The sequence below is a fragment of the Fundulus heteroclitus genome, chromosome 2, assembly GCF_011125445.2.
Source record: "Fundulus heteroclitus isolate FHET01 chromosome 2, MU-UCD_Fhet_4.1, whole genome shotgun sequence".
NCBI classification, from domain to species: Eukaryota; Metazoa; Chordata; class Actinopteri; order Cyprinodontiformes; family Fundulidae; genus Fundulus; species Fundulus heteroclitus.
Genome location: NC_046362.1, coordinates 15,636,549 through 15,708,112, shown reverse-complemented (window position 1 = coordinate 15,708,112; position 71,564 = coordinate 15,636,549). Strand labels below are relative to the sequence as shown.

The window sequence follows — 71,564 nt, the reverse complement described above, 5'->3', positions numbered from 1 at the left end:
TGAATTAAACTGAATTGAGTGAAGGAAAAAATGTAATTGATCCATTTCAATGAGTGGCGTAGTTTAGACAAATGTCCTCTTTTTGAACATACATACACAGCTTCCTGAATCTAGCAACAAATTGATTTCAACCACAATTAGACTTGATGCAAAACTTTAAAGCCGTGGCACAGCTTGAAACTGGCCTTTTCTTTCATAAGAATTCATGAATCCTTCCTTTTTTTGGTTTTATCATAGTAGGAAACAACCTGTATGATGACTTGAGGAGTGTTTATCAATTCTGATAAATTTTATGTCTACGCATGTAGAAAACTTAAAAAGAAATCTACCCAAAAGTCATAAATCTGAAAATTGAAAGCTCTGATATTTACAGAATTTGAGGTTAAACGTAATACAATATTTAACTGGCTCTAGACTGTATATGTGCTTGAAATCAAAATATTTGTAACTTTTTTTTTACCACAATGAAACCAGATTTTTTGCTTTATTGTATCATTTGTTCCCCTATGCACTCTCCCTTGTTCTGCTCCTGCCATGGGTTTGAAACTGTGTCCGTGCCAAACATTTCCAGCATCTTCCCATGGACTTATTTTTGCTGCGCCTCCTGACTGAGCTATTTCCCATCACCCTTTTGTGACAGAGATAGTTCCTGTGGTTTTGGACAGAGTTTAATGGATCTGTTGGCCTTTGCATTTGCTTCGCTCGCGAAACATGTGCTCAGCTGAGACTGGTGCAGAACACTGTCCATTTACACCTAATGGCTGTTGCCTTTTTGATGTGTTGAGTTGTGAACAACAAGAGTGCATTTTTTTGTGAGCACGCGTGTATGTGTGCTTTGTGTGTGAAAAGCTACAAGGACAAATGCATTCGGCGTTTAATGAGTGTGGGCCAAAAGGGAACCCGGGTAGTTAAAGCTGAGAGTTGGCGAGACTATTTTGTCCCTTGTTACCTGGCTCTCCTGTTACACCTTTAAACTACAACATGCCACTAAACTACTCTGATGGTCTCACAGGACAGATGTGGAAGCAGCCACCCTGTGCGAATGGGACTGATGGACCACATTAAACCCCGAGCTTCATCCTGCTTAAATGCTTTTGCACTCGACATCTTTTCTTCCGTAGCGCTGTGGAAGATTTACTAAAGGGCCCGCTGGATTGTCACCCAAACAGTATACGTTTGAACTGCAAGAACAAAGATGACTTTTCTTTTTGTACTCTGGCACATCTCCCACATGCCCGCCTGAATGTCGGCTGTTTTCCTCAGAAATCTCTTTTACTCGTCACTGAGAGGTGATTAGTTTAATGCACAGAAATACGGATGTTGTAATTACCATTTGCACAAACAAGACACCAGCTTCATTGATATGCTGCGGCTGATAAGACAAGAGCCTGGCAGCGAGACAATGGCCGGGGCCACGAGAGGCCCCGCCAGCACCAGGGACACGGGACTGTCCTGCCTCCTGCGTCAATGCAGAGGACCAACAAAAGCTGCCCGTCATTCACAGCACACAAGCGTTTTTAATTAAATTTCACTCGGCTCTCCTCGAAGTGCGTATGTGGGGATGTTGACCCTGATATCTGAATGTAGATCCTCGGCTCCGGCTGTCAGAAGGTCAGCGGTATGGGCTCCCTGAGCAGGAGCCCTGTTTTCTATAGTCCTGGACTCAGGAGGCTGTGATCATTGTTCTGACAAGAAGGTCAGCGAAGAAAATGGCAACGCTGTTTTACAAGGTCATACACAGTAAACAGCACCAGCTAACTACTTCATATCAAGGTTTTCAACGTATTCTTCGACACATTAAAAAGGCCGAAAAGGAGGAAGAGTCGCTAACATCTCTGGACAGAGATATATTTCAAAACAATGCTGCCACTTCGGATAACAAGGTGTTATATATCTTATGACATCACATTTGGATTTAGAAATGATAAACCATTCAGAAGATCTGACTACTGAAAGCTGTGTATGTAACTACCCCATGACTGTATTCCACTGATATGATTTGTAAGTAAACTGGTGTTTCTGGCTTGCTTGACAGATTCAGATGTTACGTTTACCCACCTATGTGTAGCCTAAGCGGCTGAACTGAAAAACACGACCCAGCAAACTTGGAGCAAATCAAAATGAAAACAAAGTCAACCTTAACAGTTGAGTGCAGCATCCCAAAGAGCATAAAAACATAAAAACAAATGTCAGAGGTGAAAAAAGTGGACGATGCTAAATGATATCAAATCAATTACTTAAACCAGACACACTAATTGTCGTTTTTAATTCAGAGAACTACCAGCTTAAGGTCATACCACAGCATCTCAGTCAGATGTGATCCAGACGTTGAATAGGCCAAAACAACAGAGGTGCACTTGCAGGTGTGCTTTGGATCATTGTTCTGCTGCAAAACCCAAGCAAGTTTGCGTTTGACATTATAGTTCACGATTTAGTGGTAGAGAGCATTAAGCTATTATGTATCATTTATAACATCTATAGTTCACTGGAGTTTTATAGGTTTACAAATGGCTTTGTGACCCTTTCAAGGTAGATAGCAGTCAGTGACTTTGCTTTTTATCTGTTCTTTTTTTGTTTTTGTTTTTAATCAGGACATGATGTGTTGCTTTGAGCTTTAAGCCTGTCTCATGTTGTCAGAGAGCTTCTGTGTGATTTCTTGATTTCACAGGTCCAGAAGAAGCAGACCTGGGTGTGGCTGCTGAGACTGAACTCAACTTTCCAAAGAGTGGGATAAATTTCATTTCAGTTCAGTTTCTTTCACCAAGGGTCGGGATAGTTTTGGACAGTCTTTTTTGTCTTAATAAAGGAAATAATAGCTTTAAAATGTAATATTGTATTAACTCAGGTTATCTTTGATTTAAATCACATTTTTTCCTGATTTGAAACATTTAAACGTGACAACAAAATAACAAAGTTGAAGGGAAGGAAAAAAAACGTTTTCATTGCAGCTGAATCCTTGTAGGACACCAGCCAAGGAATTGAACGGGAAGCCACTGCGCTGCCACTAATCATTATAGAACATCTGCTTAAACATATTAAGTAATAATATATATATATATATATATATAACTGCCTCTAGATTGTTATCTGGTCTTGAAATTTATTGCCCAGTTTTTTGTATATCAAAATATTATTATTTTATTTTTTTTAACACAATGGAAACAATTATTTGCTTTTAAATTATCATCTGTTCCTGCCATAATTTTGTCAGTGCCAAATATTCCAAAGCGCTACAGAAGAAATGTTCGTGCAAACACTATTTTATAAACTGTTTTATAAGCTGTTTTCATATTTGCATTAGATTGTATCGTAGAGCAAGACGACGATCTTTCCATTTGAAACACAAACTTCAAAACAGAACATGTTAGGCAAATTCGGTCAGAGTAACTGGTAAAAAAATAAATAAAAACAATGCAGCATTAAAAAATATTTACTACTGCAGTTGAGGTGAGTCTTATTTTATTTATTTTTACACTGCTTAACTTTGCTGTTGTGTTATTAAGGACCACAACCATTCCCTTCGCAGTCGTCACAGATACAAATGTGACCCTGGTCTAAGGAGGAAATGGTTAAGACTGGAGTCGCTTTAACTTTTCAGAAATGCGCTGACTAGCTGTTCACTCTAAAACTCATCTATGTATACTACAAGTGAGACATTTACTGCTCATAATCTCTTGACAAAAACCCATTCCAAAGAAATCCACCTATCCCGTTAAGTGCTATTCCAACTTGTAATGCAAGAGTCTAAATTGGGCCAGTCAGAGGATAAGCAGGATCGGAGGTCATCAATGTGCTGTTGCCTTAAAGCTCTTCTTATTTGGATTGGTACGCAGCAGTGGTCACAAATACCTTGTAAGTGTATGGGCCTCTCTCCACCTTGCACCTCCTGTTGAGCTTTCTGATCTGCTGAGACTTTGGTGGATAAAAGGAAGTGGGATTTGTGATATTTGTTCAATGTTCCAACTGTGTCCAAGGGCGCTTTTTAAATAAGTGCCCCCCTGGCTTATTCTTGGGTTTATCTCTGAGTTAACCCTCTTTTGTCTCCGCAGGGGACCATATTTGGTCTGATTAACAAATGTTAGAGAAGAAGGTCTAGCGGTGGCTAGAGATCTCTCTTTAAAGCATTGTCGTCATGTAAAATGCTCCTCTTTTTCATCCTTTCCATGACTGGATCAAACCTTTGACTGCCTGATCTACTTTTATCTCTGTTCGCCATGTTAAAAATGTGTACTGGTCACATGCTCTTTACTTTTATTTTAAACAAACCTATACATTAATTAATAATCAGTTCCTGAAAAACACTTTTCATATAATTAATCCTATCCCTGAAAAAAAATATTTAAAAACAGCAGAGGAATTTTGTGTGATTATTTCCACAAGCTTCTTGAATCTGGCCCCGGTGGCCAGGGTAAGACGTCCTCTGGTCTCTAAAACCTTTAGATCTAATAGTGGACCATTTTGCTCACAATTAATAGAGCCCCCCACGAGACCAAGAGCCTATAGACTCGCAGAAAACTGAAGCACCCCTTCGGGCGGCCAGCGAGACGTGGCTTTCTTCCCCGTCACTCACATTTGCCGTAATGGCACGAGAGCCTCGCCGGCTATTCCCCAATGTGGTGTGTATGCATGAGTGTGTGTGTGTGTGTGTGTGTGTGTGTGTGTGTGTGTGTGTGTGTGTGTGTGTGTGTGTGTGTGTGTGAGAGAGAGCCCACTGCCCCAAGCATGTCTCATTTCAAAGTGCTGTCACTCCTTGCTTCCTGGCATCTATTAACATCCACCATTATCATGCTAATCTACATTGTATGATTACATAAAGTAATTTATGCACACTTCTACGCACGGAGAGGCTATTGTTGAATGTTTGAGAAAACGATTTTTTCAAAAAAGAAAAATTCGGTTCTGTTTTACTTGTGCTTTTTTTTTTTTTTGACTTTCCCTGTTACTTCGCTTGCAAATCCCCCCCCCATCAAAGGTTTCAATACTTCTACCTGGTGAGAAAATAATAGCTAAAATCGCACGTTGAGCCATGCTGCTTTGTTCATGAGGAGAGGACTTTCCCGGCAGTTCTCTTTAGCTCCATATCGGAGGTGGCAAAAATGGGTTTTATGCTGAAAACCGAGGGCAAGAGATGAGCTCTCTTCCTCATTTATTCACAGCTAGTGGACTAATTAGGAATGCAGAAGGCTGTTAAATTAAAACTGAATTGCACTTATTAACATTTTAACTACCAACCCCACCCTCTTTAGACACTAAACAAGGACAGTTTCAGCTCTAATATGCCTGAAGAATCCCGCTGAGGCGACTCTTTGTGCAACTCTAAAACAAAAGACGTTCCTTAAAGTAAAATCTCCCTTTTGTTTAAACAACCGCGCATTTAACATTCGCGTTATACGCAGAGGCTCCCTCCATGCTGTCAGGAGACGCACCACCAGAGCTTCTCAAACTCTCTGCTTAATGGAACGCTATTTGTGGTCAGATTGGATGGCTAATGGTGGTCCCATTGAGGGTAACTCTCCAAATTAAATAGCATGGATTCACATCTGTCAGACAAAACCAGGAGGCTCTTTGTAATCAATGACCCAAACCAAGTGAGGCTCCATGGGGGGCACCTCTGCTATGATGGCAGCCAGCATAAGAAGCCACCAGGGATGGAGGCGACTCACTTGCACCAACAGAAGCAAACAAGAACCAGAGGAAGGAGCGCCAGCAGGGTTAATGTACATTTATAGAACGGGTCAAACTACTTCAGCCAGCCGCTGATTTATAATGCAGGAGTGCAATGTGACTAAACTGTAAAGGGAATTCTTGTTTTTCTGTGCAAACATTGCCGTCGGTGTTGTGTTAGAACGTCGAACCCCATTAATTTTATCACTCCCCCTCTCTTGTTTCTCTACGTCTCTAAATTTTGTTTGGAGGAGAGACTAGCGAGACCTCCCGCTGTTGTGGAGAATTTCCTCTCGTTGTTAATTTTCCCCGCTCCATATGGCGCCGCAGACACTTCACCTGCAGGCTGTAGCAGGCTGTAGCAGGCCACGTGGCAGCCAGAAGACGTCCTCGGGCTCAGGCTGTCATTTACGCGGGCCCGTGCATCTGTCTGAGCAGAAGAGAGCTCAGCAGAACAGAGAGAGAGCCTACCTTCACCTCGCAGCCTGGATCCGACGCTCCTCACCCGATTTAATCGGATTCCTAAATATCCATTTCCAGCCTGACACTAGATGAAATCAACAGAAAGTTGTGATTTTTAAATATCTATTTATCAGATGGTTTCAAGAAAACAACAATTGCACTGCCTGTTTTTTTTTTTTTTTTTTTTTTTTTTTTTTTTTATCTTTTTGTATCATAATTGGTCCATACACATTTGCGGTCATGCAACTCAATGCATTCTAGAGATAAAACATTGATGCTATTCCTCCATGCATTTCTTTACTTGATACAACAAGTTGTTGAGTAAAAGACACTTTGTGAATGTGTTGGATCTTTGACGTGTTCATGGAATGAAGTTTTTTTCATGAGGCACAGGATAAAGTGTCTGAGTTTTTTGCAATTGAAAGGAGCACAAAGTAGCTCCACATTTCACTTTGATTTACTGTGCACTGCTTGTAAGCTGGTTTAACAATGGCCCGCATACTGTTACCTCACTTACAAAAACTAATTTGAAGTGTTTTCACAGTCATAGAAAGTATGGAATGTTACGGGTGAGATCTTAAAGGACCTCCACCCGTCATTGTTTGAAAACTACAGATGACAAGATTAATTAACCAGCTAATACAAACTTGCTACTCTCCCAATGTCACTGAAAATAAAGCGGAAGGACGAAACGCTAGTATACCCAGTGCAAAAAGAACTTAGTACTAATTTTAGCAAGTGGTTATGGAATGATTTATCTTAAGTCTCTGTATCAAAAGAGAAATAAGAATAAAAAAGATAATATCAAAATTATTAGACCTATTAAATCACTTTGTTAGATTTTTTTTAGCTGAGTTAAAACAGTTGTTGATGTTCTGTTTTTAATAAGTCAAAGTAAATAATTAATAAGTTTTAATGTTAATAACTCAAACCCATTTCACTCATAGGCTATCATAGCACAAAGTGCGTGTCTGTCTGTGAGCCTGTGTGCGTTGTTTGTGGGGAGCGGGAGTTCGCCTATGGCAGATCCACGGAAGAGAGGGTTTCATCCTGGTTTGTCATTGATTAGAGAAGGGTCTTTAATTCCTTCCCACCCCATGTTGTGATTCATTTGCATTTTGTGTCAGGAGGTAATGGAGTTTTGCTCCACGGTTTGCTCTGAAAAATCTTGAAGATGTGGCCTAATGTGTATGCAGCCGCTAGCAAAGAGCTTTCTGATTGATTAGGTCTGTTGTGTTGGCTCATTTTTCTCCCCTCCTTTCTTTCCAATTTTTGATTGGCCTACATGCTTCTCAAATACTAGAATAAGATTTAAGAGTACATGTCAGGATGATTGTTAGAAAAAAAATTGTGAAAAATAAAAATGGCATCGTTGTTTACTGTCATTTTGATTTTAATACATACTGGTAGCCTTCACAACAGTCGAGCAGCTTGTAGTTTGCCAACAGTAGTTTCAGACAACCAGTGGCTGTTTTTGATATGGGTGAGACGGCTCTATGCCCAGGGCAGCAGGGACTAGGGAGGGTACCAATGGCGTTAATTTTTATTTTATTTTTTTATCAGTTACCCAACAAATGTCTTTTTCTTTTGCTTAATTTCTTGTCCAGTGAATGGTAAAACACCACCCGGTCATTTTGCACAATGGACAGCATGTACACAGGTGGAGTGATTACAAGTAACAGTTCGAATTTTTGATTATCTGCACAAAACTTTCCTCTTTCGCAGTTTTCGTCATTCATACCACACCTTTTCATGTAGTTAAAGCTGAGAAAACAGTGGACTAACAATATGAACAAGCACACCTCACAGGTCCCGCCCCCTTGCGCTCTGCAGCGCTACAGCCCTCCCTCCACAGCTCCCTCCTCACAGCGGTGCTCCGATGTTTTCCCTGACATTCCCTAATGTCATTTCGGGCTCGGTGTAATTCTTTCTTTTTAGCTTGCTTTTGTCATCCTTTATCTTCGGAGCAAGGGCCATTTCAAAAATTGGCAGTTTTCCTGTAAAGTTAGGTTGTTTTGGTACGCGCTGTGTGGAGGAGGGGTGTGAGCAGCATGTACAAAAACATGATTGACACTTCTGCTGGCTCTGATTGGTTGTTTCTGGTTGTTTCTGTAAGCTGGGTATTTCTGCATTGGGAGGAGCCAGATGAGCTTAATTTTTTCACAGATCATCTGTCTCATATTTTATTGTCAGGTAATTGTGATAGTTTTAGCAATTATTATTAGAATTTTTTTTTTTATAAAAGGTTCCTACTGCCCCTTTAAGGGTGCCATTTATTGAGCGACATTTGGTATCAACCCTGCATAAACTTGTTCCTACCAGTAAAGATGTTTCTTACCTGCTTCCTCATAGCTCACCTTAAGGAATAGAGGTGCTTCAATTAATAAATATTACCAGCTGGAAGTGAAGAATCAAGCGATCCAGACAGGAATAACAATCAAATGAGTTGGGATTGAGTATATTACTCAGTTTTCAGATAATAACATACACCTGGATTAAATTGTACATTAGATTTGGGCATTTTTATGACTATTAATGTCAATGATTAATCTCAATTCTTTACTGCTGAAAATAATAAACGGAGACGCCATGGTTTAAGCATACAAGTACACAAAAGATTGTTTACAGACAAGCAATGGAAGGTGAGAGGCACAGAATCCCAATGTGTAGGTACAAAATGAAATGACAGAATGAACAGGAATGTACCCAGAGCTAACACCTCATCCGATATGGACTTCAGAATTTTATTGGAAACTTAAATTGAATGCAGTGTTTGAAAAACATTGCTCAACTTCTACATATATCAGTGCTTGAGGTGGTCAGCATGACTGGAAAAGCGCTATATAAGTTCAGTCCATTTGCTATGTGTCTATAGGTTTAAGCGTACTCTTGATACAGTTAGCTAGATTTGTTTTGCAGTGGTCAAAACATTCATTCGTTCATGCAAACATCTTAACACAACCAGATTGGAAGTCACCTTCCTAATCAATGATTTGTCTTTATTTTCTATTACTACCTCTGGGAACTCCTTCAGGACCGTTGGAAAACCATTTCAGGTGATTGACCACATGAAGCTCATTGAAAGAAGGCCAAACGTGACCAACGCAGTAATGAAAACACAGGGGTGCTATTTAGAAAAAAGCTAAAATATACATGATTTGAATTATTTCACAATTTTGTGTTTAATACATAACTCTATATACTTTTCAGTCATAGTTGTTATGGCTTCACTTTGTATCAACAATGTTGAAAGTCATAAAAATAAGGAAAAGCTGTTAAATGACAAAGGTGAGTCCAAACTTTTGACTGGTAATGTAATGTAATGTAAATCAAAGCAGGACATGCAACAAGAGAGCAAGGTTTAAAAATAGGATAAATATGGGAGGAATGAAATCTTTATAAAAACCAATGGGCAAAAAAAAAAAGTAATACCCGAAAAAGTTTAGATCTGGTATAATCTGTTAAAAGTATAAAAGTCAAATGAGCATGGCAGGATCATTTCAGCTTGTATATGCCACAGGGTGCAAATATTGCAATCCAGTGACATATACTGTACAATAGCCTACCTGGGTACGTCCCAGGTAAGCAATCGCTAAAGATCGTAAAGCTTAGCTTATATGTATTAAATGTATGCTTACCTCGAAATAAATAAATTAATAAAAAATTCCTTGCAGGAATTATATCCTAGAAATATCATCCTCTCCTGGCTGGGTTTTAAAAACTAGGGATGTTTATGTCTTAGCAAAGCTGGAAATTTTTTGGAGATAAAGATTTGTCATCATTTGGGATAGTTTGTGCTTAGGGGCACGGTTGAATCTGTGACCCACGGGTAAAAAGACAAGCTCATAACTCCATCAACGATGGAGGTTGCTTCACACCTCCTAGATAATCCTCTGGGCAAAGAAGAGACAAGTGTGGGCCCTTTGGTCTGTACATTTCCTCGTGACATGCTCTCTTCATAAAGAAAAACAGGTATCTTTCCATTATAGGAATGATGCTTTTCAGCAACAATATTTAAGGAATCCACAAAGAAATGAATCCAACACCTGAAACAACCTGCGCTCACATAGTTACCTACTTATTCATCATATTGATTTTGTATTATATTAAAGTGCGGCATCAGCACTCAATCACTTATTGTGAGATGTGGATCATTCAGCTGATAAATATGTAAATTGAAAATGTGCTACGGTTGATAGCCAGCAATAATCTCATTTAGAGGACTTAAAGCAAATTGGATGAGAAAGTGCAGCTCATAACAGTTAGGAATGAGTGAATTCATGTCTGATTTAAAACGAAAATGAACAGGGGACAAAACTCCTCTTTTTTTCATTATTACAAATGTTAATGAAAAAATGTTATTGACTTGAACAAATGGAGAATACACCTGGAAATGTATATTAAAACCTCTCTTTCCAATTTCTCTCTTTGTGTAGTTTGCAATTATAGTTATTTCGGCAGCAGTGGGGGGAATTAATTTTCCGTGCAGACTGATAACGCGAGCGGTGTAAGGAGAATGGATATTGTGCAGGATGGGGGGTCTCTGGGTATTTACAAGGTGTGGAGGGAGCAAAGCTTTATTTAATTGAGAGGATGAATCAATAACAGCTGTGCTGCTTTTGTCGGACAAGGCCTCGCGAAATGAGCAAGTGATTTAATGTGGACAATCTGCAGCCAGATGGACGGTTGATTGAATGCGTTTGTGTTCTCGAGCATCATGAGTGGCTTCATGCAGGTGGAGAGTCTTTAAAACTTTTTTAAAAAACCCATAAAGACCAGCACTTTATATTGATGTTTTTCAATCATGGCTGAAGAGCAGTAGGAATAATTTGTGTCTCAATGAAGACCGGATCGCTTGCGACGTCTTTGTTGCCTGTCGCCTTTTTGAAATGTGTGAATATTTTTAAATCAATAATCAAGAATGAATAGTTTCAACGTGGCCTTCCTTATTTAAAGTGATCCATTTTGTTGAAGCCATTACCAAAAACACTTACTGTTAATGGCTTCAACACTTGTGTCCTTGTGAGGGTTTTAAAAGTTTTTTTTATTTATTATTTTCCCTTGATCTAACTTTGCAGAAACTCTTTCTCCTCACTAAGAAAAGCTCTCAGACATCTCGCATTTCGGTTCCTTTTGTTGCCGCTGGATTTTTGGTAAATGTTTTCTCAGATCTCACATATGCATCATTGCTCCCACGCCGTCACTGAAATCTTCTCTAGAAAGAAAAAGAGAGAGAGAGAGAGAAAAAAAATCAATCTTTAAGGTAAATTAGCCTCCCATTGCATACTGGCAGACATCCCAGTATGTAAATTCATGTGCTAATTCATAAAATGATTTCATTTGAACTTACAAGCAAATGAGGTTTTAATTGAAAACGAGATCTTCCGAAGGGGCCCTCGCAGAAGATGTGCGACGAGGGGAAGGAATGACAGTTTTCGCAGATTGCTTTTAAGGCACAAATAACATGTTTTGCTCTCTCCTCCTTTGAGCCATTTGCCGAAACCGCTGTATGTATCTTGATGCTTGCCCACATTCTCCAGATCCTTGTCCGTGCGGAGAGGGCTAGCTATTAACAATTGTATACTTTCATTATGCTAATGGTGTTAGCACATGCCCACAGATTGCCAGCGTGGTGCAGTCATTCTGTCTTGCTGAACATAAAGTGGCCGAGTGGGTCATTTTGATTATGACACACTAATTACATATTGAACCCCTCCCAAAACAGAAAAAAAATAATACAAAAAAATACAAAAAGGAACTCAGAGCAACCTACAGGCTGTAATGATAAGCTTTTATGAGTTGGTGGAGAGAAAATAGCAGGAAAAAATCTCTACCTACGGTCCTGACGGCTTTGCTGCAGGCATGCTTCGCTGCTTCCCTTTAAACTTCCTAAATTGTGTTTCACAATAAATAGATGCCCAAGCCTTTAACTGCCAGTGTTAAATTAGATACCATTAGATGTAATAGAAAATTCTCCCCCTGTAATATTTTCATAAGAGTTTGAGGCATTTGATTAATCTGACCACATTTTATTGCATTAATGATTTTTTTTTTTCATCCTTCCACTCTGCTGTAAAGACATCGCATACAGGCTAATGCTGTTTTTTCCCTTCCTCTCTCTCTCCCTTTCCCCTCTCTACCCGCTCTCATTCATCCTCAGCCGTTATTGCAATGCATTGTTGATGAGGTGAGTCGGCGTCTTATGTGCTTTCACTCCTAAAGTCATTCCTAATGGAGTGGAAACCTTATATTTTGTTTCCTAATGAAGCACAGGAGTGGCAGACAGCTCCGCTTGGGCTGTCCTATGGCTGCCTGCAGGTTGAAGCCACCGGGCCGAGCCAAGCAGCTCTGAGGGAGCCAGCAGGAGACGCCGGGCCAGGCCAACACACATCCTGTGCATCAGCTTACACTTATACAGGCAGCAAAAAGAGTGTGGAGAAAAATCTGGGAGAAATAAATAACTTTCTGAGTGGGACGTGGATTTATTTCTCTCGAGTTTTCTCAACTGCAAGTAAAATTCTGCCCCGAAATTTTTACTTATGTGCAAATGTTACAGGTGGCCTAATTACAGAAAGCGGTGTGCTTATTAGGACGTGACTGGTGTGGGATTATCATGATGTAACGGCCTTGAGTAAAATACGCCAATGTTTCCGTGGAAAAAAAAACCAGAATGAAACATCATTAAATTGCTTTTATTTTAAACACAAAGACAACGAATGCTTCTTTGGGTGATGCAACTTAGTTAACTATTATAAGAGATTTACTTATGTGCCCAAATTTTACCTTCAACCATTAGGCTCTTTATAGCGTAATAATGGGAATATAACAAGCAGATATTAGCCTGCTAATTCTTCTTTCTATGGTCTCTGACTGGATTAGGAGGTTGCTCTTTGTACAGTACTCTTCTGTGGGTCCTGCTGTCAGCAGTGTGCAGGTCAATGTTGTCACTACAGCTTGTATATGATAGCTGGTTGCTGCTGACATAGCTCTTGGATAGTTAGTAATTGGGAATTTCATAAAGACTCCAAGGAACGGATGAAGACACTACATTTAGAAAACTTTAAGTCTCTTCAAATGTCTTTTAGAATGGTCTAGGTCTCAGATCCGCAGAGAAGAATATCTGTTATCAAAGTGCAGAAAAGATAGACCTTCATGCTTCAGTAGATTCTGGCTTTCTTCAAAATGCACAACTGAATCGATAACGAAGTTCCATACCCAATTCTATAGATATCTCCCCTGTTGAACAGTATAATTTTCCATCACTAATGTGTCGAGATATTTAAAATTCTCAAACCTTTTAAATCAAAATGCCCTCTTGATAAAGAGGTGTAGTGAACCATCCAATATGAGCACTTTGGTCTTTTTTTTTAGGGGGCGACTGTGGCTTGATGGGTTGGGTAGTTGTCTGGCAAGCAGAAGGTTGTGGGTTCAATTCCAGTTTCCCCTTTCCACATGTCAATGTGCCCCTGGGCAAGGCACTTAACCCCAAATTATGTATTCCATCGTCGCTGTTGTTGAAACATAAACTCTGACCTTAACTAAGGTCCTTAAAATCTGAAGTTTTTAGGATGTTACTCTGGGCTCTTCTGTGTCTGGATTAGGGCAGTGGGTGATGGGTTAAAAGTAGAGAACAAATTTCGTAGTAATGTATGTTTCAATGACAATAAAGATGATATTACCATTACACGCTTGGTTGCCATATGGCTGATCAGAGAACAGTACCCTGTAGCCTCTGCATCATCATTGATAAAAATAGCAATATGTATGCCCAAACTCACTGGTGTCAAATATTGCAGTTTTTAATTGCCTAAGCTACATTTACATGGACAAAAGCAACGGACTAAAGGGCCGATCGGAATAAAAATGCATCATGTAAGATAAGATAGGCTTTATTGATCTCACACTGGAGAAATTCACAATAAACAAACCAGTCGGAATATTGGGATCAAATTAAAATCCGTCGGAATTAAATTGTAATCCAAATGAGAGGGGTGGTTTATGCCGATTGATAATTTAATCAAATAAACGCTTGTCAGGATCCTGTTATGGATCCTGTGCCAAGCTGACCAGAGTGCGCAGGTCCGCCCGATGTAAACATGGAGCATTTCCATGTTGTTGAGTGGCAGAAATACGTCGGGAAGCAAAACTGTCAGGTCTTCCAGTACAACCTTTCTGTTCGAAAAAATAAAAGAGTTTAATATTGTTGCTTTCTCAGTAAGGTTTTAACCATAATAAGAACATTGTGCAAGTCCATCTTGGGCATTGGAAGACAAACAAGCTAGTATAATACTGTTTTGTTTACTATTTTTGTTGTCTAGCAAAGACGGATGTACTTCTTCTTCTGTGGTTTTTAGGGGAATTTGATAACCGCGCATGTCAGAGTGGTTCTATTCTGAATAAAGCCAGATGCATATACACACCCATATAAACGGTACTATCCAATTATTTAATCAGAATACATTTTAATCCGATCGTGAAACTTTGTGCATGTAAGCATAGATAATGATTTGTATTTGTCACCTAAGGAAAAGGTAAAATCTGTCCCATTTGTAAAAGAGGGAAATGTCTTGCAGCCAGCTGACAGGCAGTGTGCAGCAACACAAACTCTAATCCCTTCAGTACTTTTTTAAAGCCTTTCCTTAAAAGGAATCTGAACCGCAAAAACAGTATGAAGAGAAATATTTGTGCTGTTGAAACTGTAACCAATAAAACCTTGCAATAACCTTGACACTAGGGACCGAGTAATTCCTAGTGGTTATTGAAAGGTTAAATAAGAATATTTGCATTTAAGAAATAAAAGTTGAAGATTTTTGTATTTTTAAAATGATACAAAAACTAGTGGCTATTTAACTCACACAAGGCCAAACTGCTGGCATTAGCAATGCTTCTTTCTCCAGCGTACGTTGCTTAAGTTCTAGCCAGTGGCTTCTTCACATTGAATGTTTCTATGTTGGGGTTTTTTGCCGTGTTTCATCTGTTGATGCTGGATGCATGTAAAATTAAATGCATATTCATGATAAAAGATGCAAAACATATGGAAGAAAATGAAAGTCAAACAAATGTAATCTCTGTTTGAGAATGATCTCTCACTAGATTCCCCACAAAGAGTAGGAAATGATCACACAGAAGTTAGCAGGTTGTGTCGTCTGTAGGCATGAAGCAGGACCCAAAGCATGCAAGCATGATGCATAGAGGACTGGAAACAAACTGGAAACACCCCAGAGGAAGAGTAGCTGGAGACGCACTGGTATAAAAACTGGATGGAATAGAACCTGGAACGTATCTACAATAGGAAACAGGTGAGTGATAACAAACAGGCCCTGGCTTCAAAGGAATCGATTATCCAAAGGTCAATCGAGGAAGGTAAGTGGGGAAAATGACAAAACACCAGCTGGAAAATGAATGACACAGGCATAAGATAATAAATAACCTTAATAGGAAACAATAGTTTCAAAAGAACAACAACATTAACCATAAACACTCATCATAGGTTACCTTTCTAACAGAAAAAACATCAATATCGTGCTTAGCTTAAATTTGCAAAATCTGTCGTAGCTGTGCTAGTTTCACACCAGCTGTAACAGGGAGAATGTTTCACATTTTTTTCATCAGTCCACATAATATTTCACCAGGATGTTTTTTTTTTTTGGCAAATGTCAGATGAGGCTTTGTGTTGTTGTTGAAACATTAACTCTGACCTTAACTAAGGTCCTTAAAATCTGTAGTTTTTAGGATGTTACTCTGGGCTCTTTTGTGCCTGGATTAGAAGTCAGTATGCTTTTGGTTTAATTTTGATAAACCAGCCACTCCTGGGTTAGTCACCCTTGTTCCCTGTTTTCACCATTTGTGGATAATGGCTCTCAATGTGGTTCACTGGAGCCCCTAAAACGTTAGAAATGGTTTTCTAATCCTCTCCAGACTGATAGATGTCAACGACTTTCTTTTTCTTCTGTTATTGAATTTATTTTGATTTGTACATGATATCTTGCTTTTATAGATTTTTTTTAAGCCTGCTTCATTCTGTCATACAGGTTCCGCTCAAATGATTTCTTAATTTTACAAGTCAAGCCTGGGTGTGGCAGATAGTGGAGGAAATGAGCACAACTACTTTAACAATCAGACAATTATTAATAAACATTATCATCCCCATAGTAAGAAAATGAATGAGGTTCAGCGGCCCAACGGGTTAATTACGCATGTGGCTCTAGTAACATAATGTTATTGAGGGTAAATAAACATTAGAAAATATATAGAATTATTAGGGATATAAATTTGAGAAATGTACAAAGAATATAGTAATTTTTATATTATTTACAGAAATGTTCTCAATACTAAACATTTTCGGAGAAATGGAAAAAGTTGCAAAAAAAATCTAAATATGCAAACTAGACAAAATAAAAGAGGTAACAAAATATTTTCTGTATTATTCATGATGTTGACAGTAGCCTAAATGGTCATCAAAAAGTTTGCATGTGTGATGCCATCTTCTCTCTGGCTTTTGATTGCTGGACGGAGCACCTCACACATCAGTTTTTCTAAAAAACTTTCTCTGTTATTTCAAATTAAACTCTCTGTGGGATGAACATTTTCATCAAATGATGTGGTAGCCTTTTGTTCCTGACACGTTACCCATTCCATATCAGTATAGATATCCAACATGGTTTCTTTTTTCAGTTGATATCTGATGTGTTTTCAAAGTCTTCCTTTAATTTTTTTAGCAGGCTCAGGCTGGTTTGAATAGCCTTTTATGAAATAGTAATTTAAAAACTGCTTTTTGTATTTACTCATTGTATCTTTCTTTGATCTAATTGTTTTTGTTAATGATTAGATTCATTCAATGATGACTAAATCTGAAGACATCTATGAGAGAGCCAAAACTTTTTCACAGCACTGTATACAAATGGATATCAATTAAACCTGTTTGTCTTTATAAAGTACCCCAATGTGGTGTTTGCACTACACAATTAAACTTAATTCCATAAATTAAACTACACCGGAAAAGTACACCGTAAAAAGGTTTCCTCACATCAAATATGGGTCACGATGGCCTTTTTTAATGGAAGAAGTGACCTTTGTCTGAACTGAGCTTTGATGTCCTAAAGTTTCTTTTGGGACAGCAATGAGATGACGCAAAACTGCAAAACATAAACACAAAGGTCAACATTTATTATCTTTGTACATAGTGTGAGATGATTTGTTTTAAGGCAGAGGGCATTTGTGGTATTACACTTTAGGGAACTTCACGCCTTGCTTTACATCCAACATCTAATGGTTTCCTTTGTACCATCTATGATGATGCTGCCACTTAAAGAGACCAACAACTGGCCTACAGCTATTAACGCTGTAAACATCTTACCAAACAAAAAAAATAGTGCAGCATTATAATCAGATGGTCTTCAGCAGCTGTAGTGGAATTGCAAGCCCTGAGTATTCACTGTTTGCCACTCGCTTCATCCAGAGCAGAAGAAGCGGTGGAGCTGTTGCACTCTGAGCTATTCTGAGCTGACGTTTCACAGCAAGGTCACTTTTGAAACAAAACGTCTCCCCCCACTATCTGGGTCACAGCGCATTCTGCTACTTTCTCCGAAACTTCCCTCCTTCCTTTCTTCCGCCGTGCCGCAGCTTATAATTAAACACGCACAATTATCCCAAATTTAATGGGATTTCAGTATCGGGCTTTTATTTAAGAGGTAATGAATAATATTTTAATTGCATATGTAACTGTGAGAATCAAATGTGCTTCTCTCATCACGTGTAATTACTACCACATTTTCCTAGTGCGGCGTTCTGAGAATGCATTCAGTATCTTATGGGCGCCACTCTCTGTTCTTCTGCATTTCTAAGGTTGATGAGCTGCAGTGATTGTGAAATAACTGGGTGGAAGAGAAGAGGAATAAGCACGCTTGAAACATATGGATATGGTCCTATTGTTTTTTTATGTCTGTAATTAATGACATAATGCATGGCACTGAAGTGGTTTGACCTCTGATACGATGATTATTCAGAGTGTAGCAGCATCAATCAAACTATGCTTTCCTCAGATCTATTTCTGCGCAGCCCCTCAGGGACAGACGGAGCAGCCACTGTATCCTCATTTGTATTCAGCTGACCATGGCCTCACGATGAATGATTTAGACATCTATATGTACGATGTAAGCTGAAGTTCATAAAAATAAAAAATAAACTAAAGTGGATGATCGGCTGCCACAAATAGAAGAAAGAAGTAATTTTCTTTATTGTACTTTGGTGTATTTATTACTTCTTGTCCCGTTTTTTCCACCCTGGATACAACATGTAATTACTCATGTTGGGGAGATAATGTTTCTGTGTCCAGTAATGGTAGGCTCAGTGGTGTTATTCAGCCTCTCCGCACCGTAATGTGAATGTTTTCCTTTTGGATGGAGGGCTGGCCAGATTGTTTTGGCTATTTGGAAGAAGTGATATGCATCACTGCCCTGCCTGAGGATAAACGTAGGCTTGATGTCCCACTCCAGCAAACATCCAAGGCTCTCCTTGGGATGGGCGTTATTAGAATAAGCTGTTCCATTGTTAATTCAAATGGCTTAATGCATCACTCTAAGGTAAGACTGGTGTGAGCAGCAGAGGAAGCCCGAACAAGAGAGAAGGATTGAGATGCCGAGGGGTGTTTCTTTAATATCAAATCAAATTGAATCCTGTGTTACCTTAGTTTTGCTTTTTTGCACAGGCGACCTCCAGGCTGTTAATGTAAAGCTGCAGCAGGATTGTTTCGTTTCTGGTCCTTTAATTTTACCACAGCTCCCAGATGTTAGGTCTTTGTCTCACCGCTGATCCCCGGCTGATCTACGATGTTGTCTTTATTCCGCCTGCAGTCCGTTGTGGCTGCTTGTTGTGTTATTGGGTCAGGTGAATCTATCAAGGACAGAGAGTTGGGCAGTTTACACACCAGGGGGATAATTACAGGGTGATTGGTGTCCTCACGCTCTTTTGCTCTCACTATCTTTGTCTCCTTCCTGCGAGCTTTGCCCTTACATAAACGCACACAGCATGTGTCAACTAACAAAAAAAAAAAGAAAAAAAAGAGAAGAAGTAAAGCTGTTCAGTCCCAGGTTTCAGGACCTATTACTTGTCCAATCTCCTGGGCCCACTTTTAAACATCTGTGTTTGTTTGATAGAAAACCCGTGCAGCTATTGTTTACAGATGTTTGTGTACTTATTTACACCAGCTCATTAAGACGAACACAAGAGACCGCAGCCTTGGATTCTCCAGCAGCTCATCCCCTGCTGTCATTAACCTAACCTCCTCACGCAGATTGTTCATCACACTTTCAGTCGCACATATTTTGGATCTCACTCAGCCCTGATTCCTCACATCTGCATGTCCTTTCTGGGACATAAGCTGTCGCTCAGGTTGAATTAATTACTTTGTGTAACTAATTGCTATTTTGACCCTTAAAGGAGCGGCTTGACATTTTTTAAATTGCATTCATGCAAACGCAACAGCTCCCCCTGACAGTAAGAAAGACATGACAGCACAGTGCAGTGCCGGTCTGAAGTTTACATACACTCGTTGATGAATGGCATATTAATTTTGGCCTTTTGTTAATGCATTCAAACTGTTCCCAATTCATCACTAAATTTAATGAATTTTGAAAACAAGAATTAGATGTATTTCAGAAGTATTTTCTTTTTTTGTTGTTTTTGTGTGTGAATTTTCTCTAATCCAAATAAGTCAAAATTATACATACAGGCTGAAATGCATTTATGCATAGCCAGTGATATTTGGTTATGTGTCATTAACCAAGTTGTACATCAACAATGGTTTTGTTTTTGGTAGCCATCAACAAACTTTATGCCATATTTATGGATGAATATTGGCCACTCTTATTCTCATCAATTAGAAATGGCAAACTTGTTTTATTTTTTTTTTCCCTGGCTTTCAGGAAACCAAAGTACAAAGTATCATTTTTCCCAAGTTGAGATCAGAGCCATTCCAAAAGCTTAAATTTAGCCTTTTACATCAATTCCTGAATTAAATTAATATGTATTCTTGTTCATTATTGAATACCCAAAATAAGTCCAATAGTAAAATGTAATTGTTGATTTAAGGTGAAATTGAAGAATTTGAAGTTATCCCTTTATTTTCATTATTCCACCTGCTTTGTAACTTGTACTACTGTTAGGAAAATAGTCCCAGTGTAAGATAACTCAACTGCAAGTTTGCACAAGGTGTTTAGCCCCGACCATGACCAAAGTTTTTATAGGTCCCTGTGGCCAAACAACTTGATCTTTGTCTCATTTCACTATTAAACTTTTCCAGAAAGCATTTTCTTTCACCATGAGGGTAGATACAGATTTTCATTGAGCTTAACGGCGTCTAGTTTGGAGCAAGGATATGCTTTCTTGGCTGGCACCTTATATTAATGGGTATATACATATGATTTTGACATACTCCATGGATTAAGGAGTGTCCACCGTGAATTCAAACTTGTGAACCCAATTGTTTCTTTTAAATCCTTGAAGCTGTATGTTCATTATCATTGCACTCTGAGAAAAGAATGGTTTAAAACCATCAATCTATATATATATATATATATATATAGATAGATAGATAATAGATGATAGATAGATGATAGATAGATAGATATATAATAGATAATAGAGATAGATAGATAGATAGATAGATAGATAGATGATAGATGATGACATAGCTCATAGCTAGATATAATCGATACATCGATCCTAGCTACGATTAGATAGATAGCTATCTCGCTCGCTCGCTTCGCTCGCTCGATCGCTGATATCTCGTCGCTAGCTCGCTCGCATCAGCTTAGATAGAATTTTTCGGTTTGAGCTGCCCCGTCTCGGCAGCTTTCGTGCTGGCCTCCCTGTGGCCCTGTACGGTCACTTCCTGTTTTCTTGGAAATATTGAGTCAACAAGCGGTTGGAAATATATTCAAAATAGACTTACTTCAAAAATGTCTTAGTAATAACAATGTGGATTTTGTATTATCTTTTTTTAAATATCAAAGCCATATTCCCATTTATTTTTACTACATGTTCTGTTTCTAGCATCTGTGTGCTCTCCCAAGTTTGCGACTTTAAAAGGCTTATTTTTTGTTAGACACTGTGATGACAAGTATGTTGCACACCTTCTCACTTGTGGGATCTTGATGGAAATCTCTAGTTTGCTGTTCACGCACATATACACACTTTACACTTCCAGATTTTTAAAACTGTCGACAGAGCAAAACAGTGTGATGTTTCAGGACCCGGGACAGCTCCTCCTCAGAGACCGGCTGGGTGTTTGACCCAGAGACCCCCACTTTGCCCCCTCACTTTGAACCTCAGCGGGGGATACCAAGACTGAGTCCAGAACTTCCACTTGCCACTTCCACAATATGACCAGAAGCATGTGCGATGGACATGTGTGCCCCCACGAGTCTATGGAGTTGCCTAGCCCCTACCCCCACATTCGCATATCATCCACCCAGAGCCATTCTATCTGTATGGAAATTTGGGCTCCACAGCTGGAATCCAGCAAAGCACCGTCATCTACTAATAGTTATTATCGCTTTGGCCTGCTCTCTCTAAAAAAAAAAAAAAAAAAGCAACAAAAAAAAAAGCCCTGCAATACAAGCGCATCACATCTTTATGGTAATGCCCTACAATATAGCCCCAAGATATGGTGCATAGACCTTTGTTATCATTACGATAATTCCCATTCTCACTTGACTCCTCATTACACTTTTGAAAACCGCTTGGGGTTGGGATGTAGACAAATTTCTGCATCTTCCTTTTATTGCGCCATCGCATACACAAAAATGTACCCCCCTTCCCCCATATAAAAGCAGTAACAGTAATAAAAAATAAGTTTAAAGAGCTGCTTTTTTGAATACACAATTACTTAAAAACAGTTTATACAGCTACTCTGTCATACTTTATAGCAAACAGTTTAAAATAATAATTATCACATTTTGTCACATTACAACTACAAACCTTTGTGTATTATGCCATAGACCAAGAAAATGTAGTAATCATGAAATGGAAGATTTAATATTCCTTTTTTTTTTTTTTTTTTTTAACAAATAAAAATCTGAACAGTATGGTGAATGTTTGAAATTTACCCTGTTTTACTTGGACACCTCTAAATAAAACCATGTGCAACCAATTGCCTTCAGACGTTACAAATGGAGTCCATCTGTGCATAAGTTCATCTCAGTATAAATTCAGCTGTTCTGTGAAGGCGTCAGAGGTTTGCTGGCTGAACAAACAGCATTAGGGAGACAAACTAACATGCCAGAGGGGTTGTTAAAATAGTTGGTAAAATGTTTAAAGCAAGGTTAGGTTGCAAAACATTAAAGGGGACGTGCCTTTCAGTTGTTCCTTTTCACATTGAAATCATTCAGTTGTGGTATATATAAAGTGGAACTGCAACGCTTTGGTCTGAATTCCTTGTTAATTTACCCCCACATTCCCCTTTTTATCCCTGTTCTGAGGTGCGTCTGAGAAACATGATCCCCAATAGTTTATTTACTTTAGTCTTAGGTTTTAGGAATTGTGCATCGGTCAGTATTTCACCTTTTAGTTTTTGTCAGTCTGTATATTCTGCTCCTTTCTACTTATTTCCTGCCATTATTTACTCTGTTAAATATGAATTCAGTTAAGTTCTTTTGTTTCAGTTCTGTTGAGTGAGTTTATTGGACAATAGTCTGTTTATTCAACATGTTAGGTTCTGATCTCCTCCTGTCCTCATCAGATAATTGCTCTCTCTCCCTCAGCTTAATTACCATTACACCTTTCACTTGTGCCAATTGCTCCACCTGCCTTCTCCTCTGTCCCCTCCTCTATTTATTCAGCCAGTTAATTCACACTCATCTTCAGGTCCTCCGTTATGCTACCCCTGTTCTGGTTACCTCTTTGTCGCATTCCTGATCCTTGTCTCCCCTGCCTGCCTTTAACTTTTGCTATTTGTTCTCAATAAACCCTTTTTCACCTCATCCTGTGATCCCCAAGCTCTTGTTTACACTTTGGTCTCAAAATCTAAAGGAGGCAATTCACAAGACCCCCCCCCCCCCCCCCCATAGGAAAATAACAAACATTTTCCATTATCCACTTGCAGCTTTGGGATCCTTCACTATTAAACACAACATTATACAACATTAGACATACAGCCAGAGGTACAGTGGAATGATGAATGCATTAGAATGTCCTAGTCAAAGTCTGAGCTAAATCCAAAGAGGAATGTGCAAAACGTTCTGTTTCTCTATGAGCAAAGCTTGTAGAAACACACTGTAAAATGCTTGCACTTGTAATTGTTGTCCAAAGTGTATGGATGCTTTTGTAAGGCGTTGTATTTATTTCAGTGTTCAACAAAAGAACATAACCTTATCTCTTGGCCATTTCAGTTGTATACTTAGTTCTCTGACTTATGTAAAACACTTTGTCAATGAAAGCCTTTTCTTATGTACCAGAAGATATTGCATCATAGATAATCCTATTGGCTAATAAACCTTGTAAGTGTTGCAAAGTAACTTCTTTTCAATAATGGATGACATGATGCAAAGGAGGTTGTCTTTGGCAAAACCGAAAGGTGGTTGATTACCTCCAGGTTATTACCTGGAAGAGCTTTCGTTCAGCTCTACATTACAAGGAAAGCTGAGAGAGACACAGCAGCATGTGTCCTTGCTCCTCTTCATGAATGCCCACACAAGGCCTCTGTGAAGCGCGCGCGCACACACACACACACACACACACACACACACACACAAATAGCAATAATTGCAGATTGATTGGCACCGCTTGTCCCGTGCAGCCTGTGTCCCACTCTTGAAGGCTCTCCTCGGAGCACCGTCATTGTCACACAGCCTTTTAGCACCTTTGTTCCTGCCTTCCCTCAGGACCTCACAGCACACCATTGGCAGATGAGTCCCGCTCTGTGACAAAAGGGTCCCTGTGCTCAGTCTCATTTGATGCAGTGATGAACCCCACCCCACCCTACTCTCACTTTCACTTTCTTTCTTTCTCTCTCTCTCTTACACAAACACACGGGCACACACACATACACACACACACACACACACACTCCACCTCCTTGAAAGATGCAATGCTCTGTTAAGAAGTGCAGGATGTGGGGGTCAAGACCCAGGGGTGGGCTTTTAGGAGATATCCTAAAAAAATAAACATCCAAGAAGAAGAGGGGTGATGTCTTGTTTACGCATTAGCAACCATTTAGGAAGGCTTACTGTTTTCTCCACACCTCTTCCGTGGCCTCTCAAACAGCTGATCCTTCTCTTCCAGTTCTGCTTCAATGCTGTGGAGTCACCTGTGCGGTCCATTCCTGCCTGGGATCAGCCATAAGTGACAAATCCAGCAGCCTGACACCCTACAACACGGGAGTACAAACAGGAAAGATCCAGAATAATTAGCCTGCAGCACATTTTTCCTTAAAAGACAGTCTTTGTTATTGTCACGCCCAATCAGGAAAACACACACGCTCACAAACTGCATCTTTCTAACACCATCTAATGAGGTGATGACCAACCACTTGTTATAATTGCTTCAGTCTCCTTTTAATTTTCAAGCTTATTAATCATATGTAGAGTATTTAAGAATGCATAAATTAATCTTAGATTAAAAAGCCTATCAGAGACTCAAAACAATTAAAGAGCAAGGTAAGATTTCCCCTGGGCTGCCACTTTTATTTTAATAGAGTGTTCAGGTGATTATCATACTTTGATGCAGCGCTGTGATTAATACAGAGACACTTTTAAATGAGCTGTTCTGCCTCACAGAGAGCTGGAATCAGCTCGAACCTGACACTGACCTCACTAAGTTTTTTTTTTAGTTTTTTTTAGTCTTTTTATTTTTTCTTCGTTTTTTTTTCAGTCTGTAGTCTTTTTTTTGTTCGTTTGTTTTTTCTTTAAGTAAACATAGTTTCCTGCAGTAAAAGAATATTGGATTATTATTTTCTTTATCTTTTAAAATATGGGGCAAAACTGTAAATGTGATACTGAAGCAAAAAATGTTTTGCAAAAAGGTTTCTTTGGATTGTTTGGTACACTTGAGTATTTAGGAACCTTGAACTTCATTTAGATTGGACCACGTCACTGTTAATGAAACCCTCAGGTTTTACAAATAAAACCCTTAGTTTTTACAATGCATTGCGTTAATGCTCCTCACTGACATTCAGTGATCAGTAGATAAATGGATGAAGGGCAAAGCTATACTGATTTAATTTGTCCACCTTATTGGTTTCTTACAAAGACTTTATAAATATATATATATATATTTTTTTTTTTAAAGATGTTGAGGTTTGCCTGAGTCAACACTATGTGTCTTAAATGTTGGAAGCAAGATTTTATTTTTCATTTATTTATTATTATCTAACAATTTATTCAAGATCTGCATATCATAACATAAAAATATACCTATAGTTTCTCACTATTAAAAAAATTAAAATTCAAAACCCCACCATAATGTTTAATTTAGTCTTTATTACAGTTTAAGTGATTGACTATTTGGTCATCTAACCCCAATCACTTGTCATCTGCAATCGATGTTGCTGAACGGAATGTAGATTTTATTTATTCATGAAAGTTTAAAATAATTTTGGTAAAAATACTATATATATATATATATATATATATATATATATATATATATATATATATATATATATATATATATATATATATATATATATATATATATATATATATATATACGTGTGTGTCCTGCTCTGTGCTGCTGAAGTCACCGAGGTCAAGCAGAACGTGTCCCGTTACCTTCATCAATATTACATCAGCAGCGCCTGTCGCAGCGTGGGGGGGCCCACATGAAAACGATTAACCCAAACCTTTTATTGACTTTCAGAAACTTTAAATGTCGGTCGCTTATGGCGTATTGTATCTGATTCTTTTCTTCCAGCTGAAGGGGGGCAGCAGCAAGAGCAGTTCGCACAGGGGGGACCCTGCGAGCAGCTGCTAAACATTATTGTCCGGGGCACGTGCAGTTTGTAAACGGCGAATACGTGGGAACCCAGCACGTGATAGAGGCCTGCACCAGGCATTCATCCACGCGCGCGACAATGTGTCAGAGGGGGGTCTGCTGTTTCAGTGATTCCCAATGCAGCCCGGTTCATTTTTGCATGAACAAATAAATCCAGTATAAGTGCATAAAGATCGTTTAGCTTATATTGCTCAGAATAAACAGCTTACTTTGTTTACTTGGTTCCTGCTAGAGTTCACCGCAGACCTTCAGGCTCACACCAAATCATCTCCTTTGGTCATAAATCCATATTTAATGCAGGCTTCCTCTGTGAGTGGGAGTGCCTTGCCCTAAGTTTTGCTGTCACTTGATTGCTGTCGTTGTTGTAAGGGGGGGGGGGGCAAAGGGTGGCGGAGAGGGGCTGTACTACAGACTGCGTGCCATGTGGACACCGCTGCTGCTGGTGGCGCAACACAAACCGTCCGCGTTACGCAGAGCGCACAGCACAGAGAGACGGGAGGACAACGTGCAGGAGGGAGGCGTCCCACTCCTAAAGCGAACATACGTGCATATATTTATTATTATTTCTCCGGCATTCATCCGATCCACTCGATTTTGGAGGAGATCTGAACAGGGACGTTAAAGGTGAGCTTCGGAGGCAGATATCTGAGCACAGATGCGGCTTGGGTCGGACATATAGGCTACTTTTAGAAGTGCACTTAGTCTTCTCATCCTTGCAATACTGAAATGCTCAATAGAAAAAAATCGTCTCTGGTAAATAATTGCATTTTAGTAAGACGTGGATAAAATACGTATCTAACCATTTGTATTATAATGTCCATTAGCTGAGTTCTTAAAAGACAAACTTTAAATAAAAACTATTCGGAAATGCTGTAAATATGTATTCAAACTGAAGTGATCAAATGGAATGCCCTCTTTGCAGCCTCCAGGTCTCCAAGGATGGACTCCATACCTGCGGGAAGAGACTCAAGCTCCTCGCCAAACTCCAAACAAGAACTTCCCTACCCGAGCACCAATTTGAAACCCAACCAGGTCGGAGAGACGATTCTGTACGGAATACCCATCGTGTCTTTGGTGATAGATGGCCAGGAGAGACTTTGCCTTGCGCAAATATCAAACACTTTATTGAAGAATTACAGCTACAACGAGATCCATAACCGACGAGTGGCGCTGGGCATCACCTGCGTCCAGTGCACCCCGGTGCAGCTGGAGATCCTGCGGAGAGCCGGGGCGATGCCGATCTCCTCCAGGCGCTGCGGGATGATCACCAAACGCGAGGCGGAGAGACTTTGTAAGTCGTTTCTAGGAGCGCACTCGCCTCCAAAACTTCCTGAAAATTTCGCCTTCGATGTGTCCCACGAGTGCGCCTGGGGGAGCCGGGGAAACTTCATCCCGGCCAGATACAACAGCTCCAGAGCCAAGTGCATCAAGTGCTCCTACTGCAACATGTATTTCTCCCCGAATAAATTCATATTTCACTCCCACCGCACACCGGAGTCCAAGTACACGCAGCCGGACGCGGCTAATTTCAACTCCTGGAGGCGACACCTCAAACTGACAGACAAAAACAGCCCCATGGACATCATGCACGCGTGGGAAGACGTGAAGGCCATGTTCAACGGGGGCAGTCGCAAGAGGACGCTGCCGGGAAGTGGATCGGGGTCCAGCTCTCCCCTAAAGCTGCAAGGGCCCAACCGTTCGCAAGACTCGCCCGAAATCCCGGCGAAAATCCTCGGCTGCGAAGACACTCGGGGTGCTATGACCAGCGCTCGCAGCTACCCGGTCATCCCGGTGCCCAGCAAAGGCTTCGGGATGCTGCAGAAAATCCCACCGCCCCTCTTCCCTCACCCATACGGCTTCCAGGCTTTCGGTCTGTGCCAGAAGAAAGACGACGGGATGATGGGCGAGCAGAGCAAAGCCGGGCTGCCGGGAGTCCTGTGGCCCGGTGCAAAGGACAGCGCCTATCCCTCCTTCCCCATGTTCTGGCCCGCGGCGGGCCCGCTCCCCATGCCCCCGTACGCACAGACCCCCCACAAACCCCCGCCCGAGTTGCTGTGTCCCTCCCGGCAGACAGAGTTGGACATTTCCGAAAGCAGCGACCGCAGCACCAACACGTCCAAAGACAGCGTGGTGGACACCGACCGCTGCTCCAGCACGCAGTCCATACGCAACGAAGACGACAAATCAGGGGACGAGGGGAGGCCGGCGGAGGGGATGAGCCTCCCGGCGCGGAAGATCAGCTACGTCTCGGCGTTCAGGCCCGTCATTAAAGACGCCGACTGCATCGCCAAGCTGTACGGCAGCCGGGGCGCGTACAACGGCTGCCGCACCGGTTACCTGTCGCCCGACTTTTTAAGCGAGAGCTCGAGCTACCGATCGGCGTCCCCCTGCGTGGACAGCGAGGGCGAGCCGGACGTGGACGTGGAGACGAACAGGACACCAGAGGAACAGGAGGAGCCCGGGCCCCGGACTCCTCTCGGTTTGGCGCACGGCGTTTCACCGAAAGACTCGGAGTCCTCCAAAGGCACGGAGAGCGCACAGAACGAGGCGCAGAAAATGAGCCTTCAGGTGACCCAGTCCTCTGACAGAGAGCTGCAGAGCAAACAGCTTTCAGAGCACCACATAGCTGCGCCCTTCACAGAAGTGAGTGGCTTTTAACTCCAATACAACAAATAAAATAAGGAGTTTCTCTGTTTTTTTTTTCTTTATTATTTTTTTTTCCTGCAGTGACATGTCCTTACTTTTTTAATAAATATCTATTTCCACGTGGATGAAATTTGTTTTTAATAAAAAATATATTTAATAAAAATAATACCTTTATCTTTTTATTAACAATACACATGTTAAATGCTGCAGTCTAATTAAATATCTTTACTTTTTGTTTTTGCTGAATATCGAATATTGTCCTAAGCTTGATTGCTTCTGCTTCAGGTTTACACACCGGACAGAGCAGAGCAGCAACAAAGGAGCAGTCCGTATCAATTCAGACCCACTAATTACCTGACGGCAGTAGGCCTGCTGACAGCACATGGTAGACAATTTTTTTTAATCTTTTTTTTTTAATGAGTAGCAAAAAGCCAAAGAGATTTTTTCATAATTATTATTTTATTTTAATTTTAATTTTTTTCACTCAAGATGAGAGCGCAAGTAAAGAAGAGCCGTCGTCCACAGTGGAGGAGATTGAAACGAAATCTTTTAATGGACAAAACAGCGAGGAGAGCCACCGAGAACCGGACGAGGGTAAGCTTCTAGGAGGAAGGTTTTATATCCGGTAGAGACTCTGTTTCAGGAAATTTCACTTTATTTCCAGTAAAAAAAAAAAAAAAAAATGTTAAAACCTAATTTTCGTGGATTTAGGTGATGACGCAGCAGCCAGAGGCGCGCCATTACAGAAAGAGCTCCAAAGTTTAGCAAAGGGTAAGATTATTATTATTTTATTATTATTATTGTTATTATTATTATTATTATTATTATTAGTAGTAGTAGTAGTAGTAGTAGTAGTAGTAGTAGTAGTGATGGTGGTGGTGGTGGTGGTGGTTGAAGTATTATATTTTGCAGTGATCCAGATAAATATAATCATCCCCCTGCAGCCAAACTTTGGTAAAATAAAAAAATTTTTAATTAAAATATAAATCTTTCTGCCTCGAACAATCCTTAGTTAGGAGTCAGTTGCAGCTTGAACAATTTCTTATAACCTTTACAATGAAATCCTCAAATGTCCTCGACATAGAAGGAGATGCTTCCCTTTTTGTGCCTTTATTTTTAGACAAAGATCAGGCTCAGCAAGCTGTGCTCTGAATACTCATTCCAAGTGACGATGATGATCCTCATCATCGTCGTGATTAAAAATAGAAAGCTGTCCTAGATGCAAGGTAAAAGGCTCCCAGCGCCAGTTTCTCTGCTTCTCCACTAAATGCACCCTCTTTTGCCTGCTTTTTTTTTTTTTTTTTTTTTTAGAGGAGCTGCAAAAGCAGCTGCTGGAACAAGTCGAGCTGAGGAAAAAGCTAGAACGTGAATTTCAGAACTTAAAAGGTAAGAAGAAATGTTAAGGCACTGGTGTTTTGAAATTTTTTTTAATCCCCAATTGGTGGAGGGGTTTAGGCAGAAGGCTGCTCCTTTCAAATCCTCCAGCGAAGTTGTGCCCCAAAATAAGTTTAATTTCAGGGTTTTATCTACAATCAAACAATAAATACGTAACATCTGTCTTTTATGTTATTGGTGGTTAATGTGCCATTAGAGATAGTGCTATTGGAATTGCATAGAAATATCTAGTTATGACCTAAAATTATGACCTATATTCCCCAATAGGTTGGTGTTAAATATTCACAGATCTAGAAATTATATACACACAAGATAGTGGTGAAATTTAGGAAATAGTTATCTTAATGCCAAAAACAATCTTCGATTTGTAATCAAATATCTAATTTTACTATCTACAATCCCCCTCCCCTTTTATTTCTTCTGTGAAACACAAAAACAGACATAATTCCATTTAAAAGGCAATATATTCTGATAGGGACATGGTATGCCTTAGCTTGGAATATTTATCCAGTTAATGAAAACGCATGAATTGTATTGCATTTTATGTTTCTTCAGCCTTTGTGAAACACATACGAAAGAGGATAAAGGTACACCTGGAGAATGATTCTGAACTTTAAAATCATTTTAAAATGTAAAAATCATTGCGTATCATAAAATCTTATCGGTAAAAGCTTGAACCATCTTTCTGAACTCGTTGGGGTGATTTATTTCTTGCCTTTTTGTATTTATTTTTTAACTGTGCTTTACATGGAAATATGTGTGATATTATGCATTGTGACTTTTTGTTAAATCCTGTTTTTTAATGAATTGCAGCTTCTTCTTTTTTCCTTGTAAGGACTGTTTTATTTATTTATTTATTTATTTATTTATTTATTTGAAGTTAAAAATGAGTGCAAATTGTATTGGTGCAGCAAAAACCCTCTGTCCAGTTTCTCTCAAGGGAGACAAATAAAGTTTTTATACTGGAGTTATGCAGTTTCAGGAGACCTCTGAACAGGGTCCATTTGTTTACAAACAAGACTGTTGCTGGAAAAAAAAAAACTGTACAGCATCTACACAACTGCTACATAACAGAATTGGATTTTTTTTTTTCTTTCCGATTTGCTATGTAGTCTATTATTATAACCGTGAGGCCCTTATTTCAACATAACTCTCAGCAGGACATACGTTCGTAAATAAAATAAAAAAATAAGTGATACGATATTTCTGACGAATACCATAAGCCTCTTCCAAAAAAAAAATAATAAAACAAACAGACAAAACACAACACGCAATTGTTTTAAAGCCGCGTAGCGAATTCTGACGCATAGCCACAGTCCAAACACTTCGTGCAGCTTTAGCTTGAAAACAGCGACCCCTATAGGCTGTTAAAGTGTCCGACAGGGAATGGTTGTAATCCGGTTGGTAGAAGCCTCCCGGTGATTTCCTTCAGTCTTTTTGGGTTTTAACATTAAACAATAAAAAAAATACTTTAAGAAAGTAATCAACATACGCACTTCTTTCTTTCTTTCTTTCTTTCTTTCTTTCTTTCTTTCTTTCTTTCTTTCTTTCTTTCTTTCTTTCTTTCTTTCTTTCTTTCTTTCTTTCTTTCTTTCTTTCTTTCTTTCTTTCTTTCTTTCTTTCTTTCTTTCTTTCTTTCTTTCTTTCTTTCTTTCTCTCTTCAGATAATTTCCAAGATCAAATGAAAAGGGAGCTTTCCTACAGGGAAGAGATGGTCCAGCAGCTTCACATCGTCAGAGGTGAGAAAAATAAAGCAAAAGACGATACCCTTAGCACAAGCGCTCTTTCTGTTTAACATGAAAGAGCGCTTGATTTTATTCTTATTTAAAGATTTTTTTAGCGTATCTATCCCTGTAAAGAACAGCAAATGCTCGATTTGTCTGAATGGTTAGATACTCCAAGACGTGTGCGTAATTTAGGTTACATAAATCCAGTGCACCTTGCCACATTCTGTCCATTTTCAGCATGTTTTTTCCCAGTAAATTCCCCCATGGCAGAGATTAAAATGTGTCTCAAACATCGTCTCTTAAACGACGGCACACATAGTTTGTCTATAGCCTAGAATTTCCAGGATGACCTGTCCACGGTTGCTTGTGCACTATTGATTGTTTTTCTCCCTCTAGAAGCTCACGACGCTTTACACCATTTCTCCTGCAAGATGTTAACTCCTCGCCACTGCACAGGATCCTGCACATTCAAATCTCCCCTACTGCCGCCCTGAGCGTTGGACATATTTATTTGAAGGGCGGAGGACGGGTGAAAGGGGACCCATCTGCAGCTGTTGTCAAACAGCAGAGCTTGAAAAAAAAAAAATGGAGGAGGGGTAATAAACCTCAGCGGAAACTCGGAGGAATCAAACTGAAAATAGACCACCCTGTAACTATTTGTAACATTTGAAAAATGTGTATTACCACCCTCAGTATTTATAAACCCATCCTGCAATATGCTGTGATTTTGTTTTACTGAAATTATGCCATCAAGTCTCATTTTGTTTTTGTGGCAAAGTGCAATGACAGTGAATGTCCTATCTTGAAATGGATTATTTATTTATGTATTGTTTTTTTTCCCCTTTTTGTTCAGAAATGTTTTGCTTTTTCCTCTATTAAAAATAAGCCTGTTATTTCTGTATTATGTTCCTTTTTTTGACCAGTCACCCACATTGGATTCAATGCACTTTAAATTATGGAAATTACAACAAAAAAAAAACTCACTGTTTGTAGTTGTATTTGTTTTCAACGAATTAAAAAAAACGCAGAATTTAGCAAAATTTGTGAATCTGCGTCCATATGAGGATATAAGAGTAGCTTAATTATTTGTCTCTGTAACATTTGTTGTCATTGCTGAAGAATAAATCATTTTATTGAAACAGATGTAGTTGTTTGGCGTTGTTGTGGCTGTTACTTCCAGTTATTTAGATTATTATTATTATTTTAAATCTGCCCAATAATGCAATCCGCTGTAAGAGCTACTTAGACGTAATACAATTATCCTGTTGTTGATTGGTTAAAGTAATCGTTCAGTTGTGTCTTGCACTACGTTAAAACAACAGAAAATGAGCAAGATTAGCCAATGTATCGATTGTTTAATCTAAATCATTCGCTCAGCTTTTACACCCAAGTTTTCATATGTTAACCTGTAAATTGTATGATGTTTTTCTTGAATAATAACTTCTCACAACCGATGAGAAGTCTATTTTTAAGTGAAGTGACTAATCCACAATCAATAACCTAATAATTGTGTGATCTAATAATTTTTTAAAACTATTTTACCGCTAACACCCAGTGTCGTTTTCTTTAATTGTACTTTCACCTTTAACGCACGTGAATGGCACAAGCGTTGCAACAGCGCCCCCTGCTGCGAGATGTGCAGCACCGTATTCCGTGCCTCGAGGGAGGCTGTGTTGCGCTTGCGCACCCAATGTACCGAGATGGCGGAGAGTGCGGAACTGAAGGTAAAACTGCTCTGTGCATTAGCTTGACAAGTAGATGTTTCACTCACTGAAACTTGAATGTTAACGCTACAGCACTCTTGGTAGTCGACGGCAGAGGCATGAGTTGAGCCCCTATGAAAGTGCATGATGAATAAAGAGCTGAGCAGAAGGAACTAGAATACCGTTAGCTTGCGGCTAGCTCGTTAGCATTAGCTTTGTTATTGTTGCCGACGTTCCCGTTATACTGCCCCAGGGGTTCACCTGATCAAAATCTAATACATAGCTTTCATTAAGGATGACACCTTGACATGTGTGCGGTTTTTAAACCTAACAACGCGGTAGTATCAGCTACCCTTTATCATCTTACACGACTATGCGAGCGTGTGTGTGTGTTGAAAAATGGGCCGTGTCTATTGCCTGGAAGACAACCGCATGTTAACTGGAATTCTTGCTAGATCTTTCTGCATAAACTGGTAGTCTTTAAATGTAAATGTAGTTATATTGGGACGCTTGTAATTCATTTATGTTAAAGCATGTCTTGCAAACGTAAAAAGGAAAGATTCGGTTTCTTTTTCGGCACTGAGACTAGCATCACATAGCTAACGGTAGCTAGGGTAGCTAACTAAAGCTGTTATCTCCCCCTCCATTCCCTTTCCATATTGTTATTGTATTATTATTTCACAGAGATTACATACCGTCTAACTTTTCAAAGTGCTTTTTTTTTTTTTTTTTTTTTTTACTTTTCTGGAGCCAAACTACTGGGTGCAGAAACTCTGCTCCTGCTTTATAGAAGACAGTTATTTTGACTTAACAGTAAAGCGACGTTTATTTCTGGATAAGAGTAAAGGAAAATTTTAAAAGCTCACACATCAATGATATAAAAGTGCTAGTTTTATATTGGACGCTCTTCAACAGTCTTTCAGGTTGACTTTAGAGCGTTTTGAGCGTGTTTACATTTAGATTCGTTTCCTATTGGGCGAAATAAAGAATTGCACGTTTACAGTTTATAATAACTTTAGAACTGTGTAAATAAACAGACTAGCCTACAAGATAACATATTACCGTTGCAGTTTTCTTTTTCAACCACTCTTAACTATCAGTTCATAAATAGAGATGCAGCATTTAATCAGCCTGAGATAGAATAGTCTAATATGTCCTTGATCGACAGGTCAACTGCATACAAGCTTTTAATTCATTAAATAAATAAATTAGTCAAAACTGGGAACTCACTCCAATTTTGTTGTATAAACGCACCAATCAATTGCATGTATGATGCTCTTTTCTAAAGAGTTGAATAAAAATCAGATAAAGCTTGCAGATATAACTTATGCTTTGATGCAAAACTATGGATAATGTTTTGATTAGTTTTTTTCCCTTAGATTTAAGAATACAACCTCTGTCAAAGAGTAGCACTTTTTTCTCTTTAATACATTTGTCTTTTGTTTAAAAAAAAGAAGGTAATTGGTAGGTCAGACCTTAAAGATAACCCAAAATCGATATTGTCTAGAAAAAAGCCTGGTCAGAACATCTTTTCATAAATGTCATGACTCATTCTGCATGATTATAAAATTAACCTTATCTGCAAGTAAGGAGATGAAATTTTTACTAATTGTGTCCACTGTAGGACACATGGACTGTCAAGTAAACTGCATTCTGTAACAAAAAACAAAAACTAAAAACTTGCTACATCTGTGTAACAGAAGTGTTTATTCAGTTTATTTTTTGCTACATTGAAAAAAATTATTATCATAAGATATAAAACATTTTTTTTAAAGAGGACAACGTGAAAAAACTGTTGTTAAGAGACATTATAGTGCGATATTCTTAAAGGTGTACAGGTCAAGCTTTTTCCTGGCCAATACCGTTTCCATTTAAGTTGAGCGCTGACATGCTGGTTATGATCAATTATTTACATTTTTTTTTCTACGACTGTAATATATTTAAGTAAAAAAAAATTATTTGATAAAGGTAGTAGATCTAAATTTAGTTTAATTAAGACATTACACGATTATATCTTTAATTGATTTCATTTATTGATTTATAAAGCACTCCAAACATCCAAGTAAGGAGACCAAAACACGTAACAGTAAAATAGCACCCAAAAAGATCACAGAAAACAAAATACTTCAGTTAAAAACAAATATAATTAGGGACATTAAAAGCCTTTCTGAACAAACGCTTCTTTCATTTGCTTTTAAAATGACCCAGTTTAGTGATTGCACAGAGGTGTAACGGAAGAGTTCCAGAGTGTGGATGCCTCCACTGAAAAGGCCATATCCAGTCATATTCAATAAATTAGAATATGCAATTCTAAAAGGCTTGTTTGTCAGATTAAAAGTACCTTTGAAAAAAACAACAACATTTAAGCCAGTATTAAACATACTTTTTACTAAGTCCCCATTTCTGCATGAAAAATTTGGCGTTTTATTGGTCTGATGCATAATTCTAATCTTGAATGCTGTTTTTATTAGCTGAAGGTGGGAAAAAAGTAATAATTAACAGAAATAAAGACTTTTAAAACATCACCAGTCTGTGTTAATCTATGTAATGTGTTTCCCTTAGTGAACTAAGTAACTGAAAGAAATTAACTTTTCAGTAATATTACAGTTTATTGAATATAACTGTATGTGTTATGCATATACACAAACGCAGAGTCCTTAAATTATAAAGAGTACTTAGTAGTGCATCCAATTGGTTAATCTGATTTTATTTGCAAGAAGCAAGCAATTTGCAAGAAAGTAAAATATTAGGGGATTTACAGGTAACATGTACTACAGCAGTAATCTTTGGAGATCTGAACTCAAAAGGAGCAGAGAACCCGTTCTTTATGCATAGTGGATTAGAAAACTGCGTTTTTTTTCCAGTTTTTATAGATCCTTTTCCCCACTCTTCATTTTTTTCACCAGCAAATGGTAATGAGCCTTCGAGTTTCTGAGCTCCAAGTGTTATTGGGCTATGCAGGACGGAATAAGCATGGGCGCAAACATGAACTTTTGACCAAAGCTCTCCACCTACTCAAGGCTGGCTGCAGTCCTGCCGTGCAGATGAAGATCAAAGAACTCTACAGACGGCGGTTCCCAACCAAAATGGTTTCGCCAGTGGACCTAGCTCTTCCCGTTGTTCATTCTGCGTCCAGCTTACCCACTGGGCTCGCTCAGCTAGGATTCGATGGCCACAGCTCTCCTTCACCACTGCTGCCTGTTTCTCTTCTCGGACCTAAGCATGAGCTGAGTCTGCCTCACCTCTCCTCCGCCCTGCACCCTGTACACCCTGACGTCAAGCTCCAGAGATTGCCATTCTACGACGTTCTAGATGAGCTCATTAAGCCAACGAGCCTGGGTGAGTCCACAACCAGCTGTGTTTGTAGTTATAACATTCCTCCTGCCTGAGCATACCAGTGAAGCTTTGAGATCACAGGTATTCCCAAACAACGGCTTGCGAGAGAAGTCCGTACCGGTTTCTGTCGTGTTTTTCATCGGACTTTGTGCTTTTGGTTTCTTTTCCAAAGTTTCAGACAACAGTCAGCGGTTCCAGGAAGCATGCTATGCCTTTGCATTAACACCGCAGCAAGTTCAACAAATCAGCAGCTCAATGTAAGTGTGAAAGCTGCCTGTTAAAACACGAGCAGAGAGAAAATGCACAATCAATAAATAATATCACCCAATTTAATGTATAAAATTGCTTTATGTTTTAGTTATTGTATTGTGTAATAAACTGTTGATTTAATTTTTTCAGGGACATATCTGCGACCAAATGTGACTTTGCTGTTCAAGTTCAGTTAAGGTACGTCTAACACCCTCTTTTTCCTTTAAGCGTCAGTCTTATGAATATTTTTTATATAGATATGCTATCAGGTATATAATTAATAGACAAAAACAATAGCAGTGTCACTGAAATACTGCTTGTTATTACAAGTTATTTTAAAGTGCACATTAAAACCATTCATCTTGAACTTTTTCACATGTTGTCATGGTAATGTCACAAAATACAATGTGTTTTATTAGGCGAGGCAAGTTTATTTACAGCAGGTCAAGAAATAAGATAATAGACAAGTTGGACTACAAACTTCAACAAGATTTCTAATACACACATAATTTACTTCCTTTGTAAAGTATAAAGGAAATTCTACACGGTTTTCCCATTTCGTTTTACAAATAAGAATCTGAAAAGTGTTCTGTGCATTTGTGTGGTACACTTTACGTTGATACCCATAAATGAAATCCAGTGCAGCAAACGTGAATTATTATAAAGCAATGCTTGGTCCTTAATCTGAACATGTAGTGTGACACGACCACATTTAACCAGAGCGCCTTCCTAAACCTTCCGACGGTAACTCGAGGAGATCCAGAGATCCGCAGCTCAGGTGGGAGAATCTGTTGACAGGATAACTAATTGGCCATGCACTCCACAAATCTGGCCTTAATGCAGTGGTGTCGAACTCCAGTCCTCGAGGGCCGGTGACCCTCAACTTTTAGATGCGTCTCCACTTCAACTCACCTGACTCCAAACTTAGCTCATTAGCTGAGCTCTGCAGAGCCTGACTGCATGCTAGTAAGGTAATTTAGCCAATTGATTCAGGTATGTAGGGCAAGGGACACATCTAAAACGTGCAGGACACTGGCCCTCAAGGATTTGAGTTTGAGACAAATGCCTTAATGGAAGAGCTCCAAGAAGAAAAACACAGATAAAAATATTAAGAACATAAGAAGCCGTGCTTGCGATTTCCCACAAGCCATGGAGGGAACAAAGCAAACGTGGTAGAAGGTGCTTTGTTTAGATTTGATCCAGATCTAGTCCTCTGGCTTACAAGCGAAGTGACATTTGTTGCAGGAGATGGCGTTCATCACCCTGAACACACCATTCAAACGGTACAATGTAGTGGTTGCAGCATCATGCTGTGGGCGTGCCTTTATTTAGGAGGAACATAGAAGTTGATCAGAGTTGATGGTGAGCATGGGTGGGGCTAAACCCTGGAAGAAAACCTGTTAGAGGCTGGAAAAGAGTTGAGACTCTGACAAGGGTTCAGCTTTCAGCGGGACAGCAAACATGCAGCCAACGCTGTATTGGAAGGAATTAGATTAAACCCATATTTATGTGTTAGAACAGCCCAGACACAGTCCAGACCTATATTCATATTAAAGTCTGTGGCCAGGCTTGAAAGTTATTCATGGGTTCTCTCAGTCCCATCTCACTGAGCTTGAGATATATTGCAAAGAAGAAAGGGCATTCATTTTAGTTTGAAAATCTTTTTTTTTTCCCACTATGCAACCATATGGCGCTTTACATTGTTCTATCTATGCCATAAAAATACATTAAAGTTTGTAGTTACAATGTGCCAAAACATGAAACACACCGCGGGGATATAAATGTAGCCTGGCAAAGCTTTTTTTATTTTTTTTTTAATGTCCCTTATGGTTTTTCTGCCTGTCATTCTAAAAAAACTTGTGGTTTATCCAGTTTGTACATAAGAAGTTGTCCTTTTTAGATGAAAGCTTTGAATGTTTTTAATCACAGTTGAATCCTGAATTGTTGAACAAAAGATGCCCAGTTGAAGTATTATCAGCCTCTTTCCCAGGGTTACACTGAATGTGGAAGCGGCATGGTGCTGGCTGCTCCTTCGCCGCTGATCGCACCAACTCTAGTCAGTCAGGGCGGGTAAACCCGGCGTGTTGTGTGGCATTTCTGAAGCGTCCCCGCCGGTTCTCACCGCTTCTGTAAAATATGCAGCTGTTCTATTTTTGCCGCTCACCGCTGCTATTCCAAGTCAACCTGGAGCAGAGCGGATCGTTCAGGAAGGAAGTCAGTTGATGAAAAGCAAAGTTGATCCGGTCAAGTTTACAAGTAAAAGACTACATGGGCAGAGTTTGGATTGCATTTTACTGTGAAACATCAATAAGGCTCTTATCAAATGACGTCACCTTTGCCCAGAGACGGCCCGAGTTTCTCGGATATTTGGATAAGCAGAGTACAAAATAGAATGGCAACAACCGCAACACCAATCATTTTGACCAAAATACACTTAAAAGCATCTTATTTTCTAAAGCTGTAAAGTCACTCAGATCCCATCTCACTTTCACATACGCCCCTCAGTCACACACCAACAAGATCACCAATCTTGTGAGTGAAACAAGCAACTTGCTCCATGAAAAGAAACCTAACAAGCAAACCACCACATTGTAATACAGAGACTGCTTCTAATTGTTACTAATGCATGTATTTAGTATGGTATTTATACAAACTAGGACTTTTTCTGCTTGTAAAATAGTTGTCAGGAAGGGTGGGGTGGTTGATATTTTAGCCTGGCTAATAGCTCTTGTTGCACGATAACCAGAAAAAGGGGTTCTGCTTGAAAAATATAAGCAACTTCACGTTCAAAAACAAACCCAAAAAAAACACAGCTGCCGACTTACAAAAGTAGCAAGTAACTTTAGAGAAAAACAAGCCCAAAGTCAGTTATAATAAGTGGGCTAGGCAACTCTGAAGTGCACATACACACATACACACACCTCCTGACAATCAAAAAGACCATCAGCTCGTTTCATAGACTGTTTCAGCACAAGTGTGCTGTGTTTACGATCACGATGATGAGGGATGTCATAGATTATATGATGATGTTTTCATTCTGGTGAGAAATAGCCAAATAATCATTCCTGTGCAAAAGATGCAGTTGCATGTATGAGGTCTGGACATTCAGTTGTTGGCTCCTTGCCACCGACGAAACATAGAGAGCACATAAAGGTGTCATTGGTCAGAATTCCCACATTAAAGTCCTCTTGCTTACAAGCTTCTTTCTTACATTGATATTTCTCAGCATCCCTTCAGGGTTTAGGGAGATGAAGGAAGAAAACTCCCTTCATGTGGTCACGATCATGTTATCGCAAAGACAGATACCAACGTAGCGGTGTTTTGTTGTTACCATAAAATGTCTGTGCAGGCAATATTCAGGACAGATCACTCCACTGTTTCACTCATTCAACCATTACAGCTCAAAATTTGTCTGACTCTAACTTTGCCACGGCGCATGCGCACTGGGCTGTTCTAAATGTATTAATTTTAAGTCATTTGAGAAAAGACCTATACATCATTACATGTAGCTTCAGCACCAAGCCCCCAGTGGATATTACTTGATACTTCACACCATGGACGATGCAACATTTATCATTTAGGTGGAAAATCACACCATTTTATACAACACCACACATCTCTTTTATAAATATCTTTTCACCTGTGGTTTATTGTTATATTTAAAGCCTACAAGCACACTATTATGACACAATCCTTCTAGTGAGACGAGTCCAACTGCACAGAGGCGCTCCTCACTGAAACCCTCCCGGTTGGAAAGGGTGCCTGGCAGAAAGCACGGGGCAGCCTCACCATTTCCACATTCAGTGGAACCCTGGGGGTTTTGTTCACACGAAAGCTGTTTGGTCATGTTCTTAAACCAATCTTAATAGTCAAAGTATAATATGAGTAAAGTATAAATAAAAAATATGTATTTTTAAACTACCCATTTCAGCCATGGAAAAATACTGAAATGATATACCTACACAAATGGTAATTAAAGGCATTCTTTAAGAAGTGCTCCCCTATATCACAACTAAAATCATAAATTAAATAAGTAAACCAAGTTTATACGGAAAATTAGAATCTATTAAAATGGAGTTGGAACATTTGCCCATATCTCACACTATTAAGATTAAGTCTAATCATTATAGTCCTGCCCTTGTGTTTTCTGGCCCTAAAACTCCATCTACCTTGTACCTACTGCTGTTTTAAAAGTGTCCTTTGTTGTCTGTTGGACAATGAAATTATCAATGCTTCTTTAATCTCTGGAACCTTTCCTAGTGTCCTCAAACATGCTATTGTAACACCATTGTTAAAAATTAACACACTCAACCCACTTTCCCTGGATATTTACAGACCAATTTCTAATTTGTCTGTATTTCCACCATTTTTAGGAAAGACACTTGAAAAAGTGGTATATCGTCAACCAAATACGCATTTAATGCACAAAAAAATTTATTTAATACTTACCAGTTTGGGTTTAGAACCAACCACAACTCTGATACAGCCCTAGTTAGGGTAGTAATCCCACTTTCCCATTGACATTTTCAGCTCCACTCGGCTCTAATCTGCACAGAGGCTGTTGCCGTTTTACAGACTCTGTAAAGGAGTAAAAACAGCGGACTCGTTCCAGCATGTAAGCGCAGCAAAGCAGCATACGCGTGTCCTACGCTTGGGTTAGCTTTTCAGTTTAATCAGTCAATAAATTTACACTAGAAGCATAATATGCGCATATTTACGCTACACAGCAGCTAAATTAGATTCAGGTTTTAATTTGAGACGCACATCTGCTCCTATTTGGCAGGGAATGAATGGGAATACAACATCCTGTGTCAAATTTTGCTTCCGAAAGTATCCAAAAATAATTGTCGAGTCTCAGTTCGGCCACAAGGTGGCAGAAATCACCTTGTTGTTGACACTGCGGATTGATGCACATTCTTCCTCTCGCAACACTTTGTCAACTAGCAGAAGGAAAGCCACGGTGCACTGTCTACTTGGTGCTCTTTCCATGTGGTGAAAGTTCTTCTCTGCACAGCAACATGCAGCTGTGGAGCGTACTTTGCAGCGTCTGGTGTAAATTTACATTTTTAAAAACGCCCGTAAGCCACGCCGTTTACATAATGCACCCAGTGTATTTCCTGCCTTACGGCTAGAGCCGTTTAAGCCCCACCTCCAGCTGTCAGTGCTCTGCTGCTATTAAGCATTACTGTGTGACATTAATACTTTTTAAAGAAATCTGCAAGAAACGGTAAAGAATAAAAAAGTTAATAGTAATGAATAAAAATTTAAAAATATACATACCAAACACTCTTTAGAGACTAAATATTTTCATAGATTTCAGTGTATGTGTGACACAGTGATACAAAACTAATGTCAGATCATTCATCATTCCTTTTTATCTTCTGTGATCTTTTGGGTCACCGCCCCTGTGTGCAGGAGGAGAAAGAAGGAAGATAGCAGTTACTCAGAAAATGATAGCCAGCATCCTTTCTCTTTTCTTCTGTTTCCATCAGGCATGGTTTATGGTTTGTACATATTAAATTATACTGCGGCTTGACCCACCCCATTCATGGTGGTCCTTAATATTAATGTTGCTTCTCTTCAATTTAACTGTTCCCTGTATTTCCTCGGCGAAAGCCTTCTCATTTCTTCTCGTCCCTTGGCCAATCAGTGAGCAGCAGGCTGTTTACGTTACATTTCAGCCCTACTCAGCTTCGGTCATACCACCTCCTTAGCAGGTACGAAAAAAGCCAGTTCAGTATAGAAAAAAAAATATAATCAAAATGCTCACAAAGCAGGTAGAGGCAAGTAGAGCTGGGCCAAGTTGGAGCAGGTGGAGAAGGGGCATTAATGACTTGTAAAATGAGTCTTGATTGCCATAGAATCTCTATTTTAATTCTCCTTGACCTCAGGGGAGCTTTCAACATCACTTACCATTCTGTCCTCCTACCCTTTCATTGTCATCTAGGTCTTAATGATTTTGTTCTCAATTGCTTATCCTCATCTCATACTGGTTGAATGTTTCTTGGTAACCTCGAATATGATAGGGTTATTGTTGCTCACGGTGTTCCACAAGGGTCTGTTCTTGGTCCTCTTCTTTTTACTCTGTATACTATTTCCCTCGGCTCTATCATTAGGCACCATTCACTTATCATTCTTACAGAGATGGCACACAGTTCTATATCTGCTTCTGCTGACATTAACCTTGTAAATAATCTCCTTAAATGACTCACTGAGGTCAAATGACGGTTATCCGGGAACTTTCTTAAGTTAAATCTTTACTTAACTGAAATCTTTCTTGTAGGCTCTGATTGCCTTAAAAAACAAATTGATCCTCTTGTGAATATGTTGTTAGTTTAAACGCTATGAGCATTTTAAAAACCTAAATGTGATTTTAGACTGTGATCTGACTTTTTAAAAACACATCCATAATATATCATAGTCTACATCGTATCACCTCAGAATCATATCCAAAATCACATCCTTACTACAACAACTTAACTTAGAAAAACAGATTCCTGACTTTGTTTCTAGTAGATTAGATTACTGCAATACACTCTTTGCAGGAACATCGAAACAATCCCCCAATAAACATCAGATAATCTGAAACACTGCAGCTAGGCTTTTAACTAAAACCAAATGTTCTGAGCACGTCACTCTGGGACTGGGCAAAATGGCTTAATAATAAAATCTCCAATTCTATTATACCAAATTTGGTTAATCAATTTTTTTTTTATTTCTTCCTTTTTGTTTCACAAAAAAACAGAAGAAATAATTTAAAAAACTTACTGTTATGTTGAGCATTTCGTCTGGGAGTAGACCTGAATTCAAAGTGCAACTAAATACAAGCTGTTAACATGCTTGTAAAACAAGATGGCGGCCTAGCCGTTGTAAACAATGACAATATAACAAAATGTTTGCTGCTAGTGACATTACTCAATGAGCTTAGAGACTTCACTTCTGTAACTTCAAACTAACTTGGAAAATTAAGTAAATGAGTAAATTAAAGTGCCTCGTATTATGGTAAAAATAAAGTTTCCTCTGTACAATATTTTGTCAATATATTTTGCTAAACATATAGTCAGCATTGCATGCTATTTTCTTCATGGAAGCTCAATGAGTGCATTGGTAAAATAAAATCCCGATTTCCAAAAAGTAAATCTTAAAAAATTGTAAATTCAAATGAATGGATGAAATCGATTTATTGCCCAGTCCTACGTCACTCCCATCTTAAAATCTCTTCACTGGCTTCAGGTTAAACAGAGAATGTATTTTAAAATACTTCCACTTGTTTTTAAAGCTTTAAAAGGCCCTTTCTCTGTTTCTATGATGCTCCATGGGATCTTGTGCTGTCTTAAATCTCGATGTAAAAGCTTTTTTATCTGATATGTTGTTTTAATATCTTAATTGGTTTTATTTTTCCATGTGTTTGCTTGCACATTGAGTCTACAATTATTGTATAAAATGTGCCCCTTGAATACATCTGACTTGGCTTTGGACATTTGCCACGAAATATTTAAACATCATTCATGCAGTTTTTTTTTATATATATATTTGTCATTTTCAGATTTTGCTTATCAGAGACGAGCTGTCCACAAGAGGACCATTTCCCCCATAATTTGTGTGTGAAAGTTAATGGCAAACCATGTAATCTGCCAGTAAGTCTGAATGCCTTATTTTACTATGTGTTTTGAAGTATTAGTGTTTTATCCAATGTCCTGCAGTGAAATAAACCTTTTGTTGTTTTCCTGTTTGCAGGGCTATCTTCCTCCCACAAAAAATGGAGTGGAACCAAAAAGGCCCAGTCGCCCTATTAACATAACGTCTCTCGTCCGGCTATCTACCACTGTCCCCAACACCATTGTCGTGTCTTGGACCTCTGAAATTGGGAGGGTGAGAATGTTGCGTCAGAACTTTGGTAAACAATTAACGAAACAGTATGTGAGGCATCAGCATGACGTCCGCCTTTTGTTTTATTCTTTTGTGGTCAGAGTTTTTCTATGGCAGTGTATTTGGTAAGACAGCAGTCATCTGCAGTGCTGTTGCAAAGACTACGGGCCAAGGGAATTAGGAACCCTGACCACTCAAGAGCCCTGAGTAAGTAAACACTTCGCTGAATATTAAAATGTATTGAGTAACAGAGGCAGCGTCCTTTGAAGTTCTCTATGAGCAGCTAATGTGGGACTGGCCCCAACTTTCTGGTTATACTGGCTTATAATTTCTGTTAATGGAGGAGGATGGAAAAACTAAACAAAAAAGGGGAACTTTTAAAGTCACGTTCTAAAGATTTCTCTTTTTTTCTTCCTTGAAAAAGACTACTTCTTTTTTCATTATAACTTTTAACATATTTTTTATGTAACTTCTATTTTCATAAAAGCCTTTCACACAGACTCTATAGCTGGGAAGGAAGAAGTTAATCTGTACAAAGAAAAGGTTTTAGGGAAGTTTAAAGGTCCTCCAAAAGAAACACTGCACACAGAGCAAATGATTGACTCAGTGTCACATTACAAGTTACTAAGAATCTGAACGGAATATGACGGTTTGGGTTTTCCGGTCTTTCCTTGAAGGCCAGAAAATGGCTGCATATGATGGATTATAAAATTTGCTGCTGTGTATAACAGCACTCTGATTCATCACAAGCCTTTAAGATCTTACACACCACTGCGCATTGGTATATTTAGGCTGGAGAGTTTGTTTCCTTCTTCTGTCCATTTACACTTTAAAAAAAAGCTTTGAGCTTTTCTAAAGACTGACAGTGACGTGTAAACCATATTAAGTATTCAGTTTTGTAATAACAAAGGATGATACCCTTTTAGATGAAATAACTTCAGCGAGACGCTTCGTTTATTTATCTAGTTCCTCAGACATCAGCCCGAGGAACGTTTGCTCCACTCCTCACTTTCAGCTGTGAGGTGTTTGAGGGGCTTCTTGTTTGTTCGGAACGTTTCAAGTAAAGAGGTCAAGACCTTGGCTTTGACTCTGCCTCTCCATGACTGTCTATTTTTTTCATTTTCACTGAATCTGTATGGATTTACTGGTATGTTTTGGGTCTTTGTCATGTTGCAGGTTCCAGTTCTGCCTCAGCAATAGTTACAAAAAAATGTAACACTGATATACCATAGAACTCATTGTGGCCTCTATGAGGCTCCATTTAGGCAAAACATGTCGTTCAATGTTGTGTCCAAATAATTACATTTTTGACTCTTGTTTTGCTAGAACATTATTCCAGACACTCTTGTTTTTGAATCTGGCAAACTTCAGTCTGGCCTTAATTTTGTTGTCGGAGGGAGGAAGTGACATTAAACTTGTGCCATCTCTTTCTGATTGTACATTCATGTACTTTCATATCAATAGTTGCAAGAACCCGCTGTCGGTCCCAAGATGACATTTTAGGGTTTTTGGGGACTTTCAGCAACTTGCTTTCTGCTCTCTGGGTGAACCTTCTTGGACAGACAGGCTGGGGAATATTGGTTAGGGATGGGTACCTTTTTAAATTTGAACCGATATGGTACCGATACCCGGTACCTGGGAATTGATACCGGTACTTAACGGTACCTATTTTCTGTACTTTTGTGTGTTTATGTAAGTATATTTATTTCAATTTAGCCTATTTACTTCTCAAAAAATAAACTTGTTTGGAGCTACAAATTATTCTTATTAAATAATTTATGAATTTAATTAATTAATATCCACAACACATAATATTATTTTTTTTTACCAAAACAACAGTTATCAGAAGCACAGAGTGAATGAGATCAATATCAGGGAATGGTTTTAGTTCAACAGTTGCTGAGAAGAAGAGAAAAAAACAACATTGAAAACATATTTTATCCAGCTTTATAAGTCAGGACGGGAGACATTTGCGACGAGGGAACAGAGAGGCTCTCCTCTCTTTGCTCTGACTACAGGCAAGTTTCAGGGTTAGCTGCCTATGAAAAAGGTGCTCACGGCAGCGCTCGTCGCTCTCCCAAGACAATAAACTCCAGTTGTTGCTTTCACGGGAAATCACCGATAACAGAAGAAAGCAGTTAAGAAATTTCATTAGTCGCCTTTTTGAAAAAAAAGTCCATTGGATGGGTCTGAAAAGTCACTAAATATAGCGAGAATTTTGCTAAATTGCCAGCAGTCACCAGGTGTTTTCTCAGAATAGAAACATTCCTGCCACTTGCCCTGCCCTTCACATCACAAATATAGCAGCGAGCGTAACCTGCAGCGCATTTTGAAAAGCAGAGCCATACTTTTCAACTTTTTCTATCAGCCATGCTTTGTTTGCTGGACCAGCGGCTAATGACGTCATCTCGCTCTTGTGTGCGCAATGCTATGTTCGACATGGAAAATCAGCCACTCTTCCACTCCTTCGGTATCACAGGGGTGCGTTTAGGTACCAAAACATGGTACCGTTTGATTTTAAGTGAATCGGTACTCGAGATTCAGCCAGTACCGATTTCGGTACCCATGAATAATGCCAGTCGTTGTTTTCAGTGTCTTCAACTTGTAGACTGCTGGGTTTATTTTTATTTTGATGCCTCTTTAAAATCCTTACTAGACTGATAAGTTGTTACAGTCCGTTTTCTGAAGGCCTCAGGCAGCTCTTTAGCTCTCACCGTGGTGTTTACTCTCACTCCCAACACTCAGGAGCTCACCGAACCAAATGTCTGAGGTTTAAAGAAGGCAAGGCATCAAAATGCCGAGCAACCATGTTCTAACCATGCGCACGTGGCCAATTTAAGGTAGAATTTTTTGGTGGTGGGGTCCTGATGGATTCCTCATCGGAATATACCGTTTTTAATGACATAGCACAAGTCGTTTTAAAAGATTTTTTTTTTTCCAGATTTAATAAAAAGTATAATTGTAATTATTTTTAGGGATGCACAGCATCGGCCAATGTTAGACATTTTCAACATATCAGTATCGGTCCATTAACTAAACCTTGGCCGATATTAACAGCCATTGTTTATTTCCCTATTGTTGCCCTTTGTGCCTGTGTTTCAAGAGGGGGAAGGGAGAGGGTTGGTCATGCAGGATTTGTTGGGTCATGTGACCATGACAGTGATGCATCGCAGCCAGGATTGGGGAGTTTTTAAATGAAGCAGAGATACAATGTCAGCAGAGTGGTCGTTGTTCACAGTGTTGAAAGAAGACATATGAAAAGCAGTGTGTAAGTCTAGAGTAGATTATTACTCACTTTTAAAAATTCAGCTTGCATAGTTTTCAGTAGGTACATAACTTTGCAAACTTTGACCATCACAGAAACGTCAATGCATGTGCACACACACATTGGTACATATCGGTTGTCGGACATAACAGTAATATTAATATCGGATATCGAAAGCAGCCCAAATTTTCATATCAGTGCATCCCTAAATAATTTAAACATATAAATAAAGGTTTAGTTCTTATTGCAAATTTTGACCATTTATCGTTCCTTTCAATTGCTACCTACAATAGATATTACTTGTTTACATGCTATTATATTATTACTGTTGATCTGGTCAGCTACTTGTCTTAGCCAGGATATCTTTAATTGTTAATCTAAAACATTATTATTCAATCAAGGTTACATAAATAGCCTTGTGATAAAAGAAGATGGCTTTAACCATGTGTGTTTAACCTTTTTCTTTTTCTCCGACAGTCAAGGAGAAGCTGACGGCAGATCCAGAGAGCGAGATTGCTACTACCAGTCTACGAGTCTCCCTCCTGTGTCCTGTAAATACTCTTCAACACAATCCTGCTCAGTTTATTTTGCATCCCTTATTAGTTTGTAAGCAGTAGATTGATTTTAAATCCTTGTGACCTACAGAGTTTTCATTTAAGAAGTGCATTATTTGTGCAGTGTAACAAATAGTAAAAGAAAGAGGAGGTAATTATTGACTGCTTTTAAGGTTTGCATTTTAATGTGATGCTTCATTAACTGCTGCTTTCGTGTGTGTGTCCCTTTCAACAGCTGGGAAAGATGAGGCTGACTATCCCTTGTCGGTCGATGACATGCTCACACCTACAGTGCTTTGATGCTACACTTTATATCCAAATGAACGAGAAGAAGCCGACCTGGGTGTGTCCGGTTTGTGACAAGAAGGCACCGTATGAGCATCTGATTATTGACGGGTCAGTACGATGGTATATCAGCTCAAAGGTTTGGATTAGAAAAAGGGCTGAAATTAGAACTCCCTATCCCCTTATTTCATTTATAAAACTTTTTTTTAATCATATAACCTGGTATACTGTTTGAAAAAGATAAGTGTTCAGGTAACTGAGGAATAATATAGCTGGCGATTAAGAGCTTCGTCATGTATGGAGCACTTTGCAGTCTGTAGACTTTTATGGCACGTGTAATTCTCTGTAGCCTGTTGTTGCATAATTTTAGAAAATACTTACATGTTGCTGCAATATTATTAAATAATGCCTGAATTATATCAGTTAAGATTAATCCGCAGCTTCTTTCTGTTTTCAATTGGTCCATCCAACCAACCAAATAAATTATGTACCAGGCAGAACGTTAATGCATGTTGTTCCAAGCACAATTACCTCCTAAATATAGCCAAAAAAATGTGTGTAAACATTTCGTCTTGTTGTGTTTGCGTGTTAAATGTTATCTGTGTGCACCCTGAGCCGCTGTCAGTATGGTGACAATTAAGATTCTTGATTCTATTGGTCGTTAGAGACGGCGTTGTCACATATGCTGTTCTACAGCGCTACACCGTTAAAAGTTATGCTGAATTCTTTTGATGATATGGAGATTATATTGAGGGTTAGGTTTGTCTAAATAGTATTTACAGGTAGGGATGGGGCTGATCCGATCCAGTGTCAGCATCGGGTTCTGATACAAACGTGATTCACATATAGGACATTTCTGATCCAGCCTGCAGAGGTTTACGATCCACGAGCCAAGTCTGTGCTTTCTTGTTGCCTGCCGGCTGCAAACTGTGGAATGGATTTGCAGCCGGCGAGCATTGAGCAGCAATGTGGCTAACCTTCCTTTCATCAAAAATTGTTGGCTGTGTATAAATATTTTACACTTGAACCACACAAAGCAAGACAGCAACGTGTATTGTTTGCAGTGCAACACCGTTGTACCGAAAAGGCGGAAGCTCTGCGTCGCAACCTATAATACGACAAAGTTAATCAGACATTTGGATAAAGCACAACATTCATTTTAGCCAGGGGTCAGAATGATGAAAGTAGCCGACAGGCGTCACTTCTGGAGTCATTTCAAAAACAAGGCAAACTTCCATCAGACAACATGAAAGCTTCAGGATTACTGAAAAACTTTTTCTGCAGTAAGATATTTCCTGTCAAAAAGAGTTTCATGTTTAGCTGACTTCCTTTTCTGACCTTATATTTACCTCAAGTTGGCTTTTAGGCTGGACATGCAAACATTTCTACATAAAATACTTGCCTGTAGAGAAGAATTTATTACATCCTCATAAAATCAACAATAATGATAATAATAGCATTAAAGCAAATAGAGCTCTGGTAGCAGAATAGTAGACAAAAATCCATATTCAGGTATCAGATCGGAAGTAAAAAAATGTGGATCGGTGCATCCTTATTTACAGGTGGATTCTTTTCACAGGTTGTTCATGGAAATCTTGAACAGCTGCTCCGATTGTGATGAAATCCAGTTCAAGGAAGATGGAAGCTGGGCCCCCATGAAGTCAAAGAAAGAGGTGCAGGAGGTGTCTGCGTCCTACAATGGTGTGGACAGCGGTGGGTAGCGCGTGCTTTTCACAACCCTGCATTCTAATACTCAGCGTGGTCTGTGAACGCAGACTGAGTCTTCTGTTATATTTTTTTCCTCTGGGTAGATTATTCTCGAACAGACTCTCACGAGCCGAAACGGGGCTCGTCTAACGACAACAACAAGAAAGTCGACGTGATTGATTTGACACTGGATAGCTCCTCAGAAGACGAGCAGGAGGACGAACCTCCTCCGAAAAGGGTCTGTCCCTCACTGTCTCCAGTCTCTCCACCTCCAAACAAAGGGTAAGCTTCAGAATAACTTCATTGGTTTTCATTTAGAAACACGTCCCGAAACATTGAGGATCGTCAGGTGTTTCGTTATTTCAGTTCCAGAAGTGAAACTCATGTATTAAGTAGCGTCGTTACAACTTGAGTACCGTATTTTCCGGACTATAAGTCGCTCCGGAGTACAAGTCGCACAAGCCATAAAATGCATAATTAAAGAAGGAAAAAACATATATAAGTCGCACTGGTGTATAAGTCGCATTTTTGGGGGAAATTTATTTGATAATATCCAACATCAACAACAGACATGTCATCTTGAAAAGCAATTTTAAATAAAAATAGAACGGAGGCAACAACAGGCTGAATAATTGTACGGCTAGCTTACGCTACATGACACAACTGAGAACGTGCCTGGTATGTTAACATAACATATTAAGAGCTATTCAGATAACTATGGCATAAATAACATGCGAAGAAGTTAACCAAAGCGCGCCCGTGTCACTCCAAATAACTAAAATCCAGTGAAATCTTCATCCTCAGTGTCACTTTAAAATAACTCCGTTAACTCCGGAGGTAGAAGATGCGGCACTTCCGCTTCTACGTCGCTTACGTCTGATTCAACACAGGCCTAGAGCGCCCTCTTGCGGTTTGGTGTGAAAATAACAGATGTAATGATATACCGGTAAAAATGTGTAATAATTTGACACATAAGTCGCTCCAGAGTATAAGTCACACCTCCGGCCAAACTATGAAAAAAACTGTGACTTATAGTCCGGAAAATACGGTAATATGATACAACTGGTAATTGTAACCTTACAGTTTATGACAAAAATAAGCATATTGAAAAAAATTTATTTCATAGCGGACCAATACAAATGTGTTTTTTAATATACATGACAATCTGACATTAATCTGTATAGTAAGTTTCACTTTATACTAAAATAAGAAAACTTTTTTTTTTCCTGAAATTCACTTGTAATCTGTTGGTTTGTCTGATTATCCTTGTCTCTGACTTTCTGTTGCTTTGTGTCTGATCAGAGTGCTGAACCTGCACAGCCAAGCCTCCCCCGTGGCCAGAGCTCCCAGCATGCCCCCTGTGGAGAGCAGCTACATTCCTCCCCCACCACCTCTTATTCAGGACTACCGCCACTATTATCACACAAGCGATCTGCCCGGTAAACCTGGTGCTTTCTGCAGTTTCGCTTAAATAAAAACAAATAACTATAAAAGTACCTCTTCAAGTAATGTGATTGCTTGTTTAACCTGTTCATTGTTAAAAAGGTGAAAGGTTTATTTTTATTCTTTTTTACAGATCTGAATTTTTTCTCCTTCCTCCAAGGTGACAATCAGGTATGTCATTTATAAATCTTCTGGGGTTTTTCTCTTACATCACTTGATTTTTTACTTGAGTGGTGTCGGCAGTTAAAAGCAAAGAGTTTCATTTTATGTTGTTAAATATATGATTTCAAATATTTCTCGACAGGAAATTAATTGTTAAGTTTGTTAAGAGCAATTTGCAAAGTTAATATTGCTGTCTGTGAAATCTGGGCACTGATCGTTTTGCCTCTTTGCCATCCTGTACCTTTGTAGTAGCTGCAGACTTGCCTTTAATTATAGGCCCCTTTCCATTTCATGTGAAAAGCCCCAGCGTGATGCAAATTGACACGGGGAATTTTAGATTCCCCGGGCTTTAGTTTCACAGAAAAAAGGTCCTGGTCTGAGGGTAGAACCTTTCAACAAGCTTGGGGCTTTGTTTAATGGGCGGGGTTGTGAGCGGCAAGAAAAACAGTCCGCCGCTTATAGGAGTAAAGAGCAATAAGGAGAGGATAATTGATCACAAAAAGTGGTTTTAAATGTTTTTAGGTGAGGAAGTACACCTCTGAACTTCATCAGTGCAGTGAATTCATCAAGGATATGAGGCGATTTTCAATCTGTGTTGGAGTCGGCAGAGCTCCGCTGAATAGTGAAAATAAAGCATTTACTAAGTTTGTGGGGAATATCTGTAAGTACCAGATATCAAATATGAAAAGCTTCACCGCCTGTTTTTGGCATTTTAAGTTAAATAATTTTAAACCTTTTCACCACGGTTCTATAAGACTAGTGTAATTTTCCTTGTACAATGAAAATGTATTTCCCTAACAATGACCCAGCCTAGTAAACCCAGCTTACTAGGCTGTAAACTCTTTTACCATTTACGAACATGAACCACGCCTAAGGGGGGAAAAAAAGAAGAGCTAAAGGACACTTCAGCTTTCTATATGCAGAAAGGCGCGATGCATTTAATGACCTAATTCAGATGCATGGATTTAGCTAGGCTTTCTCTCATTTTACACACACTAAAAGCTTTTAAGTTTTGTCTCACTGTGACAACGCAGGCTCTCTGCCTTCCTGCAGCGTCAGGCGTGGAGGAAGAGCCGAATCAGCCCATAAAAATAATTTCATCGCGTTCAAACACATACGTTTTTGCGCCTCTCGTCATTCTCGCCATGGCTGGGGCACAAAAACCTCCTCATGAAGGCCGAAGTCTTAACTCCTCAAGGCAAACTTTGGAGCAGATCAGCGTCGTCTCCCCTCTCTGATTCTGTCACCACCCCATGCCACTACGCTCCCTGTGCAAGCAGAAAGAAGCTGCGCTTTATTTTTCTTTAATTATACCAGCAGCAGGATAGAGTGGAGCGGGTAGAATAGGGTAAAAGAGGCTAAGGAGGTGTAACGCCAGCCGCAAAACCAGTTGTGCGCTCTGCATCTTGTTCTGTTCAGCTTCTTAGTCCGCCTTTGTGTCTTTGCCCTATGGTGTCTTCTCGTCGCCACCTGCAGGAGCGGAAGTGTACTACAGCTTTTCTCACAACTTCCCCATTTCTATAAATGGCCTCTAGCAAACGGAAAGGCGTCAAACCCAAAAGCCCCAGGCTTTGGTTTACACCAGGAAATCAAGACCTGGGGCTTGCCTTGGAAAAAGGTCGATATTGATTCATTGAAAAACAAATGCTATTTACTCATAGCCTACTGTAAGCAAATTAAGTGGTCCATTAAATAAAATCTAACAACAGGAGATTGTGTTTAGTTATTCTCTGCAGGGATATTTCATTTGAGCACTTGAGCCCAGGAGAGCTACTATCCTAGCTGCGTCCCTTCTCCAACACACCAGTAGCAAATGAAGGTCTTGTTAGCAGACCTCCTCCATCCTGGATGACTGAATACACTGCAAAAAGGAAACTAAAATTACATTTTCTTGAAATTAATGTATTTTCCCTTAATTTCAGCATATAAATAAGATTATCTGTCAATGGAATGAGCATTTGACCCCTAAAATAATGCAATTAGATATACTGCACTTATAATAAATTGATGGAGATGAGCTGTTCCTTTTTTTAAGTGCAAAAATCTTATTTACCTGCTCAAATCAAGGACAAATAAACTTGTTTTAAAAAAAATATTTTTACTTTTAGTTCCCTTTTTGCAGTGTGCTGATGGGGGATTCAGTCGTATGATTGAGCTGTGTTGGAGCAGGAATGTATCTAAAAGTTGCAGGATAGTAGTTCTCCAGGACTAGGCCTGGGTACCCCTGCATCTAAGTAAACTCCAAACAGATGGAAAAAAAAAATGAAAATAGATTATAATGTTCTTACATCACAAAGGTATGTGAGATGTAAGCTTTTTTCTAAGAAAAAGTGGTTGCACCGTCAACGTAGTAACTGGTTGTGTCACCCTGGGTGGCAACAGCTGTCATCAAAATGTTCGCTCTACCTGGCGATGAGTCTTTTACATCTCTGGGGGAATTTTGACCCACTGCTCTGCCCAATTATTGTAATTTATCTGCATTTGTTTGTGTGGATGTAGGGTCTGTTTAAAGTCATGCTACACTGCAAAAGCAGACCTAAAAATAAGTAAAATGTTCTTAAAATGTGTATTTTTGTCGTAGATTTGAGCAGGTAAATAATATTATCTGCCAATGGAAGAGCATTTTGACCCCTAAAATAATGTAATTAGACATCCTGCACTTGAAATAAAATGATGGAGATGAGTTGTTCCTATTTTAGGTGCAAAAATCTTATTCCATTGGCAGATCATCTTATTTACCTGCTCAGATAAAGGACAGCTGCAAGCATTTTAAGAAAATTTTACTTATTTTTAGTTCCGTTTTTGCAGTGTACAGCCTCTCACATAGATTTAAATCTGAGGATAAGTTGTTTTGTCACAGAGCTCCAGGTTGGTTTGGAAGGCTTTTTTTTTACCCCTACAATAAATGAAGGTAGTATTATTTACTTTGATTATCATTGTCTAATATTAATATCAGTTTGATTTGAGACATTTAACTTCAATCAAGAAATAAAAATAAATCTCTTAGGGAGGCAAAAACCTTTTCACAGTGCTGTACGAATTGAGTATGAAATGGTTTGTTTACAGGCATGAAACAGGAGCGAGAAATTAAATGCCACCACGTTAGTAGGAATGAGGGTACGGCCTGCGCTGCCGGTGACTAACGCTGCCTCCTCTGTTTCCTGTAAGCATTACAACATGGTGATGGCGGCTGCAGCGGCTGCGTCGGCGTCTGCCCCAGAGGACCACGACCTGCTCCTCAACCGCTTCCTGCCCTACAGCTCCTCCCAGATGCTCCGAGAGCAGTCGGCCACCCCCGGGGGCAGCACTCTGGCAACCACCAACGGGGGCAGCAACAGCGGCAGCACCAGCAGCTTGGTGTCTTCCAGCAGTCTACGGGAACGCGAGAAGGAGAGAGACAGCCACGGCCTTTCGGGACTGTCGAGGTCCTCCATGGAGGCGGCGGCGGCGGCGGCCATTTACGGCTCCCTATCTGACGTTATCTCTCTTGACTAGATCCACACCGAACTGAAGCACCAAGGGAGACCTCGAACAGGAGTTCTTTTGTAAATACGCGACAAAACATGGAAGACGAAAGAATACAGTGCTATGTACAGAGAGGAAAAATCTATTTTCAATTTTACTTATATGTATATAAACTCGGGACACTTCTTGTCCAGTGCGTTACTTCCGTTGATATTTTTGTGTGAATACTGAAGACTTTTTCCACACCTCTTCATGTGGTCTTTTGATTATATTGTAGCTTTTGTACCTGGTTTTTACAGTTTGTTTCAATATTTTATGTCAACGGCATTATTTCACAGCATACATGCACAGTCCCCAGGCAGTCAACACCCAACGGGGCGTGTTTAGAATATAAAGAGAACAGGCTTGTTGTTGATGAAAGGTGAGCCTCAGCAACACGGGAAAATGTGTAGCACTTTATGTTCTAAATGGTGTCATCTTTGTCATAATGTTTTGACAGCAGAAAGATTTGGCCATTATTATTATTATTATTATTATTAGACCTCTTTTTTTTTTTTCTTTGCCATCATTGTACATTTATTTTTTTCTCTTAACACATTCATGCTGTGGTTGTTATTTTTAAATGATTATTTATGATGTAAGTTATATTAGGTGTGTGCTATTTTTAAAAGAAGCATTCCCATGCCTCTTGGAACTGTTGCCACTAGAAACGCGGGGAGAGGGCGCGCGATCCTTGTGTTGTCATTGCCGCGCTCTTTCTCTCTCTTCTTGCTCACCTTAGTCTAAAAATCAAAAGAGCAGCGACCTTGCTCAGACTCTAACGTAACGTACACATGAATTTGGGAGAAAGTCGGTCGGATCGGGTTGTCTCGGCGTGTGAATGAAGGGCACTGGTCCAGCAAGCACCCACGATTGGACCTTTTTATATATGGTAGATATAAGTATATATATATCAAAGACTTGCAAAAGTTAGCATTTTTCTTTAATGTATAGCTGTTTATTTCGTGTATTACTCAAAACGTACATAGAAAACTAGACAGAAGTGACCAGCTGACAAATCTCTGCTCCACGTACAAGACACGGCTAGTTTCTGGTCAGTTTGAAAAGGCTGTATGTATTTTGTTTTATTTTATTATTTTTTTAATCTTCGACTTTAGGTAAGTTAATTATATTTCATTCTGTTGCTTTTTTTCTTTTTTCTTTTTGTTTATTTGTGCGTCGAGTCTGTGTGGAGCAGTTGAGCGTTACAGTTCCCAGTTAGTCGTCTTCAGCTTTGTCTGTCCGCCGGTTACCCGAAAGCTCACCTATTTGAGTGCTATGCTATTCTGTAGTGAGACCCCAGGATACAGTCTGATTTGCTTCGGTGTGTGACGTATTTGCATCAGCCTTCAAGATTACTGTGATAGCCTAGGCTTTAAAGTGAATCACAACATGCATTTTTTGGCCCAGAGGTAAAACAACTTTAAAGTCATTACGAATGCCTCCCTTTTGTCTTTCTTTTCTTTTCTTTTTTCTTCGGCTTTTCCTTGACTTGTCTTTATGATTAGGATTATTTATTATCATATATATTTTCTGCATTGGTTTGATTCGTGAATATGCATTGCTGTCATTGTATGTGATATTTCTTTTGTAATTATAATTATTGCTATTTAAAAGTCTCACTGTTGCTTGACATGCATTGTAACATTTTTAGTTTCTGTCCGTTTTGCTATAAGATGATGTCAATAACTCAATAGACGCTTGATCATTTTGAAAGGAGACGCGGTCTACTGTGCTGATTGATAATGGTGAAGATTAGGGCCTTTGAAGAAGTCGAGTCTTATTCGGCTCTAGAGGTGCCTCAGTTACATGAGGCAATAAAGGAAATTTTACATAATTATAAAAAAGTCCACCCAAGTAAAGCAATTGGTTGTTTCACGTCCTACTAATTATGATCCCTATTTTGACTACTGTTGTCGGACAAAGCGGTCTTATGGAAGTTTCTAACTGGATGGGTGTAAGGAATATTAAAATCCAAGACCAAACTTCAAATAGTTCTTAGTGGAGCCTTTTTAGGACACATGCATTGGCACCTCTGATAAGGATGTGCACCATGCCTTAAGATCCTTGCTTTATGGCAATGGCTAATCGGGGTAACACCTAGTCTCGTCCTAAAACAACAGTGAAACATTCCTCTTTGCGCAGATTCTCCACATTTCTGGATAAGTTGTGTACTGTACAGTTCACTTTGCAGTTTTTTTTTTTTTTTTTTTTTTTTTTGAGGATTCAGATCTGGGTACTGAGGTAACCGATGCAAGAAAAGGGATTTGATCATTTTTCGTTCTGTTTCTACTAGAGCTTGGTTCCAGCGTCCTATGAAGAGAGAAAGGCAGATCCTCCGCATACCTAACAGTGGGTATGTGGTGCTTTTCTGCATATCTATCCTTTGTTTCACTCCAAAGACACCTGGTTTGCTCAGTTTTAGTCTAATGTGACCAAACTACACAGTTCCACTTAAAAGCCCCAGTTGCATTGAGCAAAAGCTACCTGTTCATGTTTGTGATGGTAGGAGAGATTTTTTTCTCCCATCTTTCCCAAATGACTGGTTGGCATGTGCACATCATCTAATGCTTGTTATGGAGAATCGGTGAGCCCAAGATGCCTCGCTTGCCTGGAATCCTCGTCACGGTGAGCTTTGGAAATCTTTCCATTCACTGCATGGTGGCAGAGTTCTGGATCCGCTGTCTGGACTTTTTAGGCAGACCTGTGGAGACGCTGTTGCAGTAATTAGTTTTTCAAGATCCAGCTGGGACATTAGGCTTTCAATCTTGGAAATGCTATGTAGGTTATAGAAAGCCAACTTTGTAATGGTCCTGTAGGTTCAAGTCTGAGTCCGTACCAAACAACCTGATTCGGGGCAGGCTCTGAGGCTCAGTACTGCAGTGAGCAGGGCAGCTTGGCTGGAAGACGTCAAAGCGTCATACAAAGCTGTATGCAACGAAATTTCGTTCTGTACACACTCTGTGCAAACAAAATGACAAATACAGTTGTCTAAGTCTAAGTTGTTAAAAAGGTGGTTAACCTGTTGAAACAGCTTTTTCCAATAACCTTACTGATCAACGGAAGGTTTGACACGGGCCTGTAATTTTGCAAAAGAGATTTTTCCAGGTTGTACTTTTTCAACAGTGGTTTGACAATTGTTTGGTAAGGCCTGCGGGAAAACTGACAAAAGGAGTTTCATCTTTTGTTGTTGATTTGGTAGACACACATGGATACAAGCGAAGAAGTCAAAATTGTAGCCAAACTATCTTCAGAGCCCAGGCAATACAAAGAAATTTAATGGTACTTGAAGCCACTTTTATCTTATTCATAATTATGTAGACAAAAGACAAAAATGGGTTTTAAATACAAAAGAAGAAATTGTCATGACTTGACTTGATTTTGACTTGAATTCACAGGGCTGAAAGACACGCTTCATAAAATATGTAAAAACAAGCTAGACTGTTATAGCAAACAACCAGAAGCATGGGTTAGAGTTAAACATGGGAAACAGATACAGGTTCTATAGTGAGTAAGAAATATTAAAATAGATATTTTTTTATGTGACTTAACTTTAAAAAAATTACTCGGGAAGCCATCAGAAATCATATATGGTTTATTAGTTTAATATTTACATATACATGGCGTGGTCCAGGCCAGCTGGGACTATGTCTCCCGGCTGGCCTGGGAACGCCTTGGGATTCCCCCGGAGGAGCTGGCCCAAGTGGCCGGGGAGAGGGACGTCTGGGCCTCCCTACTGAAGCTGCTACCCCCGCGACCCGACCCCGGATAAGCGGAAGAAGACGGACGGCGTGGAATTTAGTTTTCCTTTGTCATTTATTTACTGTTTTACACTCCAGTCCAGTAGGCGGCGGTAAAGAACACCTCATCTTTGTAGCCAACCGCCAAAAAAAAAAACACCGACACAGGAAGAAGAAGAATGACGTCATTGGATAGCGGCGCCGTGGTGGACTGGAATGGGACCTGAAGATTTTCCCCAAATTTTGATAGCTTAATCCATGAATGGCGCCGAAACAGGACCCGAAACCTAAATTTCAAGAAGGTACGGAGCTGCTTGTTCGATGCGCCGTTTCCGTCCGCAGCGCAGCTCCTGCGCGTCGCGGTAGCTGGAGGAGGAGCGGTTAGCCGTCATTGTTGTGGCAGTAAAGACAAAATGATTATTATTATTATTAGTCAGGTTCGCCTTGTGTACTTTTAGCCCTGTTTCCATGGCACGTCCTGAAGCTTCTCGTTTAAAGTGCATCGTGTCCATTTTAGAGAGAGTTTTGACTTCATCCAGGTAGCGTTAGCTGCTGAGACTTCACCGCCCATCCCAGTCAGTGTTGTACCAAGCTAGCTGTTAGCACAGTCCCTGCTAACTTTACTCTTTCAAACCATTTCCTGGTGCTGGCGTTTTAACCGCATGTGAAGACCAATAGTATTACAGCATTTTATGGAAAAGATATCTTAGTTATTAAAAAAAACACTCCCCAATGCGGTAGAAAGTCCATTCTTAGCGATTCAAACTCTGACACCCACCACCCGCTAAGGACTCAATGTTTTATTTGCTGTCCTGCTCCTGTTCTTCTCCTGGAAGAACATTAATATGTGGTCAGCATTTTATTCGTTTAAAGTTAAGGCTGAAATAGAGGTAAATGCCTTGCTGTAGTTAAACACAACCCCGTACGGAAGCCCTTAAAGACATTAACTACGGGAGCTTTGGTTTTAATTAAATATTATACATAAAAAAAAAAAAACGAAAGGGCAGTGATTGGTTTCCTGTAGTTTATTATTGTTTAAAAAAAAGATTCACAGATTTTGTCATCCGACATTGTTTTGTTTTTTTCCTTGAAAGGCTAGCAATAAATAAATATGGTGAAGTGCAATATCTAATCGATTCCAAACTTATTTATAAAACGCTTTAAAATCAAACAGACCAAAGTGCTATGTATATTTATTTATATACACACACAGATAAAATGAATGATACAAGTAAACTGCATGCTTCTCGGCACTGATAGGAGCAGCAGATCTGGGATAAGAGGAGCCACATATGGCTGTGACAGCTCAGAGATGTAGAGAGGGGTTAGACGATTTAAGGGCTAGCCCCATTAAATGTTCTAAAAATTGATTCTAAAATAAACAGGCAACCAGTGCAGTAAGCCTAAGACCTGTGAAATGGCTGCAAATTTGAACGTGTTGAATAAAAGGCATGCAGCAGCATTTTGTACCTACTGTAGACGTGGAGTGGAGGATCTATGGACTCCAAAATACAATGTGTTACAGTAATCCAACCATGTGGCGATGAAGCCACGGCTTACTGTTTCAAGGTGCATTGCAGCACGCATCAAGTTTATTTTGCCCAGATGTCGGAGCTGAAAGTAAAACTTAATTTGACAACCGCCTTACCTTAATTTGTCCATCAAAAGTAAAGTTTTTAATTTAAAAAGCAAGGATAGTTGCTGATAAGTTCACATACTGGCCATGACGACCCGAATCTAGAAAACCACCATCTGATCAATTATTGTAGTTTTTTTTTAACTTGCCCTTTTTCTTCTCTTATTATCTTACAAATAAATCACTCAGGCCTGAAAAAGGAAGCAAGAAGTTTTTATTTTGTGCACAATTTTCTTGATTTTTATTTTTTTATTTTTTTTATTCCCCGTTCTAGTCACAAGTGAGTAAGATGCACATCTGCCTTTCCACGATTCCTCAAACGGGGACGGACCATTTTGTCTGCGTGTAGCATTGGTGGTTTTGTACCCGAAATGCAGTGGAAACTTATTCAGCTGGGATGTATTTGTGTTCTCTCCACTGCAGGTGAAAGAGTGCTGTGTTTTCATGGGCCATTGCTGTACGAAGCTAAGGTAGGTCCCCCTCAGCTAGCCTGTCCTTCTAAACTCCCTCTTGATGTTATAAACAATGTCAACAGTGACAGGTACTTCTCTTTGCAGTGTGTTAAGATTAATATCAAGGACAAACAGATCAAGTACTTCATTCATTACAGTGGTTGGAATAAGAAGTGAGTATTCAGCTCAGATATTAAACGTCTAAACTTTAATATGCCTTTAACGCTGGCTTGAGCACTGCAATGATATTTTCCCTTTCAGCTGGGACGAATGGGTTCCTGAAAGCAGAGTACTGAAGTATGTGGACAGCAATCTTCAGAAACAGAAAGAGCTTCAGAGGGCCAATCAGTACGTTCCTTATCGTGTCCAAACTTTTCCAGCCTGTTTAATTCACTCTTCGTGTAAAAAACTGGCTCATATTGTCAGGGCAACTCTTTTCTAAGAAATCCAACTATTGTTTTTTTTGTTTTTTTTTCTTTCTTAATTTTAGAGACCATTATGTAGAAGGGAGAATGAGGGGAGCTGCACCGAATAAGAAGATCCCTCCTGCATCGCAGAAAAACGATTTGTGAGTGATCTTTGCCGTTATGACTTTTTTTTTCTTATTCTTTTTTTAAATAAAAAAATAAAAACCTCCTTTCTTCATTTAACTTAAAAACAAACACTTTGTATGTCTTTGTTTTGACAGGAAAACCAAAAAGAACAAACAGAAGAGTGAGTGTATATATATATATGTTGCTGTACTCTGAAATGTTAAAAAGTACTAAAACCCATAAAGTTATCCAGTGTTAGAGATGTTAAGTAGATCTGTGTCTGTGCAGCTCCTGGAGCTGGAGAAGGAACAAGTTCAGGAGGAGATCCAACCCATCCGCCGAGGAAGAAACGAGCACGAGTTGACCCAACCGTCGAGAGCGTAAGTCCGGGAGTTCATTGACACACTTGGAGCTTGTTCACAAAGAAGCAAGACTGTGTTCAGAAACTTAAAACAACTCCCAGATTTTCTAAATGTGTATGATCCTTATATCGCACAGTGCATGTAAGAAAAAGTCCAGATAAAACGTTTTGTCTTTGTCTCTCTCTTCTTAGGAAGAAACTTTTATAAACCGAGTGGAGGTTAAGGTAAAAATCCCAGAGGAGCTTAAACCATGGCTCGTGGACGACTGGGATCTGATTACACGTCAAAAACAGGTATCTAATCTGCATTTTGTTTTTCTTCATGTATGCATACTGGACACAACAACCTCCCCACTTTGGGCACAGAAACAGGAAGGTGTCGATGTTTAAAAAGCCAGTTGACCACACAAAATCAGCCCTAAACCTGTCTTATTTAGGTCGTATAATGTGTGTTTGGGTCATCATTCTGCTGAATTCTGCCGATGATGACCCGTTTCCAGTGGAGCCTACCAGATTTGTATTTAAAATGGAGTTATAGAAGAGAAAAGTCCACAGAATCATATATCCTCCCCAACAGTGGGATGGTTAGATGGTTTTCCACACACATGCTGTAAAGCTCAGTCTGGCCAAACTGAAGAGTTGCACTTTTAAAGTCCCAGTAGATTTTAGCCAACTCTACTTACTTAGGTTGTAACGGTCTGACAGAAAATCCTTTTTCCTGACATGCCTCTCAAACAACCAGCTGGTGCGTAGGTTGAGTATAACGGGATATTTGAAAACTTTGTAATAAATGTTTCTCAAAACTCATAAACTAAAAACAAAACACATCTGTTTTTGGTATTTGATTATTTTTCCCACTGATTAAATCAATAAAGGTTAGACTTAAAAAATCAGCGTGAGACTGAGCTGCAGCAAAAAACAAAAAGCGGAATTAGTTTTACGGCTTTTAGGGTGGTCAGTCGGTGAGCCACGCAGCGATATCTGCAACAGTGATGTTTGAATTTTATCTTTCTTCAGCTTTTTCACCTTCCTGCCAAGAAATCCGTTGATGCCGTCCTCGAAGACTATGGAAACTACAAGAAATCAAGAGGAAACTCTGACAGCAAGTAAAGACGCGGTGCCATCACATTAGTTTTGTAGCTAGCACCAGAAATACCAAGAAACAAACAAAAATGAAGTGTCTATGGCGTAATCTGTTTTGCTCTGCCGCTCAGGGAGTTTGCTGTGAACGAGGTGGTCGCTGGCGTTCGGGAATATTTCAACGTCATGCTGGGGACGCAGCTTCTCTACAAATTTGAGCGGCCTCAGTACGCAGACATCCTGGCCAACCACCCAGATACTCCCATGTCTCAGATCTACGGCGCCCCTCACCTACTCAGACTCTTTGGTAAAGGCACACCTTTCATGGAGCTAAACCAGTGACGGCATGCAGTGACATTGAAAAAGAGGTTTGGCTCTGACATATCAAACACTGACAAGTCAAACATTGTCAGAAAGTAAAAACTTATGTTTTTAGGAGTACCGAGAAAAATAGAAGGCCCGTGAAGGAGCCTTCAATTTAGCCCCGCCCCGACGGCAAAACAGTGCCAGCTTGTAGTGGCGTCATAGCTGAAGGAACTCATTAAACGAGAATATTGTCATAAGGTTTCACTTTCTAGCAATGTTTGACTTATCAATGCTTGATTTTTCAATATTTTTATTTTTCAGTGTTTACATTTTTTTTAATGATTCATTTTACAGTGCCAGATCTCTTTTTCGATGCCATTGCCAGCTGTCACTGGTTCAGCTCCATAACATTTTGAATAATTTACGTAACAAAAAGGCTTCTTTATACAAGCTGGTGGTGAATACCAGCAGTTAACCATTGTAATCTACGCAGAATCTCGAGCTCTAAGGCTCTTAGGGTCAGTTTAAACTCAGGCGTTTTAACAAGAAATAAAACATCTTGGTGCTACAACAAATTAAATTAATTTAAATCATAGATGAAGAAAGTTTTGGACCAGTCTGTTACTTGTTTAGTAGAAGTGACGTTTTAGGCTTCCTTTATATGCCTATTGTCTCATTGCAGTGTTAACTAACTCTCTGATTTATAGCTTAATTTAAATACATTATTTTGATTTGAAGATTATATATGAGAAAATTAGAATAAAAATGGGTTTTAGTTTAAAATAGCTGTTCAGATGTCAAAAAGGCCCCTTTTAAAGGAATAAATAAGTAATTGAATAGTTATGTACAAAATAATAAGTTAATAAGTACTTAGTGGTTGTTCACAATTTTCAGACTAAGGGGGAGGACCGGTCGAGGTGTTTTGTTCGCTAAAATTATAACTTGTTGTAATATGGCTGCGCCAACCACAAAACAATACCGCCAACCACCACGAATGATGGTAGTTATAATATTTATCTCTATGTATGGACTAAGTATATTGATATAAAGTTTTCTGCTCAATCAATACATGTAGTCTATAGTAAAATATATAAAAAAAATAGGATGTGGACTTTGGTTTTTAAAAATGTATGAATATCCAATGTTTTCCTTAAAGTGTGCAATGACAATTTTGTCAAATAATAGCCCCATATGGACATAGGTCCTTTCTATTTTAAAAGCAGCATACCATTGTTTCAGATGTTTTTGAGTAGTTTTTGTGCAATATGAAATATTTTATAAACTGTCCCTTCGGCTCACCGGGTAGACCCAAGCATTTGATTGGTTGGCCTGCACAGCAACCCTTCCCCACTGCGTCTGATGGGCGGGGCTAAAAGATAAACTCATAATGTGTGCAGCATAAAACTATAAAATATACATAAACGTAATTTTTTTTAAATAAAAATACTGCAGAATTTATTTGATACCATAAATGTTATATACGTTTAATAAATACTGCCTTTTTCTTCTCAATGTCAATGATGTTTGACAGACTTAACTCGTTTGAATAATTTGGATGTAGAGCTTGTGGACTCCCTCTAAATGTGCCGGTCTGCTGTGTTTTGACAGTGAGAATCGGGGCCATGCTGGCGTACACTCCCCTGGATGAGAAGAGTCTAGCTCTGCTCCTCAGTTATCTGCAAGACTTTCTCAAGTAAGTATCCGTAACCATTTCCACGAGTCCACTAATTAAGAGTCTGGAGCAGCAATGGCCGTTTGTTCCTTTTTCAGGTATCTTGTTAAGAACTCGGCGTCACTCTTCAATGCAAGCGACTACGAAGTCGCCCCACCAGAGTATCATCGCAAGGCGGTCTAAGATTCCTTATTTTATTTTTTTTTTGGTCTGAAACCTTTTGTGTGTTAATGCTCGCAGAGGGATACTCGTTATCAGTTGAAAGAATGTCATTTCAACACTTGAGGAGCAGATTTTGTAAAAAATATTTTCGACGACGAGATGTGTGAATGAAGTTTTTTTTATTTTATTTTTTATTTCCATGAGTAAAGCTGCTGAGAACACGTTGTCCCCCCTTTGTTTGGTATGTTTTTGATTACCACTGTTATGTTTGCCTTGTTCTTTTGTCTAACGTTAACCAACATCTTTTCACATTTGGACGTCACCGTTATTACTTCTGTTTCCTGACTTGAAAGGGATGTTGGTTACAAATGTCCTGCAGTTATTTTCTAATAAAAGTCTTTCATTCTTTACCTGCTGGGCTGTCTTCACTGGCCAAAAGGCCTGTAACGGTTCGTTGAGTCGCGTTGCTTTTACTACTGAATGAACCTGAACAGGTCGTTACGGTTAGCGTAGCCTGTTGATCACGTCGTAGACTATAGTTTTCGATTTCTGGTGTAAAACCATAACCTGTATTGTCAGAACATCATATTCACACATTTGTTAGACATTCTGAAGATTGAGTTGTGAAGCGGAGGAAAAAACATGCATTTTATTAAAATTTTTTTTACAAAGAAATTCTGACAAGTGGCATGAGTTCAATTCAAATTCCAAAATACTTTTATTTATCCCAGAGGGAAATAAAACGTTGATGTAACTCATTCGGTCAGGGAGTTATATTACAGGACTGTCTCAGAAAATTAGAATATTGTGATAAAGTTCTTTATTTTCTGTAATGCAATTAAAAAACATGAAATGTCATACATTCTGGATTCATTACAAATCAACTGAAATATCGCAAGCCTTTTATTGTTTTAATATCGCTGATTATAGCTTACAGCTGAAGAAAACTCAAAAATCCTATCTCAAAATCTTAGAATATCGTGAAAAAGTATACTAGTAGGCTATTCAACTAATCACTTGAATCGTCTAATTAACTCGAAACACTGCAGGGTTTCCTGAGCCTTGAAAAACACTCAGCTTGGTTCAGTAAACTAAATCACAAGTATGGTAGTGGTTAAGAGACGACATAAGATTCTCACAGTAACTGGTGTACTGACCACGGCATTACTGTCCTTGATTGGCCTGCCAATTCCCCTGACCTGAACCCCATAGAGAATTTGTGGGGTATTGTGAAGAAGAAGCTGAAAGACACCAGAGCCAACAATGCAAATGAGCTAAAGGCCGCTATTGAAGCATCCTGGGCATCCATAACACCTCAGCAATGCCACAGGCTGATTGCCTCCATGCCACGCCGCATTGATGCAGTAATCTGTGCAAAAGGATTCCCAACCAAGTACTGAGTGCATTAATGGACATTTTCAAATGTTTGATTTTGTTTTGCTGTTATAATTTTTTTTTTTACTTGGTCTGAGGAAATATTCTAATATTTTGAGATAGGATTTTTTAGTTTTCTTCAGCTGTACGCCATAATCAGCGATATTAAAACAATAAAAGGCTTGCGATATTTCAGTTGATTTGTAATGAATCCAGAGTGTTTTTTAATTGCATTACAGAAAATAAAGAACTTTATCACAATATTCTAATTTTCTGAGACAGTCCTGTAGATGGTGACGGCTGTGGGCAGCAAAGATCTCCTGTAGCGGTCAATTTTACAACCAGTCTGAAGAAGCCTTGGACTGAAGAAGACAACGTGATGAAGAGGATGTTCAGGATCGTCCATAATTTAGATTTTATGCAAAATCCTTCTTTGCATCATCGTCTCCAGAACAGAACGAGCCTTCTTAACAGGTTGTTGAGCCTTTTTAGGCCCCTGGCTCTGATGCTGCCAACCCAACAGATGATGGCAGAGGAGATAACGCTCTCAACAACAGACCTATGGAAGAAATGCAGCAACTTGCTGCAAACCTTGAAGGACCTAAGCTTCCTCAAGAAGTACAGTCTGCCCTGTCCCTTCTTGTAGACGGTTTCACTGCTGCGCATCTCCAGTCCAGTCTGTTGTCCAGATGAACACCGAGGTGTTTATATTCCTCAACCACCTCCACTTCTTTTCCCGTGATGGAAATCAGGTTTGATCTAATTTCTTCTAAAATCTACAATCATCTCCTTTGTTTAGTTCACATTCAAAATGAGATGATTGTTTCTACACCATGCCTCAAAGCGGTCCACCAGCTCTTTGTACTTTGTTCTCCATCTGTGATACTCCCGACAACTGCAGTCATCTGATTATTTCTGGAGATGACAGGAGTCACACTTGTGATGGAAGTCTGAAGTGTACAGAGTGTAAAAGGAACAAATTTGTATTCAGCTCATCCCATTCAGTATTTTGCTGCACATCTCTAGGTATGTCTGCCAGCATTCATGTCTAGAAACTGAACTTTAGTCCATATTCATATAGAAATTGGCTCAAGCTGAGTTCGAGTGGGTGGGAAAACGCTGTGAACAGCAATTTTTAGTTTTTTTTTTTTGTCGACTTTAACTGGTTTTCTCCCAGGATTGCCCTTAAATCTCCCCATACTCTCTGTTGAGCGTCCGTGTCTCCGCTCAGGAAAAGCCTCCTTGCAGTACGATGCTGCCACCACCACGTTCCATTTAAGGGATGGTGTCTTCTTGTTGTGATACTTTAGTGTTCCGGTACGCAGATGTTGTCATGATGAGTATTGTTCACTTTAATAAGACTCCTTTGAACTAACTAGAGAAGATGGAGTGAACTGTGCTTTTAATAAATCAAACAGACTATAGTTAAAATTCCTTCTTTCCCAGGAGGGTTGATTATAATTATGAATGGAATTGATTTTTTTCTTATTGAAAACACTACATGGCTTCTAAAGAATTTTAAAAATGTGATGTGGCATATTTAACAGGTATGTTATGAGAGCCCTAAGCTTTTCTGTCCATCATATCCTGCTCTGATAGTTTTAACCAATCTCCAAACATCTAGCTCATGTACTAATGGAAATCATGTGCTGCGGAGTGTTTGTACTTCATTAATATCTAAATTTTAGGGATATAGAAAGGATAAGAGGATATATAGAGAGAGAAGATAGAGATAGAGAGAGAGATATAGACACCTACAGAAGAGATACACAGATAGATATATATATAGAGATATATAGTATATAATATATATAGATACATCGACATAGAATATATATATATAATCTAATATATAGATATAATATATATATATATAAGTAATATATATATATATATATATATACATACATATACACACCACACCACACCGCACACAAAAATCAAGCCAGATCCTTCCTCCTCTGCTTCCAGCCGGCTTCTTTTCCACTGTTGGGACTTCATGCAATGAAAAAGAGAGAAACCGAATATCAGCTTCAGGCTGATTTGTGGTTTCATCTGTCAGACACTTGCATTTGTTATGGCAAGAACAATCCTTTTTTTCTTTTTTTATGTGTTTAATCCAAGTTTCCCCAACTTTAACCAGAACCAGATGCGTTTTTACTGCAGAGCGTTCTCCCTTCACAGCACCCTGACGGCTTAAAAAAAAAAACCCGTAAGGAAGACTGACACACACAGGGGCCTCCCCTGGAAAGACACGTTACCTGTTCATTGTTCGTCTCGTTTTACCGCCACAGTTAATCCTTCATTCAACACTTGCCCTTTGGTGTTTAGGTTGTCATGTAAACTGAGTGACTGATTATCCAGAGAGGGACATATAACACGCTCCACAAAACAGACGACCTTTCTGAGGCCCCTTTAAGTGTCATGGATGGTTTTTTTTTTAGCAATTATTTTCCCACCTAGTTGTGTCTGTTCACAACAGATCTGCAGAAACAAAACAAATCTTCCGGTTCTGAAACTCACTGACCCGTAGGAAAGATTAGTCCTAATCCAGCAGCATACCCAATAACACACGCTAACCACATGTATTAGCGCCACTGCTAAACACGTGTAAAACCTTCAGATAAGTTAAATCTTTGATTGCAGTAGCGCTGGGTCCAGCCTTGGTCCGCTCCTTGTAATGATTTGCATGGATTTTACCTTACAATCCTCTCAAGGTGGCAGTTCTCCCTGTTGCTGGTCCACCTTTTCTTACCACACTTGTTTTTCCCTCCACTCAACTTTCTTTGAATGTGCTCTGATACAGCACTCTGTGAACAACCTCCTTGTTTAGCAATGATTTTTATGTGGCGCAGACTCCTTGTGAAGGGTGTGGATGACGTCTGTCAAGTCAGCGGTCTTCCCCATTTGTGTTGTGTCGCCTACTGACTGACGAGTGAGAGACTGTATAGAAGCTCAGGAAACGTTTGTAGGTGTTTTGAATTATTTAGATGAATAGGATTTGGCACCATGTGTTTCAAATATTCCACTTTTTCACAATATTCAACTTTTCTGAGACATCAGATTTTGTGTTTTTGTTTTCTGAGAGCCCTAATCATGAAAATGACAAGAAATAAAGGCTTGAAATATTTCACTCTTATCTGTAATGAATCTACATAATATTCAGCTTCTGAAATCACTGACAAAAACTAATTTATAAAGACTTTTTTTTTATTTCTATTTTTATGTATCGTGCCTGTATAGATGTTGCATTTTTCAAATTGGAGCAAATACCGTTTTAATAGTCGTAAATTTCCTATCAAGTTAAAATAATTTACAAGAGTTGTTCGCGTTAATGTCTAGCAAGTTTAAATGAACAGTTTTAACGTACAGTTAAGACTGACTGAATTGTTTTTTTTATCAGCATACAACAGTTTAAAACAACACATGAGGAAAATGGGCACCAGCAATTTAGAGTTTAAACTTTTTCTTATTTTATTTCGGTGTGAATAGGTTACACATTTCTGTTCATGGAAAATCATAGATGCAAAAGTTGGTTTTGTTCCCAAAAAGCCATGTTTACCCTTCACGTCGCCTGATTTTAATCCTGTTTACGTCTTTATTTCATCAGCCGGTGATTACTGTTTCTTTTGGACGCTACCCAGCTTTTTGCCATGAGGAAATGTTGAGCCTGTTCAGTGAAAATGATTTCAGGAGCTCAGTAAGAGTGAAGCACATCATGAGATGGAGAGTAGGCCAGCGAGTGCAGATCTGATTAGATCCGCAGATTCTGGTGAGGAGGGCTTTACAGTTCACCGCTAAAGGAAATCATTTTCCCAGTCACTTGTTTTCACATTGTCAGCTTATCCTCTGTTTTATAGCCGCTGTTGCTTTTTTAAAAAAAAGCTTCCCACCAATAAAGTTTTGTTTTTGTCAGCTCCTGCTTGAGCCACCAGATGGCAGGTTTGTCACGCTAGAACAACACCCAATGTTTCTTTGTGGCTTCCTCCAATGGATTTCCTATAACAGGAGCACATTGCTGCAGCGTCTCTGGAGAAAGATGATATTATTTGGGGGTATGTTATGCCAATAAAAATAGACTGTTAACCCACCCAGGCCGCAAACTTGAAAGAATATCTAGCAGGGACCCCCAAACAGCTTGGTCTTATTAGACATGGAGTGTTATCAGTTTATCTTGCTGATGAAAGGCATTTGTGTTACACATGACTCCTTCAGAGCGTATCCATCTGCTCCGAGCTCAGTCTGTGTTTAATGTGGTTGTGAATGTTTCCCCAGACTGGGACTTAGT

General features: G+C 39.3%; 3 protein-coding genes across 5 annotated transcripts; all 3 read left to right on the top strand.

The window, feature by feature from the left end:
- The first annotated feature begins 26,552 nt into the window (after positions 1-26,552).
- skor1b (SKI family transcriptional corepressor 1b) lies at positions 26,553-33,026 on the top strand. 2 transcript variants are annotated; one of them, XM_021317853.2, is made up of 8 exons: positions 26,553-26,739; positions 27,038-28,758; positions 29,047-29,146; positions 29,251-29,355; positions 29,473-29,532; positions 30,073-30,147; positions 31,821-31,895; positions 32,283-33,026. In XM_021317853.2, exons 2-8 carry the CDS (start codon positions 27,055-27,057, stop codon positions 32,375-32,377), a joined length of 2,214 nt encoding a protein of 737 aa, XP_021173528.1. In that variant the 5' UTR covers positions 26,553-26,739; positions 27,038-27,054; the 3' UTR covers positions 32,378-33,026. The 2 variants fall into 2 exon arrangements, with proteins under 2 accessions (XP_021173528.1, XP_012720325.1); XM_012864871.3 differs by having other exon boundaries at positions 32,280-33,026.
- Positions 33,027-33,533: 507 nt separating this feature from the next.
- pias1b (protein inhibitor of activated STAT, 1b) lies at positions 33,534-57,681 on the top strand. 2 transcript variants are annotated; one of them, XM_036149131.1, is made up of 14 exons: positions 33,534-33,607; positions 36,493-36,925; positions 37,095-37,179; positions 37,322-37,369; positions 44,718-44,808; positions 44,909-45,043; positions 45,142-45,247; positions 48,783-48,856; positions 49,095-49,255; positions 50,724-50,857; positions 50,956-51,133; positions 52,154-52,290; positions 52,428-52,465; positions 55,625-57,681. In XM_036149131.1, exons 1-14 carry the CDS (start codon positions 33,584-33,586, stop codon positions 55,949-55,951), a joined length of 1,971 nt encoding a protein of 656 aa, XP_036005024.1. In that variant the 5' UTR covers positions 33,534-33,583; the 3' UTR covers positions 55,952-57,681. The 2 variants fall into 2 exon arrangements, with proteins under 2 accessions (XP_036005024.1, XP_036005033.1); XM_036149140.1 differs by having other exon boundaries at positions 33,547-33,607; positions 36,607-36,925.
- Positions 57,682-59,853: 2,172 nt separating this feature from the next.
- morf4l1 (mortality factor 4 like 1) lies at positions 59,854-66,312 on the top strand. Its single transcript, XM_012865008.3, has 12 exons — positions 59,854-60,002; positions 61,760-61,806; positions 61,894-61,961; positions 62,050-62,136; positions 62,279-62,356; positions 62,477-62,502; positions 62,610-62,701; positions 62,875-62,976; positions 63,700-63,788; positions 63,897-64,069; positions 65,677-65,761; positions 65,839-66,312. The coding sequence occupies exons 1-12, from the start codon at positions 59,963-59,965 to the stop codon at positions 65,921-65,923; spliced, it is 972 nt and encodes a 323-aa protein (XP_012720462.1). The 5' UTR covers positions 59,854-59,962; the 3' UTR covers positions 65,924-66,312.
- The last annotated feature ends 5,252 nt before the right edge of the window (positions 66,313-71,564 follow it).

Excerpts from the sequence above, each read along its gene's own strand:
- pias1b (XM_036149131.1), top strand. The coding sequence starts at position 33,584 with ATGGCGGAGAGTGCGGAACTGAAG. Across the intron at positions 44,809-44,908 it reads GCAAACCATGTAATCTGCCA|GGCTATCTTCCTCCCACAAA; the intron begins GTAAGTCTGAAT and ends TCCTGTTTGCAG. Across the intron at positions 50,858-50,955 it reads CTACAATGGTGTGGACAGCG|ATTATTCTCGAACAGACTCT; the intron begins GTGGGTAGCGCG and ends TCCTCTGGGTAG.
- morf4l1 (XM_012865008.3), top strand. The coding sequence starts at position 59,963 with ATGGCGCCGAAACAGGACCCGAAACCTAAATTTCAAGAAG. Across the intron at positions 60,003-61,759 it reads GAAACCTAAATTTCAAGAAG|GTGAAAGAGTGCTGTGTTTT; the intron begins GTACGGAGCTGC and ends TCTCCACTGCAG. Across the intron at positions 65,762-65,838 it reads TATCTGCAAGACTTTCTCAA|GTATCTTGTTAAGAACTCGG; the intron begins GTAAGTATCCGT and ends TTCCTTTTTCAG.
- skor1b (XM_012864871.3), top strand. The coding sequence starts at position 27,055 with ATGGACTCCATACCTGCGGGAAGAGACTCAAGCTCCTCGCCAAACTCC. Across the intron at positions 29,147-29,250 it reads AGGCCTGCTGACAGCACATG|ATGAGAGCGCAAGTAAAGAA; the intron begins GTAGACAATTTT and ends TTTTCACTCAAG. Across the intron at positions 29,356-29,472 it reads CCACCGAGAACCGGACGAGG|GTGATGACGCAGCAGCCAGA; the intron begins GTAAGCTTCTAG and ends TCGTGGATTTAG.